Source organism: Typopeltis vanoorti, chromosome 14 (genome assembly GCF_054136105.1).
Source record: "Typopeltis vanoorti isolate ZY-2024b chromosome 14, IOZ_Tvanoo_1.0, whole genome shotgun sequence".
Classification (NCBI taxonomy): domain Eukaryota; kingdom Metazoa; phylum Arthropoda; class Arachnida; order Uropygi; family Thelyphonidae; genus Typopeltis; species Typopeltis vanoorti.
The window spans coordinates 46,556,045-46,628,133 of NC_143562.1; the positions used below are offsets into that span (position 1 = coordinate 46,556,045).

The 72,089-nt window shown below is 35.3% G+C and overlaps 1 protein-coding gene across 2 annotated transcripts; it reads left to right on the forward strand.

Annotated features, from left to right (window-relative positions):
- The first annotated feature begins 536 nt into the window (after window positions 1-536).
- On the forward strand, window positions 537-39,667 carry LOC150099424 (uncharacterized). Of its 2 annotated transcripts, none has more exons than XM_090404024.1 (4): window positions 537-746; window positions 1,787-2,006; window positions 16,040-16,153; window positions 33,377-39,667. In XM_090404024.1, exons 3-4 carry the CDS (start codon window positions 16,072-16,074, stop codon window positions 34,999-35,001), a joined length of 1,707 nt encoding a protein of 568 aa, XP_090260150.1. In that variant the 5' UTR covers window positions 537-746; window positions 1,787-2,006; window positions 16,040-16,071; the 3' UTR covers window positions 35,002-39,667. The 2 variants fall into 2 exon arrangements, with proteins under 2 accessions (XP_090260150.1, XP_090260149.1); XM_090404023.1 differs by having other exon boundaries at window positions 1,787-1,989.
- Window positions 39,668-72,089: the final 32,422 nt, after the last annotated feature.

Consider the following 72,089-nt stretch of genomic DNA (forward strand, 5'->3'; position numbering starts at 1 on the left):
AGTTTCTTCACGATGCTTACTGCTACCTGAATGCACTAACAGCCATAAATATTTACCCCCCCATGAGGGGGCTCAACTCGCCCCAATAGGGACGGGGAGAAAAGGGAGGAAACTCCATATGAATAAATAAATAAATAAAATTGCAGATTCTTATGTTGCTTCCTAAGCTTTTCATAATCAATTGATGTTCCTTCTGCAGGAGGAATATCGTCGATATCAACTTTTTCGGACTTAAAGGAATATAACTTTTATGAATAGGATTCCCATGAAACCGGAAATAAAATGGAAAAATATAATTTATCTACAATTATTTATGGTTTTTATCAAAAAATTCAGTTGATTCGACAATAAAAAAAATAAAAAAAAACTCCTTGAATGATTTATGGGGCCCAAAATGAGACTTAGAAATGGATGCTTCGTAGTAGGTACAATAGGATCACTGAATCGTCTGCACATCGTTGCACTTGAGAGCCCCATGCGGAGAAAACGGTGTTTTGTGTGTACATATTTTGCAAAGCTGTTGATGACAACAATAACAATGTTACGTGTTTAACGTAATTTTTATACGCATATTTATTGGTTTTATGTTTCTTAAATGGTTATATCTCACTGATTAAGTCTAATTTGTACATTGTTGACTGCACGTATTATTCTTCTCTGAGATGTTTCCACTACATTTAAAATGTAGTGGAAAAAAAATGGATATATTTTTTTATATAATTTTGTTTTACCAAATTGTGTATGAGGTAAGATATAAGCAGGAATTGTCTCTTTGACTATATAAATATTTTCTAAAGAGAATGTGATACAGATCCTTGCTTAATACATTAAGTTTACAAAAAGTACACTTCACTCTATCGAATCGATATGTTTTGTATTGGTACCAACACCCAGCGCAAGAATTTTAAGTCTTTCGTATGTTGTAAGTTTACACCCTATTAGTTACGTGTCCGGATTATCTCTTCAAAGACACTTCGCAAATGAAATCAACACCACAACTAACACTAGGCTGTTTACTTTAATAGCGATGATTAAAAGGAGGGAAACTGAAGTAAAAGATACCCCCCCCCCTCCTCAGGGAAAAAACTCGTAATAATAGTTTGGGAATTCTCATAGCATCAGATGGTAAATGCGACAAAGAAATTAAGTAGAATAGAAATAATTAAGATAGCTTTTTTTTTTTTTTTAAATTGAAAACACTTAGGCTAAATACAGGTAACTGAAATATCTTTCTTAAGCAGCACGCTAAAATATCATGGACCAGTCAGTAACTCTCCGAAGATATTCAACTGAGAACATACTGCAGATGAAAATGATCTTTGATACAGAAAAATACATCTTGAATTCGTAGGAGTATATTGAGAAACCAAGCAATGGAAACCCTGGCTCTCAGTGGAAAATATTGACAGAATGCAGATGATTGATCATTTGTTATTCACAGTGAGTGTTATGGAATATCATAAACATCTTTAATTTAGGAGCAGAGGGGAGGGGAGCGACCGGTAACAGAATACATGGCACACAATGGATAAAAATATGGCTATTTTTACCCACTGTATGGTAAAGGCAGCTCAGGATGCCTCTTAAATCATCTGTTAGATTTTGATGAATTTTGGTATAGTGATCAATTATGGAGACAAACTAAGATTTGGTTTTGGTGCTGATGGACAATTTGAACTACTATTTTATATAATTTCATTTACATAGATCAGAATTTATATGTAATAGTATATATAAAATTCAGTTATATGAAATTTAATCTGTTGTTTGTATTTGTGCATTTCAGTTATCAAGGAAGATTGGAGAGCCAGTAACAGATATCCTGTATACTCTGGTGCTGTCATGATTAGAATTGGTCAGATAAATTTTTATCTGAATTTACCATGCATTATGTATTACTCTTGGGAATTTATGTAATGATTTAGGCAAAGGATACTTTGTCAGTCAGTGATTTCTGCACACAGTATGCTTATACTGCAGGATTTTATTGTGAGTGAATTAATGAGGTAACACAATATGTTTTTAATTTGTGGGTTATTAATGAGATAATTTATTCATCTTGATAATTTTGCTGAATATTATTACATTCATTATCAAAACAGCAAACCATGTATACAAAAATGTGTTATACATTTATATGACAAAAAAAAACACTTATTATCCACTGATCACTTTTACATACAGTAAATATGTCTAACACCATTTATATTTTCCAATAGTTTCTCTTGTCTCAGCAGTATACATTCAGCATATCATTAGTGATATTAAATTGCTTATAAATGAACTTTGATTGTAATATTAATGCCTCCAGAAGTATCTGTTTAAATGTAATTGGATGCCTTTAAACTGGTTTGTGATTTATTTTTTTATTATTATTATTATGTTTTTACACCTCCAGGGAGTCCAAAGACTCATCGAGAGGGCACCTACTCTATAGCTCTCCGTCTCCACCACTCAATCCACCAATCACAACGAACCGCAACTACTTTCATCATCTACACCAACGCCATCTACCTCCGACCACCACCACTGGTATTTTCACAGACAATCACAAATATCCATGCCCATGGTGGGATTCGAACTCACAGCCTTTTGGCTGGAGAGCAGATACGATAACCACTCTGCCAACCAGGATTTTAAATAATGAAATCGCTGGAAAAATAAAATCAACAATTGAGAGGAAAAAAGACTAAGGAAGAAAAAAAAAAGTATATTGAAATATGTGAATTATACTGATAATTGATCATTTATGTTTGTTTCATATTTATTGATTGCTATATTGATGACAAAGACCAAGAAGAATCAGAAGAGTGTTCTGTTACATGTGTAAATGCTTTTCAATCATCATTGTCAAAATTACCAATATGGAAGGTCAGACGGATTGGCCATTGGCATAATCAGCGATCTCTGGACTCAATGATGATATATTGGTGATGATTTTTTTTTTTTAAATACCAAAACTGACAGAGATTTAAAATAATCTTTTGTATTTGTAAGAAGCTTTTTCATTTGGTTACAAAGTAAATTATACGTCAAGAGAAATTACATTTTTTGTTTAATCATTACCCAAGTGTAAGCAAACAATATTTGCATGTGAAGTATCTTCACAACTAGACTACTTGTTATAGAGGATAATGAGTTCACACCACTTGCCTTAGTATCCCATAATGCACTTTCTTTCAGACCTGTATATTGCTATTCATTATGGAAAGATCACTACCTAGACCACTTTCAACCTTTTGGTTAACATAAATAAATATTGAAATTAGTATAGGTAGTGATCCTTCCTGCGATGTAAAGAAATATATAGGTCTTCAAGGAAGTGAACTTTGCATTATGGGATACTTAGGCAATAAATGCAAAGTCAATAGCCTCTACGTACAAGTAACCTGGTTGTGAAGATGCCTCACATGCAATAAATTAAGGATTAAACATTCTTGTTTAATCCTTAATTTATATGTATGAATTAAGGATTAAACAAGAATGTGATTTCTTGTCAGGTATAATTTAAAATAATCTTCATTATTAAATCACAGTGTAAAGATATATTTGTTCTAATACAAGATTAAAAATCACTCATCATCAATCTCTAATAAATGATATTCGTCCACATAAATATAATCAAATTCCTGGTATATATGTACTGTTGGGTAAAGGGGGGGGGGGTGTACAGGATATGACAATACTATGTGAAAAAGTTTACATTATTACTAATGTGCTATCAACAATTTTCTTCTGAATTAATCTGTTAGCTGTCAAGATGCCAATGTTATCAGATCCTATATTTGTCTTTGAAGGCTCTTCTTACTATATCAGCCCACCTCCAAGATCTTGATCTTCCTCTAAAAATTGAAGATACCAAGAAATAATATACTTGGCTTAATCCTTTATTCCAAGTATAAGCAAACAAAGTTTGCGTTTGAAGTATTTTCAGGACTGGAGCAACTTGTATAAGGAAGATAAGACCTCACATCACTTGTCTTAGTATCCCATAATGCAAAGCACATCTCCTTGCAGACATGTATAATGCTGTGCATTATGGGAAGGGTCACTACCCAGACTGGTTTTCGTGTTTAAGTGCAGGATTGCCTCTCCAAAAACTCGTGGGATCATTCAATAATGAGCGACCCGGAGGATCCAAATTCAGTATTGTTCCCCTAGTAATAGGCTCACCCCACCACCGGTCCACTCATATTTCATCTGGGGCGTAACAGCAACAGCCATGCCTCAGTTAAATTCATGAGCTAGAGCATTGCCATTCATCATCCAAGCTTCCAACCAGTTTCAACCTTTATTGAGGTCTCTTCAGTGGGAGTCAGACCCAGAGGTGATACTAAGGTTGAAGTAATGCAGAAGTCATATTTTCCTATACAAGTTGCCAAAAGGTATATAAGAAATTATATACTTGGTTTAATCCTTTATCCAAGTGTAAGCAAACAAAGTTTGCACCTGAAGTATTTTCAGGACTGGGGCAACTTGTATAAGGAAGCTGAGACATATGCGACAGTGAATAAATGAAACAATGCAATTGTAATGGGCAAAAGATCTAAAGTCATATTTTGGCACCCTCTAATGTTGTAAAAAAAAAAAAAAATTATAGCTGTGTGGGAATTGCTTTTAAGGTAATAGTCTCCCAAATTTTTGGCAAATTAATGCAATCGATATTTGTTCAGGTTAGGAGGATTCTTCATAGCCATGGCTAACTCAAAAAATAATCTTTCGGATCTGTAACGACTTCTGTTTTGAGTCAGCCATAGCTATGAAGAATTCTCCTAACCTGAACAAATGTTGGTTGCATTAGTTTGCCAAAAATTTATGAGACTGTTATCTTAAAGAGCAACTCCTACATAGCTGTAGTTTTTTTCTTTATTTTCTTTTTTTTTTTTTTCACAACATTAGAGGGTGCTAAAATAGGACTTTAGATCTTTTGTCCATTACAATTGTATCATTTGTTAATATATTATAAAAAAATTGTTTTTTTTTTATAATTTTTATTTCGGTAATACCTATTATGTTAATGAACCTACAAATTCAATTAGTAATGAACAATAATAGGTATTATTGTTCATTACCATAAACAATAATAGATGAACAATTTCAAGATATTGGCATACACATAAACCTCATTTTACAGAAATGACAAATCATATTGTCCAGTCAAGACTGATTGATATTTTTGTTTCCTCTGTGTACTAAAATTCATCAAAGTCCTGCCAAAATTCAATCATCAAGTATTTGTTTTAAGAAAATCTATGACCTGATGAACGATCATAATGCATTCTTTTGCTGTCAGCATTATTGGTATGTTGAAAAATGATGAAGACAAAAAAAAAAGGATCTTGCTAATTATGCTAGTTTGAAGTTACTCAACTGTAAATAAATTTTTTCTGGAAATGTCTTACCCTTTTTTTTATTTAAAAAAAATATAGCATTGGGGAGGGTGGGACTGAAGATCCAGACAGTATATCAAATTCATTCTTATTTACTGTTTGGTGTAAATCAAACTGTAATCTTAACTTCAACAATTATTGCAGACAACCATGCATTGCAACATTGTTTTCACCAGGTTATTATGATTAGTATATAATTTGCTTACCCTAAATGAGTTAATTGATATACATTGCTATAATAAATAAATATCATTTTAAAATTGTTAGATATTTATTTTATGCGTGGAGTAATTTGCTTATAAAGTTTTTATATTTTATAATGGTTAGGTTATTATTGTTACCCTTTTTTACATAACTCAATGTTTTAGGGTTAATTTTAGCATTTCTATAAATTAAAGATGCCAAAAGGTTATATTATTGGTTTAATCCTTTATCCAACTGCAAGCAAACAGTCTGCATGTGAAAGTCACTTCACAACTGGACTACTTGTATATAGAAGCTAATAACTTCACATCAATTCCTTTAATATCCCATAATGCAATGCACACATCCTTACAGACATGTATAATGCTTTACATTATAGGAACAGCCACTACCCAAACCAGTTTCAATATTTATTGAGGTCTCATCAGTGGCAGCCAGACGCAGAAGTGATACCAAGGTTGAAGTAATACAGAAGTCATATATCCATATACAAGTAGTCAAAATTTGTCACCTTATTACTAAAATACTCTGGATTAGAGATAAATATCGAAAGTTTTTCCACTTGGTTATACTATAAATTAAAGATGCCAAGCTCTTGGTTTCATCCTTTATCCAAGTGTAAGCAAACAAAATTTGCATGTCAATTGCATCACATCAGTTGCCTTAGTGTCCCATAATGCAAATTATATTTTTGGTTTTATCCTTTATCCAAGTGTAAGGATATACACATATTCTTACACTTGGATAAAGGATAAAACCAAGAATATAATTTCTTGGCATCTTTAATTTATAGTACAAGTATCCCTCGATTAACGTGGTTAATTAATCCTTCAATGTTACCGCATATATCAAAATCGCGTTAATCAAATCTAATAATCAATGGTAAAAATTACAATTCGTCCATGATCGATTACTGTATTAATAATTCGTTTTATATAGTACTCTTTTAGGAATGATAAAAAATAAATGCAAAGTAAATGTTTAATAAATACTTGTCCCTACATTATTTACTGCAATTCTTTTATCAAAAGAAGTTATCAAGAATCGTTTGAACAGTTTTAGTTTTGTTTCTTATCGGCATAAATTCTACGATAACAAGCAAAATGACTCTCCAGATCTCATCAAATAAGCAATAAAACATAAAGAAAAACACTGCAAATATAATACATGATGATACAAATTAAGTGGATATTGAATCCAACATTATTTCATTGCCGAATATATAGAAACTAAAAGTTTCGCCGGATGCAAGCATAAGCCACCTTATGGGCAACTCGTAGTAAAGATGGAGTAAGCTCCAGATCACTTTCCTTAGTATTTTCCATAATGTAAAGCATATCTCCTAGAGGACATGTATGATAAATAAGCCTTTGGCTCTCTATTTCAGTAATACATGATGGTTTATTTATTTTCAGTTACAATCTAGAAATTATTGATATAAAAATAATTTTTATATCAATAATTTGATATAAAAATTATTGATATTAAAAAAAAAAAACAACTAAAGCATACTATACTGACATCGGAAGTCGCGGTATCGCTCAGATACAATTTACTGTCAAATATCACAAACCTTTACATAACGTGTTAAACCAAACTGACAGAAAAAAAACAGTTTGGAATATCACTCTTAACATATGATTGCACAGCTACTCATGACCTCCAAGTTATACACTGAATTGTGTAAGAATATTTATAATAAACATTTTGCATGTATCTGTCTGATCAGATGAGAGCTCCGCAGGGTTAAAGGCACGTTAATCAAAACTCTCGCCTCATATATCAAGGGATTGCCGCAATTAATTTCGGCATGTTAAGCAAAACTGCATTAAGCAAGGGATACCTGTATAACCAAGTGAAAAAAATTTCAGTACCTATCTCTAATCCAGAGTATTTTAGTAATAAGGTGTGACACTTCTTAGCTATTTGTTTATGGAAATATGGCTTCTGCATTATTCAACCTTGGTATCACTTCTGGGTCTGGGTCAACCAGTCTGGATAGTGGCTCTTTCCATAATGCATAGCATTATACATGTCTGTAAGGATATGTGCATTGCATTATGGGATACTAAGGCAATTGATGTGAAGTCATCAGCCTCTATATAAAAGTAGCCCAGTCGTGAACTGACTTCACGTGCAAACTTTGTTTGCTTATAATAACTTGGTTTAATTCTTTATCCAAGTGTAAACAAACTAAGTTTTCTTGTGAAGTCACTTCACGACTGGGCTACTTGTAATATAGAGGCTGATGACTTCATCAGCCTGGCTCCCACTGATGAGACCTCATTTTCCATATTTTCCAAATTATCTGAAGTAGCCCTTTCCATAATTTAAAGCATTATACATATCCATAAGAATACGTGCATTGCATTATGGAATACTAAGGCAATTGATGTGAAGTCATTAGCTTCTACATACAAGTAGCCCAGTTGTGAAGTGACTTCACTTGCAGACTTTGTTTTCTTCACTTGATAAAGGATTAAACCAAGAATATAATTTCTTGGCATCTTTAATTTATAGTATAACAAAGTGGAAAAACTTTCAACATTTAACATTTCTAGTAAGCTATAATGTAATTCAAATTCTGCTTTACATTCTTTAAGAAACACTTTGGCAATGCTATTTGTTCTTATATCTGTCATAATTAACATTGATTTATCAGAGGTATCCTCTTTTTATAGCTTCCTCTTACAATGTATTTCTTTGAGAATATTATTATTCTGCCAGACCACTCCAGATTTATTTCTCAGAATAAACTTATACAATGTTATTATTATGGTATCCCTTATTGTTACTTATATATTTATATTAGTGTCACTTCCATTAAACAATGTCTCCCAGTTAATTTCTGAACACTTATATCCGTAGTTATCATTTTCGAAACTCCTCCCCATCATCATAGTCTTAATTCTCCTTCCATGGTTGCATGCTAAAAACTGCTATTAACCCGGTGTATGCAGCATTGAGTTTAGTACTACCTCTGCATTGGAGAAAGAAACTGAGGTGTATGGGAGGGAGATACTAGTGCTGTTGCATAACCTGAATATGAATTTTGCAGTATCAGCTCAGATTCTAAAAGTGTTCTTTTAGAATCTGAACTGGCTGTATAATTTGATTCTCAGCACATAGAAGATTCCACAGGAGTGGAAAGAATGTATGATAATTCTATTGTACAAGGGTGGTACAAAGGCTGATGTGTCTGTTTGTTGATCTATCAATATGTCTGGAGTGGTGGGCAAAGATTTTGGAAAAGTTAGTAAGAAATTGTATACAGAAATGGGTTGGCAGAGAATTTATACTTTGCAATGAGCAGCATAGGTTTACTAAGGGAAGGTCATGTTTGAGTAACTTGCTCACATTTTATAATAATATCAGGGTTGAGTTAGATAAGGGGAATGGATACACCGTGACGCTTTTTGACTTTGCTAAGGCTTTTGATACAATGCAGCATTAAAGACTGTTGCACAAGTTGGAGGATATGGGATTGGATTATAAATTAATAGTCTGAATAAGAGGCTGGCTGACTGACATATCAAAAAGTGGTGTATGGGGATGTGAGTCTACAAGATTTGAGGTGACCAGTGGTGTACTCCAGGGATCCATCATTGATCCACTGTTATTCAGTCTTCACATTAATGATATTGGGAAGGATTTAACGGTGTACAGCTATTTGCTGATGATGCAAAGATAAACAGGAAAATCAGGAATCCAACTTACAGAAAAACAGAATGCCACACTTACAGAATGATTTCAATAAACTAGAATTGTGGTCATGTGAAAATGACAGTCAATTTAATGTTAGTAAATGTAAAATTATGTGCTTGTGTAATGAGATAACTAATGGTTTATTATATTGGTAGGATTATGCTACAAGAAACTGACTGGGCTAGCGATCTTGGAGTTTTAATAAATAACAAGTTGAAGTTCAGGGGTTTTACTACATAACCAACTCAGAGAATAATGCTGAAATGAACCTTGATATGTAAGGATAAGGGAGTCCTTTTTGCCTCTTTACAAAGCTTTGATATATCATCATCATCTGGAACTGTTGTGTACAGACTGATCTTCTGGTTTCTGAGATGATACAAAAAGTGGGTGCAAAAGAGGAGACATTGAAAATTTGTGAACTTTGCACACTCATAGATTATGAGGAGACTGAGAATTTGTGGACTGTAGACACTTTCGGACATTGATATGATAGAGACCTACAAACTTTTGAATGGGTCGTACACAGGATACGACCCATTCAAAAGTTGGAATGGGTCGTATCAGCAGATGGAATTTTTCATTTTAGGGTGGGTGGAAAAAGACAAGAGAATATCTATGGAAGTTGAGAATAAATGAATGAATGCAATTAAGAAAGGGGTGTGAGCTAGATTTTTCTCTCATAGAATAGTGTGTGACTAGAATGGTTGTCTCTAGAGATTGCAAGTGCAGATAACATGAATGAATGAATTCAAGAGAAGGTATGACATATAATGTGAATGATGTGTGGCCTCCCTTGATGGCTTCGTAACTCCCTGGAAGTGTCTTATAATAATAATAATAATAATAATAATAATATAGCATTCCAAATTAAACTTTAATGTAAACATTCCCTCTCTAGTTAATGTAAACCCCCCCATAATTATTAATTGGAATGCTTTTAACACTTCTATAAATATAGTATGTTCATTTCGTTTCTGAATCCTTTAAAAACATTATTGATTATATGGCCTTTTTAAATGTAGCTCCCATCCATAAAGGATTGTATGGATGGGTAGTATATTCTAACTTGAGTGGACTGTGGATTTTTTATTATTAATTTTTATATTTTTTGTATTTCTTTCTTTTTTATTATTATATTTTTACATAATCTGGAACGCTGCTCTAGAGACCAAAAATGGAATGTTTTCAAGCTACTTCATGCCTCTAATAAGCAGGTTGGTAATCTCGCATGAAGTGATTATTCATCTTCCACCTAAAGATGATCACAAATATCCATGCCTGCAACAGGATTTGAACCTGCACCTTGTGGCTGAAGATCAGATATGCTAACTGCTCAGCTCAATTTACTCAACATATGGAACCAAAATATATATATATATATATATATATATTTAGATGGATATGATCACCACCAAATGATTTCCAGTTATTAACAATGTGATCCCATAAATTAAAATCTTCATGCAATCTTTTAAATAACTCCAGTTTTAACAGTATGATCCCATGGTTACATGAATTTATTAATTGCTGACCTGGTTGATAGAGTAGATTGCAGACCTGCTCTCCAATCAACACATTGCACATTTGAGTCCTCCCATGGCATGAATGTTTATGAATGTCTTTAGGTGATAGATAAATTTCTTGGTAATCCAAGATGACTGCTCTGCTTATTAAAGGCCTAATATTATTTAAAGTTTCGTGTTGATCTTTAGAGCAAGGTTTTCAAATTATCTAGTCCTCAGCCCACACACATAGTAGGAATATTAATGTAATATATAGGTCTTTGTGGATGTTGATTCCACAAAATCCAGTTAACTGACATTACTCTGACAATGGATTTCTCATTGTCAAACTGGGCACTATATTAATGAAATTATGTATTTTAATTTTGATTAGCAACTAAAATGAGTTCCAGAGAATCCTCTTGCAATCTTTTAAATAAACCCAGAATTTCTGTAACTTCTTTTCTTATAAATAGCTACTAACTAACCATGTAAATCATGTAATTCAGTTTTAGGCAGACATGCTTGTGATCTACAAAGCATATTGCTTGTCTTTGTTATCATAGAATCACCATAGATTTTAATTCTTGTGCTTAACCATAATGTGTGTTTAACATACAAGGAATATAAATTAAGGATTCCAAGAAATTATAACTTGGTATAATCTTTTATCTAAGTATAAGCAAACAAAGTTTGCACCTGAAGTATTTTCAGGACTTGGGCAACTCATATATATTATTATTATTATTATTATTGTTCCGGGAAACTCCAAGGAGTCGACAGACTCATCGAGGGAGGCCCTAACATCATGTTAAGAACAACTATTCAACATTCACACAGTATCTATCATACCTTGCCTTGAACTCATTCACGGTCGTAGCATGCACAACAGATTCTGGAAGCTTATTCCACTCATTCACCACTCTCCAAGTAAAGAACCTAGCTCTAACACCCTTGTCAACCACGCTCTTGCCCAGCTTCCATGCATGGCCCCTAGTCCTCCCACCACCAGTCATATTTTCAAAAATATCTTCTGGATCAATCTTATAAAAACCCTTCAGTAATTTGAATGTCTCAATCATATCACTCCTATTCCACTTATCAACCAATTTCTGCAACCCACAAATCTTCAACCTGTTCTCATAAGGTTCATTCCATTGACCTGCTATCATCTTGGTCACTCGTCTCTGGACCCTCTCCACTTCCTCCCCATCACGAAGAAACCCTGGTGCCTATAACTGGGCACAGAAGTCCAGATGGGGTCTTATCAAGGCGTCTTATCTTGGGGTCTTATATAGAAGCTAATTACTTCACATCACTTGCCTTAGTATCCCATAATGCAAAGCAGTCCTTATGGGTATGTATAATGCTATGAATTATGGGAAGGGTAACTACCCAGACTGGTTTTGACCTTTATTGAGATCTCTTCAGTGGGAGCCAGACCCAGAAGTGATACTAAGGTTGAAGTAATGCCTAAGTCATATTTTCATATAGTCAATAATTTTAATAATAAGGAGTGACACCTTTTGGCTACTTGTATGTGAAAATATGACTTAGGCATTACTTCAACTTACTATCACCTCTGGGTTTGGCTCCCACTGATTAGACCTCAATAAAAGTCAGAACTGGTGTGGGGTAGTATACATACCTATAAGGTATATATAATGCTATACACTAGTGGCCAAAATTGTGGAAACCTTTTGGAAAAAGTGTATTTTTGAGGTTTGATGGCTCATAACACCACTTTTTTTTGGTGTAATACCATAAAATTATATATCAATGGAAAGATAATTTAATCAAGAATGTGCAACAAAGTTTGTTCAATTATCTGTATTCTATGAAAAGTTATAGCCAAATAACCAAAAAAAAAGAAGCACAACTTGCTTAGGTTGATGTGAAGTAGCTTTCCTTCATTTGAATGTAGCCAATGAGCATGAGTGTTTAGAGAGCCAATCAAGTTTAGACAGCCAAAACAAGTGTCATCTTGTTTTGGCAATGAGCCAATAAGGTCACAGTAGGATCCAGCTATTGATGTCATGTATTGGAGCTGAGAGGAAGACATTTGTCAGTGTGTTATGTGATTGCTATCAAGTTGGTTGGTTTTTTTTTTTGTGTGTGTTTTTTCATTTAGTGAGCTTGTAAAACGTAATAAAATTAAAGAAATGGCGCAAAGAGTTGACTGATCACCCAGAAAACGATATAAAATAGTACTATTAAGTGAACAAAGCTACAGTTATGAAGAAATTAGAAGAAAAAATTGGTGGAAACTTAACCAAAGGTGGCATTTCTAAAATTTTGAAGAGGTATAAGGAGACTCAGTCACTACAAAACCAGACTGGTAAAGGCAGGAAAAGGTGCACAACAGCAAGTGATGATAAAAGAATTGAGAGACTGTGCCTACGTGACAGAAGAAAATTATCTGGGTGTATACATGATGAAATGGCGCAATACAATGTGAAGTTGAATGCAAAGACTGTTCAGCACAGACTGCAGGAATTTGGTCTAAATGCTAGAATTCTATGAAAAAAGCCATTTTTATCTCTCAAGCAAAGGTTGAAAAGATTAAACTGGGCTAAAACCCATGTTAACTGGACAGCAGAACAATGGGACAGTGTTATTTGGAGTGATGAGACCAAAATTTCCCTGTTTGGTAGTGATGGCATAAAATACGTAAGGAGAAGAATCGGAGAAGATTTGCATCCTGATTGCATTACACCTATCATGAGACACTCACTTAGTGTTATAATCTGGGGTTGTATGACATCAAAAGGTGTGGGCAGAATTTGCGTGATTAATAGGAATATAAATGCCCAAAAATACATAAATGAAATACTTGAGCCCAAACTGAAGCCTTCCACACATGATCTTTTCCAAGATAATGAAGCATTTTTATTTCAACAGGATTCAGCTCCATGTCATGTTGTTGTTGTTGTGTGCAAAACGTGGTTTCAAGATAATCATATTCCACTGCTGGAATGGCCTGGAAATAGCCCAGACCTTAATCCAATCGAAAATCTATGGAGCTGACTAAAGAAACTTGTTAGTCAGAAGCAACCCACCAATAAAACCCAATTAATAGAAGCAATAATTAAATCTTGGTTTCACATTATAACAGCTGCAGAACTAAAAAACTTGGTTCACTCCATAGGAAGGCGTTGTAAGGCCATGATTAATGCTAAAGGTTACCCAACTAAGTATTAACTCACATTGTGAGAATTTTTGTATATCTCATTTTTTCTGTGTGTTTCACTTTTCTTCTTTATAACTGCTGTTCTAATAAAAAAATCCTTCATAAAAGTTATTGCATTACATTCTTGATTAAATTATTTTTCCATTGATATATAATTTTATGGTATTACATCAAAAAAAGTGGTGTTATGAGTCATCAAACCTCAAAAATATTTCCACAATTTTGGCCACTAGTGTACATAAGGCAAGTGATGTGAAGTCATTAACTTCTATATATGAGTTGCCTCAGTCCTGAAAATACTTCAGATGCAAACTTTGTTTGCTTACATTTGGATAAAGGATTAAACAAGTATATAATTTCTTTGTATCTTTAAATTATAGTATAACCAAGTGGAAAAACTTCCAAGAACCATCTCTAATCCAGAGTATTTTAATAATAAGGTGTGATCTTTTGGCTACTCGTATATGGAAATATGACTTTGGCATTACTTCAACCTTAGTATCGCCTCCGGGTCTGGCTCCCACCAAAGACATCTCAATAAAGGGTGAAACCAGCCTGAGTACTGACCTTTCTCATAATGCTTAGCATTATACATACCTGTAAGGATATGTGCTTTGCATTATGGGATAATAAGGAGCGATGTGAAGTCATTAGCTTCTATATATGAGCTGTCCCAGTCCTGAAAATACTTCAGGTGCAAACTTTGTTTGCTTATACTTAGATAAAGGATTAAACCAAGTATATAATTTCTTGGTATCTTTAATTTATAGTATAACGAAGTGGAAAAACTTCCAACTACTGTCAAGGAAAATATATTGAGGAAGAGACCTCAATTAAGGTTGAAACCAGTCCGGGTAGTGACCCTTCCCATAATGCCTAGCATTATACATACCTATAAGGATATGTGCTTTGCATTATGGGATACTAAGGCAAGTGAAGTAAAGTCATTAGCTTCTATATACGAGCTGACCCGGTCCTGAAAATACTTCAGGCGCAAACTTTGTTTGCTTACACACTTGGATAAAGCATTAAACCAAGTATATAATTTCTTGGTATCTTTAATTTATAGTATTATGAAGTGGAAAAACTTCCGACTACTGTCAAAGAAGATATATTGCTTGTTAGAATTCTTTGCTAATTGGATTCATCCATCAGAAGTCAGCAATTTTCACTGAATTAGAACTAGAATTATCTACCCCATTTTTGTCACTTCTAATTCCAGATCACTTATCATTTACTAAATTGTTTTCTGCTGAAAATCTCAATTTGCTAGATAATGCAGTTAATATATATCCTTTCCCCCACAAAGTAATTCTCTTCAGGTTAAACAGTTTCCACATTTACATGAGCAACCATCAATTAATCCTATACCATGCTATTTTTGATTTACTTGTTGCTATTATAAACTTTTTTTGTATGTGAATCCTACAAAAAAAGGGCTGTTAGCCTCTACTACATTAGTTTAGTATTTTGAATGAACTAAAGGTTATAGTTCAGAAACGTTACTCCAACCAAACACAGCCATTTTTTGAGCTACTCAGGCCTCTAAAAGACTAATCCTAATAAAAGTACAGTTATTGCAATAATGGAATAAATTACTGAGAACCTAGTTTAACATAATCCTTCTTTATGTAGCGCAGTAAAGTTGAGTGGCATTTTGTTTTAAAAAAATAGAATCTATGGATTATACATAATTTTCACCGTTTCTCTGTGTTCAAATAAATTATTAGTAACATTATCATTGTTGAAGTTTTGTATAAGCTAATTGTGTTGTATCTTAGGGCTCTCACAATTTAAATGATCTCAAAATTTGAAAAGTAGATAAAGAAACAGACATTCTAAATAAAATAAAAATTACATTTAAGGTGAAGGTCCAGAAATAAAAATTATTAAATTAATTGTGATCTTAATCTCTTTTGGTAGGGCATGCATTTACTGCATCTCAGAGCTTTATGAAATTTAAGTCCAGCTCTGGTGATTTTATATATATATATATATATATATATCTTATTTTGTATTTTTTAAAATGCTTTTTCTTTAATTAGCATTTAAAGTAAAGTTTTCAAGATTACTTACCATGGTTGAAGAAGATAAAACAATTATAGAGTGTAATCTATCCAGCAATAAGAAGGCTGTAAAGAAGATAACGAAAATGACAGGTAAGAATGGAATGGAATGAATTGTTTGTGATCAGTTTAATGTTTCTTAAGATATATTATAAAAGTAAACTGTAAAAGAAAATGTTTTCATTATAATATACTGAAATGTTTGTTGGAAAATTATTATAGTGAAGGTGTAAGTTAATACTGACTTACCTTATATTTATACATTGTAAAACAAAAAATATATGTCATAGAGAAAGCCATCACATAAGCTGCACATGCATAATCCAATATTTTTTTTTAATGTTTCATTGGCTTGTGCTTGTAGAAAGTAGCATGACGCCTAGTAAATGGAAGAAGACACACTGAGTCAGATTGCACACAGATACTTCTATGTTAGGTCATTGACTATAAAAACAAAAACTATCCAGTTCATTTCTGATTTTATTATGCAGGAGGATCATAATTTAGTGGCCTGAACAGAATTATTATGGTTAAGATTTGTTACATTTATAATAGCTTCAATCTCAGACTTAATAGAATTTCAGATAGGCATTATTAGCTTAAGAGGCAACAATGGAAAAAAAAGATGAAACTAGAAGAAGAGTTACATACATACTGTCTGTATATAATTGGTGTTTTTACTGAGATGAAGAATATTGAAACAGGTGAGAAACTTTTCAATACAGTTGACTCTCACTATGGCAAACTTATAGGGACTACAAAAATGGTTTGTTATAGTGGATAATTAGTTTCTTCTAATGAATTTCTTTTAACATAGTATTATATCAGTAGGTCTTTTTCTAGTACACTTCAGTAGTTTGTTAACATCAGCAAGTTTGTTATAGGTGTTACTATAGTGAATTGATTGTGATAACTTAGGGAGGCAGTTTGAGTGCATGAATGAGTATAATATGCCCGAGTGTATAAGAAGGACAACAAATCAGAATGGGAATGTTAGTATAAGGCATCAAGGTAGGTAGAGCAATAGTGAATGCTCAGGATGTCAAAATTTTGCAGGATGATTTGGATAGTTTTGAGGACTGGGCTAAGGAGAATTGATGTCAATTTAATGTGGAGAAGTGTAAGGTTTTGCATTTTGGGGTGAAAAGATTAGCAGCAGTATATCACATTGGTGGAACTGTACTCCAGGAGATTGATGATGCCAGGGATTTGGGAGTGTTGGTGGATAGGGAGTTGAAGTTTACGGAACACATAGCAAAAGTGGCAAAATCAACTCATCAAATCACTTGGTTGCTGAAAAACACTTTAATGAGCAGAGACAAAGAGGTTATCGTTCCTCTGTATCGAGCCTTGATAAGACCCCATTTAGACTACTGTGCCCAGATATGGGCACCAGGGTTTCTTTTCGATGGGGAGGAGGTGGAGAGGATCCAGAGACATGTGACCAAGATAATAGCAGGACTATGGAATGAAAACCTTATGAGAACAGGTTGAAGATTTGTGGGCTGCAGAAATTGGTTGATAGGCGGAAAAGGGGTGATATGATTGAGACATTCAAATTATTAAAGGGTTTCTATAAGATTAATTCAGAAGATATTTTTGAGAATAGGACTGGTAGTGGGAGGACTAGAGGCCATCCATGGAAGCTTGGTAAGAGTGTGGTTAGCAAGTGTGTTAGAGCTAGGTTTTTTACTTGGAGAGTGGTAAATGAGTGGAATAAGCTGCCAGAGTCTGTTGTGGGTGCCATAACTGTAAATGAGTTCAAGGTGAAGTATGATAGATACTGTGTGAATGTTGAATAGTTGTTCTTGACATGATGTTGGGCCTCCCTCGATGAGTCTAAGGACTCCTTGGAGTTCCCCCTAATAATAATGTTATATTCAGACAGTAGTGATCAGTAAAGGAAGATGTAGCTGTAATATTTAGCACTAAACACAAGTATAAACTCTTGAATGGCAGACAGTTTCTAGCAGATTGATGTGGGCTTATACCTGGTCCCACAGAATGTTTTAGTAGGTAAAAAGTAGAGGATTTTTTCAGTTGGAAATGAACAGCTGACCTAAAGGGAAAAAGTTATTTTGATCATGATATATTCATACTAGTTTAGGGTACAAAAGCATAAAGTACATTAAAAATATGAGCGTTGCCGCCATTTAGTAATGAACAGGATTAAAATTAATATCATCTGAGAAAATAAAAACTTGAGTAGTTTTCAGAATCATATTGAACTGTAGTTGTAAATATACTTTGAGAAAAATTAAAAAAAATTGTAAACAGAACCAAATTTTAGAGATTTGTTTGATTTAGTCTCCCTGACTCAATTAATGATTGATTTACTCAAGAAGGTATGTTAGCTGAGTTTTCTTCAAGGATAAAATGATAAATATCATGAAGATTATATTTATCTCCCTATCCTTGAAAAAAAACTCAGCCAACATAAATATCATGAAGATGGGGTGCTTAAAGGTCAAAGCTGTATAACTGAGAGGAGACCTCTACATAGCCTTTAAAGGAATGCAGAGAACCAACCAGGGCTTCTGACCTAATGTCCAATCCTCACCTTCTCGTAGTGCACCCTATTAGGTATCTACCTGGATACTGAATGAATGAGGATGGTCTGGCAATTTGGGATTTAGCCGACCAAATTGCATTCTTATTGGCTTAAACCACAGTATAAAATTATGGCACAACATGACAGAATTTCATGCTGGCAGGGGTTCACCTGATTAAACAAGGTCCCCATTGTTTTTGCCAGAGAACTAGGGTGAACAGCAAAAAGTCAGCTACTGGAACAAATCATGAAACACACCCCAACTCAACATCACAGAGTTCAAGATTGGTACTATCAACATAAGAAGCCTGAATAGCAAAGAAATGGAGCTACCTGACAAATTAAATAAGTACCAGATCGACATAATAGGGGTGACTGAAACAGGCAAAAGCTGGTGAGATCTTTCTGAGCAATAAATATGAAATGTTATATTCAGGCAATAACATTCAAGGAAAAGGAGTAGCCATAGTATTCAACACTAAATATGAGGCTAATCTTCTTGAATGGCAGGCAATTTCAAGTAGAGTGATGTGGGCAAATATCAGAATGAGGAACTGGACATTGAAACTTATTTGTGTCTATAGTCCTACAGAAGGTTCTACTAAGGTAGAAGTAGAGGAATTTTTTGAGGCTTTAGAGAAAGCAGCTGACACCATAAAAAATGAAAAGTTGGTCCTTGTTAGGGATCTATATAGCAGAGTAGGAAATTATTGTCAAACATACAAAAATATTTTGGGAAAATTTAGAGAAAAGAACAAAGCTAATAATAATGGCAAATACCATTGGATATCTGCTCAGGACATGGACTGGTTATTACTAACACCATGTTCCAACATAAAAATGTGCACAAATTCACATGGAGAGAAGAGGCAAGGTATAAGAAAAGTCTCATTGACTATATTATTGTTGATAGTGATGTTTTCTCCCTGGTGCAGGACACTAGAGTGTACAGAGGATTTGAAATTGGAAGTGATCACTATTTTAGTCTTGAGCAGGATGAAATTGAATTTCATATGGAAAAGAATAACATGTAAGAAAGTTTTAAAGCGAATAAAAGTTGAGCAGCTCTCAGATCTGAACTGTAGACTAAAATACGCAAACATTATCGAAAAAAAAATGAAAGTATTTGATAACAGGAATCAAACCTTGAAGATTCAGTTGCAAGTCCTGAAGAAAACATTGACTGATTCAACCAGAGAAGCATGTGTTGAGGTTGTCTGCAAGGATAGAAAAATCAGAACTCCATGGAAGTTAAAGAAGCAGTGAAGGAAAAGAAAAAAGCTTATCAGAAGTTTCTGGCAAATAAGTCAGCTTGTGCTCTTAGAGAATACAGAGAAAAATGTAAGAAAGCTAAATATCAAGGTGGCAGCAAGATATTCTAGAGGTTGTTGAAGAAGCTCAGAAATAGAGGAAAGAGTGCTATAAAAGGAATTAGAGATGATGACATGAAAACTGGAGAAAAAGACATCCTTGAAGTATGGCATAATTACTTCAAAAAATGCTGAATGAAACAATCACTGACAGCACAGTGGTGAAAAACACTGACCAGGCATGCAATCAGGAATACATATCCATACTTGAAGTAGAAAAAGCCATAAAAAGCCTGAAATGTTGAAAGTCACTTGGCGTAGATGATATTCAACCAGAAATGCTCAAGTATGGAGCTATAAAAGTCAGTTCAGAAAGCCTGGACAGAGGATGGATTCCAGAAGATTGGAATAGAGCTCTCATGGTACTCATATATAAAAATGAAAATAAAACTGAATGTGAGAATTACAGATGTATTTCCATACTGAGTGTTTCTGGTAAGATTATGCAAGTCTACTTGAGAAACAGTTGAGAAGGATTGTGAAAGGGAAACTTAGTGAAGAACAATCTGGATTCAGAAAAAATAGAGGCTGTCAGGATTAAATTTTCACTTTACGACAAATAGCTGAGAAATCGTTGGAATATAACAAAGATCTATATTTAAGTTTTGTAGATCTGGAAAAGGGTGTATGACAGGGTGGCAGAGAGAAGCTGTTCAAAGTGCTACAGTTGTATGGTGTCAGTGGAGCATTATATCAAGCAATATTTGGTCTTTATTTGAGTTGTAAGCAGTAGTGAACTATGGAAATTTTAACAAAGGGCTCGCATCGTCGACCAAAAAAAAAAAAAAAAAAAAAAAAAAAAAAAAAGCCTTATTTCACACTAAAACTTTTATTAATACAGCTTGTGTACAAATTCCAATAAAAAAATGTGAGGACGATAAACCGCTAAGGCTATCATTTTTAAACAAATATTTCATGATCTAAACATGAAATATTTGCAAACAATCAACTGTGTTAATTTATCTTACCTAAGAAAAACATTTTTTTAACTATCAAAATATAATAAGAATGAAATCTTTTATAATCTTTTATAAAACATTTGATTGGCTACTGGTTTTACCATATGATTGGCTACCAGAAGGGAGACGGGTAAAGATAGCGCATATGCTTATTTTATTTTCAAACTTGGGCACATTTGTTATAGAGTAGTTGAAACAATAATTCCGAATAATATATACACTGCTGAATAGACTAATTTTTGTTAGGTTACCATATGAGTTTGTCGCTTAATATGTTTCAAAAAAATGTTTTTTTTGAAAAAATAAAAAAGTAAACAAGAAGAACAAGGGGCTCCCAAATTTGAGCAAAATTTAACAAAGGGCTCGCGCGAGCCCCTTATAGCTCACCACTGGTTGTAAGTCGGCAGTTAGAATTGAAGAAAGTACAGGAAGATGGTTTTATGTTAAGTCTGGTGTCAGACAAGAATGTACATTACCCCCTCTGTTACTGATTATCTATATGGTCACATTATGAAGGAAAGTGGTATTAAACCTAATATCAAAATTGGAGATGTTAATGTCTGCTCTTAGCTTTATGTGGATGATGTTATACTTCTAAATAAATCCGCTACAAGTCTGCAAGATTCCCTAACTAAATTGAATAACTGTTGTAATAGATATGGTATGAAGGTCAGCAATAACAAGACAAAGACAATGAAAATAGGCAGAAGCACTGAAAATATCAACTGCATTGTGGAAGGAGAACCGATACAACAAGTAAAACATTTCAGCTACTTAGGCACAATTTTTAGTGAAGATGGAAAATTAAATATGGAAATAGACAACAGAAAAGATGGTAAATTAAATATGAAAATAGACAACAGAATCAACAATGCTGGTATAGTATGAAGTCAACTGAATAAATTTATATTGAATAAGAGAGAAATTAGTCAAAGCGCTAAATTTGCTGTATACAAGACAGTGTTCAAACCAATTTTAACTTATGGATCTGAGAGCTTGGTTAGAAGTAAAACACTTGACCAAAGACTAGAGACTGCAGATATGAGATTCCTGAGAAAGATTAGGGGTGTGAACAAATGGCATCAATGGCAATATCATTAAAAATGAGGATATTAGGAATGAACTTGACATTGTTAGCATCCAGGAATGTGTTAGCAGAGCTAATCTCAGATGGTATAGTCACTTAAACAGACTGGGTGAGGAAAGATTAGCAAAACAAGTGTTCTCTGCCAGGTTGGCAGGAAAAAGAACCAGAGGAAGACCAAGATATGGGTGCATTGATATGGTAAAAATTGCCTTAGAAGATAGAAATATAAGATCTGATAATAGATTGATTTGGAGGAAAATTGTAGATAGGAAGTTAGTAATGATGTAAATTTTTCATGTAGTACTATCATATCCTGTACACTCATTGAGGGTACATGTCAGGAATTTGATGATAATGATGATGGCAATTAATGATGATATCATGAAGATGGCAAGATATTCTGAGGCTATTGAAAAGCTTAGAAAGGAAACAGTACTGTGAAAAGTATCAGATATGACAAAGATAACATAAAAACTGAAGAATTAAGATATTCTGCATATATTGAGATATCTAGGCCATATATATTACTTTAAAAAGTTTAACAGCTTATCACAGTACAACAGGTAAAAGAAGTACTTTAATATCTTATCAATCAGTCTCCAGTTATTGAGACGTTATCAAGGTTAGCGCTACCAGTGTGATCACTGAAAGCACACATATGCTTACTATGTATATATGATTTAGTCACCAGAAAACCCATGTATACTCACAACTAACACCATTATAACAGACCACTGAAATGTCTCAACAAAAAGTTCTAAAGGTTTAGTGCCATGTTGCAAGAAATTCACCATAGCCATACCATGCTGGCTCGACTATTTTGCTTGCTTTTTCATTTCTGTATTATATTCTTTTAAAGTGGCCTCCTGTGAATGGGCCCTTGAAAGTGTCATAGAATAATAATAATAAGATGAAGAAATAAGAAGTCTTGTTGACTGCTGTTGTTGATAGTGATATGTTTAGAGTCGTTCAGGATACAGTAGTATATATATAGGGGATTTGAAATAGGAAGTGATGGCCATTTAATTTTGAGTAGGATAAAAATGAATATTATATGAGTAAAGAGGGAATAAAATGAGAGGTTGAAAACAAGAGCCAAACATTGGAAAATATGAAAGAAACATTAATTGATTATGCCAGGAAAGAATATAGCAAAGTTGTTTGTGAGGATAGAAAAATCCTAACTTCACAGTGGACAAAGAATTTAGAGGTAGTCCTAAAAAAGAAGAAATATCTAAATTTCCTGGCAACTCAGAATGTACCCTCAGAGAATACAAAATAAAAGTCATGGGAAGAATATAGAAGATAAATATCATGAAGGTATCAAAATGTTCCGGATGGTTTTGGAAGATGAGGAGAGAGAGAGAGAGAGAGAGAGACATAAATGGTGAACAAAAACTGAAGAAAAAAGTAGTCTGGATGACAGAACTAATTACTTTGAAAGGTTGTTAAATTTATAAGTACTGACAAAAAGAACAAAGCTAATAATAATGGCAAATACCTGTTGGATTTCTGCTCAGGACATGGATTGGTTATTACTAACACCATGTTCCAACATAAAAATGTGCACAAATTCACATGGAGAGAAGAGGCAAGGAATAAGAAAAGTCTCATTGACTATATTATTGTTGATAGTGATGTTTTCTCCCTGGTGCAGGACACCAGAGTGTACAGGGGATTTTAAATTGGAAGTGATCACTATTTAGTCTTGAGCAGGATAAAATTGAATTTCATATTGAAAAGAATGACATGTAAGAAAGTTTTAAAGCGAATAAAAGTTGAGCAGCTCTCAGATGTGAACTGTAGACTAAAATACATAAAGATTATTGAAGGAAAAATGAAAGAGTTTGAGAACAGGAACCAAACCTTGGAGATTCAATGGCAAGCCTTGAAGAAAACCTTGATTGATTCAGCTAGAGAGGCATGTGGTGAAGTTGTCTGCAAGGGTAGAAAAATTAGAACTCCATGGTGGACACAGGAAGTTAAGAGGCAGTGAAGGAAAAGAAGAAAGCATATCAAAAGTTCCTGGCAAATAAGTCAGCTTGTGCTCTTAGAGAATACAGAGACAAATGTAAGAAAGCTAAACACAGTGTAAAACTAGCTAAACAAAAGTCATGGGAGGACGTTGGTAAGAACATAGAAAATAAATATCAAGAAGGTGGCAAAATATTCTGGAGGTTGTTGAAGAAGCTTAGGAATGGAGGAAAGAGTGCTGTAAAAGGAGTTAGAGATGATAAAGGTGAAATGAAAACGGGAGAAAAAGATATCCTTGAAGTATGGAGTAATTACTTTGAAAATTTGCTAAATGAAAAAAGCAGTGATGACAGCACAGTGATAAAAAACACTGACCAGGCATGTAGTCAGGAATACATATCCATACTTGAAGTAGAAAAAGCCATCAAAGACTTGAAATGTGGAAAGGCAGCAGGAGTAGATGATATTCGACCAGAAATGCTGAAGTATGGTGGTATAAAAGTTTTACAGTGGCTGCACTGCATAGTTCAGAATGCCTGGACAGAGGGACGGATTCCAGATGATTGGAGTAGAGCTCTTTTAGTACCCATATATAAAAAGGGAAATAAAACTGAATTTGAGAATTACAGAGGTATATCCCTATTGAGTGTTCCTGGTAAGATATATGCAAGTATACTTGAGAAACAGTTGAGAAGAATTGTGGAAGAACAAGCTGGATTCAGGTCAAATAGAGGCTGTCAGGATCAGATCTTCACTTTACGACAAATAGTGGAGAAATCATGGGAATATAACAAAGATCTGTATTTAAGTTTTGTCGATTTGGAAAAGGCATATGACAAGGTGCCAAGAGAGAAGCTATTCAATACGCTACAGTTATAGTGTCAATGGGGCATTATCAAGCAATACTTAGTCTTTATTTGAGTCGTAAGTCAGCAGTTAGAATTGAAGGAAGTACAGGAAGATGGTTTAATGTTAAATCTGGTGTGAGACAAGGATGTACATTATCCCCTCTGTTATTCATTATCTTTATGGATCACATTATGAAGGAAAGTGGTATTAAACAGGATATCAAAATTGGAGATGTTAATGTCAGCTCTTTGCTTTATGCGGATGATGTTATACTTCTAAATAAATCCGCTACAAGTCTGCAAGATTCCCTAACTAAATTGAATAACTGCTGTAATAGATATGGTATGAAGGTCAGCATTAAAAAGATAAAGACAACGAAAATAGGCAGAATCATTGAAAATGTCAACTGTGTTGTGAATGGAGAACCTGTGGAAGAAGTAAAACATTTCAGCTACTTAGGCACGATTTTTAGTGAAGATGGTAAATTAAATATGGAAATAGACAACAGAATCAACAAAGCTGGTATGATAGGAAGTCAATTGAATAAATTCATATGGAATAAGAGAGAAATTAGTCGGAACACTAAATTAGCTGTATACAAGACAGTGTTCAAACCAGTTTTAACTTGTGGATCTGAGAGCTGGGTCAGAAGTAAAACACTTGACCAAAGACTAGAGACTGCAGATATGAGAGTCCTGAGAAAGATTAGAGGCGTGAACAGATGGCATCAATGGCAATATCATATTAAAAACGAGAATATTAGGAAAGAACTTGACATTGTCAGCATCCAGGAATGCGTTAGCAGAACTAATCTCAGGTGGTATGGTCACTTAAACAGAATGGGCGTGGAAAGATTAGCAAAACAAGTGTTCTCTGCCAGGTTGGCAGGAAAACGACCCAGACGACAACCAAGATATAGGTGGATTGATACAGTACAAAATGCCTTAGATGATAGAAATATAAGATCTGGTAATGTTGGAGTCTTGACAAGTAACAGACTGATTTGGAGGAAAATTGTAGATAGGAAGTTAGTAATGATGTAAATTTTTCATGTAGTACTATCATATCCTGTACAACCCTTGAGGGTACATGGCAGGAATTTAATAATGATGATGATAAAAAAAAAAAAGTAGAAAATATTCAAGGAGGATATGTCACTATTTTAGATGGAAAACATGATTTGAAACCTGAAATGCAGCATGGAATAGATGATATTCAACCATGCATTTCAAACGTGGTAACGGGATAAATGTTTTACAGTTTGCTTCACTGCATAATTCAGAAGCCTGATCAGAACAATTGAATTCCAGATGATTGGAATAAAGCTCTCATAGTACCCATCTGTAAAATGGAAAGTAAAACTGAGCAAGAAGTGCAGTGGAATTTTTCTATTGAGTGTTTCAGCTAATATTTATACAAGCATGCTTGGGAAGAAGCTAAGAAAAATTGTGGAAGAGAAATGGGGGAAGAACAAGCAAAGTTTTGGTCAAATAAGAGAAGTTGGGAAAAGATTTTTGTTTTGACGCTATTGAAAAATTATATAGTTTTGTAGATCTATCAAAGGCATGTGATAATGTGCCATGAAAAAAACTTTTCATGGCTACACTTACATTTCAAGACTACACTTACATGTTGTAAGCGTAATATTATACTTAGCAATATATCCAGTACTAAAGTTGCAAGTCAGCAGTAGAATTTGAAGGAATATAGAAAGATGGTTTGATGTAAAATCAGGTATGAGACAAGAGTGCGCACACTGTCCCCATTGTTATTCATTATTCATTCATATATATATATATATATCATGTTATGAAGGGAAGTGGCATTAAACCTTATATTAAAATTGAGGATATTCACACAACTCTTTACTTTATGCAAATGATGTTATACTCAAATAACTGGCCTTATAGCCTTTGTTGTTTAGGCTATAATTTAAAGCAGCTCAACTTCTAAATAAATCCAGCAGGGGCGAATGCTGGTCTTGAAATTCACGCTTGTTCTTTTTATCATTCAGGGAGTGAGAGGTGTGATTAAAGTCTGATTAGTGGAATAATGAATTACTGGCCATTTAAAACTATAGATTTAGAAATTTATGTACATTTCATCATACAAATACAACATTTATTTTACAAATGATATTCTGTCTTTTTCAATTTAGCTACTTGAATACAAATTCTACCCTACGGTTCTTCTTTATGAACTGGTCAATAACATCGTCATAAAAAGTTGATTGTAACTTAATTTTTCCAAGCAACATGTACACTTGTAAAGGCTGGCTGAAGCTCACTGGCTAGAGCTACGTTGACTGCGTATTGCCTGTGTTTAAGCAACAGAATGAAACGATGTGAAATGGCTATGTGCATGCATGAAATCACAGTGCTGCTGCGAGAACCTGGAAGCTCCTACAACCGAGCAAGCCAAGGTAGCTTTGACTAGACGAGCAAGCATCGGCCTTCGATACACAACACAAAGCTCAATTATTGCCGCGTAAGCTTAAAACATCTTCTGTCTACAAAAATAAAAGCCTAAATGGAATGCTTATAAATGCATGCATTTATTAACAAATAAATATTACTTCATTCTCAATTAATGAGTTTGCACAGCAAGCATAGCAAGCATGGAGAATTCGCCCCTAAAATCCAGTACTGGTCTTTGTGCTTTTCAATTAATTGAAGAACTTCTGTAACAAATGTGGCTTGAAAATCAGCAATAAAAAGAAACAGACTACAAAAATTAACAGAAGCATGAAAAACATTAGTTGCATTCTCAGTGGCATACCTAATAAGTGAATGTAGTATTTGGTACCATTATGGATGCTGTTTATTAGCAAATTATTAGATAATCTGGAAACCCTGTTAGAGAGATTAAACATGGAACTTTTTCAAGCCATCAAGCTAACAGCAATCTCATAATCTCACAACAGGCAATGAAAATTGCCTACCATGTTTTTTAATATCAGCTGCACACATGAGGGTTCACAAAACCTATAGCACAATAGTGCTGCACATGAGCAGGTGAATGGGGAGAAAGAAGGAATCTGTTAATGTGTTTTTCGAAATGCTTGAAGTTATAGTCATTGGAAAAACCATATGGGAAAAGCTGTTTCCAAACAGTGGTAGATAAAATGAAAGACAGATGAGAAGTCGAGTAAGGCTTAATTGAGTTGTCTATAAATATGAATAATGTTCACCAGTAATTACTCATGGTCAGAGGAAAGTGGAGGGCACTGTGGAGTGGCCCTCCACAGTGCCTTGCTACACACAGCTAGAAATACTGCTGACATTACAACATGTTCATCAAGGGAGGTATAAACTGTGTTTATGAAGTTCAGTAAAGCATGTTCTGTGCTAAACTTTTGCCTGAACCCAAATTGATTCTCTGAAAAGAAGTAATTTTTGTCCGAAAATTTCATGATTCTGATTTTTACCAATTTCTCTACTATTTTCGAAAAGACTGGTAGAAGGGAGATCGTCTGTAATTTTTCCGAGTTTCAAGTTATTTTTGTTTCCCTTTTTGTAAATAGGTACAACTATGGCCTTCTTAAAATCCGATGGAAATAAAATCTTTCTTTTAAAAAGTAACACAGAATTGTGTTTGGTAGTAGTTATCTTCATTCCACTGGTCAAGAGATGAGATTTTAATAAAGTTTTGATTATTATAGAATATTACAGAAGATATTGAGGGTTTGAATCATTTGAATGCTGAAGAAGATTGAAGTGTGTTGTTGTTGCTATTAGCAACCTATGGATGGAATTTGAGGTTAGTAAGAGATAGAAAGTTATTAATATGTATTAGGAAGAGCATGAGCAAAGGAACAGAGCCCTGAAGTAACCCAACATTGATATGGAAATCTGAGTGGGAACCTAAGATTTAAATTTAAATTAAAACATAGAATTTTATTATTAAGATGCTATTTCATATAAGCATTGATCCTGAAATTTAATATTCAACAAAATAGATAACAAGATTCTTAAACATGTTATAAATAAACATAACATATACAGATACTCAACACCTGAAGCAACACAAAACACATGCCTCTTATGTTTGGTTAAAGCAAAAATCTATAGGAATTGCAGTGCTGTCAAAACCATTTTTTGTTGATTTTTAAAACCTGCATTGAATCTGTTATCATTTTTGCATCATGTAAAACTTACAAATCTGTATTTCATAGTATATCCTCTTTTTCTAACTATTCTGTAGGCATTCTTGATCTCTTTTCATCTCCATCAGGATTCCTTTGAAGTGTATGTGCTGTAGATGCTGAGTTATCCTCTAGGTAATTCAGATCTAGCAAATATGGTGTCTTCTAGAAGCACTTAACTTAAAAGAACCACTTGTCCTTTTGTTAAATGATACTGTTGTCAATTTTCTGAGTCAAACATTTGCTGCTCTTTGTATCATCAGTACAATCTTCTAAGCATTTATTCTGCAATCTGCTTTAATTTTGCATTTCGTATCTAATTGTTGGTTCTCTAAATGAAGGCTGGTAAGGGAAAAATAACTTGTTTTCTTTGAACTCACCGGGTTGCTTTTTTTTTTTTTTTTTTTTGACTTTCCAAGAATATCAAATATGGAATTGGTACTAATCTAGGTATCCCACTGCATTATGATTGTCTTTACAACTGTTGTCTCTCTCTCATATATATATATATATGTGTGTGTGTGTACACATACTACCTATATATATTCTGTTTAGAAGAGGGTAACCTGCTTAACAAGTGACCTTTCTCTCACAGATTCTTTTCAGTTGCTTTCTTATGATTTTTTAACATTAAAAACTGTTGATTAACATCCATACACAGTTCATCTCCAACAATATCGAATCAGCTTCTCATTCTATCTACCTCTGTTCTTTGGAATAACCTTCCTTGTACTGTTTTTTTCCATTGAACACAATCTCCAGCTTCTCAGGAAAAAACGTTTTAATAGATTCCTTCATTCTCCTGACCAGTTACTTGTAGATGGCACTATTGTCTTAGGGTTTTCCCTATCCAAGCTCTATGAAATGACCAAAACATGAACTTTCATCTTGTTGAATTGACTGTAATACTTTCTGGGTCCTTGCCAGAACTGTTAGCTATAAGATTAGTCTGACTTTGCTACTGTTTCTTTTGCATACAGATGGTGGTTCCCTTGCACATCATTAGCTGCAAAAAAAGTCAGTTTTCTGAATTTTTACTTTCGACTTCTATATTACATTGATTTTCATTATCATCATTTTCTGATATGTACCTTCAAGAGGTGTTCAGGCTACTATGACAACACTACATGATTAAGTTTACATTATTATTAATCTATCATCAATTTTGCCATTCCTTGTCACCATTCCAATATTGTCATTTCTAACATTTCATTCTTCTACAGCAGGCGTGGCCAACTTCATTCTACACGAGGGCCAATATATAATGAGTGATAGCGTCACGGGCTGCACACTTTTAGACAGAACTTAAATAAAAAATAAACTCTGCATTTTTTCAGGGTAATAGTTATATGTATTGAATTACTATATTTGTTAAATCATTTTACTGCTGGGAGAACAATATAAAATACTTGAAACTGAGTCTCTGAAACTGGTCACTGTAACCAGAGCAGAGCAAGTGACTTTCAATGATGTGTTACTCTGGAGTGCATAGAAATCTACCACTCCCACTACTGCAACTCGCACAGAGAAGCAGTAGATTTTATAAATTGAGTAATCTTTTTAAATCAATTTTGATTCCGTGTTGAGAATATAAATTGTTTCCCTCATCAGAAATAATGAACATAACTCGTATATCAATCAAAAAATCTATTGTCGAAACTAATAGCTAAATTGATAATACATATAATTTAATATAGTTTTTATCCTGCCACGGGCCGCACAAAATCAGTACGGGCCACATGCAGCCCGCGGGCCTGCTGTTGGCCACCTATGTTCTACAGCATCTCTGACTGAATCAATCCACCTAGACTTGGTCTTCCTCTGGGTCTTTTTCCTGCTGTCTTGTAATCAAACACCTGTTTTGCTAACCTTTTTTCTCCCATTCTGTTTAGATTAGTCCTGCTCACACAATATCAAGTTCCTTCCTAATGTCTTTATTTTTAATGTGATTCTGCCATTGATGCCAACATTCAGGCCCCTAATTTTTCTCAGAACTCTGCTTTATGTGATCTTTGATCAGATGCTTTTTTTCTAACCCAACTCTCCAATCCATAGCTTAAAGCCTGTCAGTATACAAGACAGTGGTCTTGTATACTGCTAGTTTGGTTTGGCTAATTTCTCTTATGTCATATAAATTTATTCAGTTAGCTCCCCAGCACACCAGTTTTGTTTATTCTTTTGTCTATTTCCAAATTTAATTTGCCATATTCTCTAAAAACTGTGCCTAAATGGTTGAAATATTTTATTAGTTCTATAGGTTCTCAACTGAGAATGCACCTGAAGTTTTCCATGTTTCTGCCTATTTTCTTAATTGGTCTTTTTATTCCTGATTTTCATGCCAAATTTGTTAAAGCCTGTAATTCAGTTTAGTTAGGGAATCCTGAAGATTTGCACTGGATATGTTTAGCAGTTCATCATCTGCATAAAGCAAAGAGCTAACTTTGATATCTCCAATTCTAATATTAGGTTTAATGCCACTTTCTTTCATAACGAGGACCATATAGATGATGAATAAGAGTGTGGAGATAATATACATCTTTGTCTTATAACTGATTTTACATTAAACCATTTTTCTGTTTTTCTTTCAGTTCTTAATGCTGACTGACTTACAACTTAAAGACTGTACTGTTCTTTATAATGTTCCATTTACTCCATATAATTGTAGTGTTTTGAAAAACTTTTGTCTGTGCTTCTTGTTATGTCTTTTCTTTTCCAGATCCACAAAACTTAAGTACAGATCCTTCTTATATTCCCATGATTTCTCAACTATTTGTCATAAAGTGTAAATCGTGACAACCTCTATTTGGTCTGAACCTAGCTTAGTCTTCTCAAAGTTTCTCTTCCACAATTTTTTTCAGCCTCTTTTGAAGTATGCTTGCATAAATCTTACCTAGAATACTTAGTAGAGAGAAATTCCTCTAATTCTCACATTCAGCTTTATTCTTTTTTTTATAGATGGGAACTATAAGAGCTCTACTCCAATCATCTGGAATTTGACCTTCTGATGACTATGAATTATGCAGTGTAGCCACTGCAAAACTTTTAACCACCTCTATATTTGAGCATTTCTGGTTGAATATCATGTACTCCAGCTGCCTTTCTACCTTTCAAGTTTTTGAGCTATTCTAACTCAAGTATTGATAAGTACTCTGCATTCCTTTTGAAAATTTTCTACTACTGTTCTGTCATTGCTTGTCATGTTTCATTTAACAGATTTTCAAAGTAATTACTTCAAACATCTAGGATATCCTTATCTTCAGTTTTTATGTCACCATTATCATTTTTGATTCCTTTTATAGTATGCTTTCCTCATTTTTAAGCTTTTTTTTTTCAATAGCATTCAGAACACTTTATCACCTTTCTAATATTTACTTTCTGCTTTCTTACTGAAGTCTTTCTGTGACTTTTGTTTAGCTACTTTTATATATATCTTAGCACTTACATTTTTCTCTGTATTCTTTTAGGGTATTTGCCGAGTTATTTGTAAGGAACTTTTGGTATGCTTTCTTCTTTCAACTACTTCTTTAATTTCTTGTGTCCACCATGGTATTCTTTTTTTTTCCATCCTTGCAGACAACTTCACAACATGCTCTCTAGCTGGGTCAATGTTTACAGAGCTTGTCACTGAGACTTCAAGGTTTGGTCTTGGTTTTGAACCATTTCATTTTTTCTTCAATAATATTTGTATAGTTGGGTGTACAGCTTATCTGTAAATGCTGCTCAACTTGAATTCTTTTTTTTAAAAAAAAAAGAATTCTTACATGCTTCTTTTCAATGTGATATTTAATCTTATCCCACTTAAAACATCTAATTTTAATTCTTGTGTACACTCTTGTATCTTGAACCAGAATGAAGATATCTTTATCCACAATGACAATCAGTGAAACTTTTCTTATTTCTTGTGTCTTCTCTCCAAATGAACTTGTGGACATCTTGATGTTGGAACATGGTGTTAGTAATGACTAGTCCATATTCTTAGCAGAAATCCAGCAATTGCTTACCATTATTATTAGCCTAGCCTTTTTTCTCCATATTTTTCCAAAAATTTCTATATGCCTGGTGGGATTCATTTCCTACTCTGCTTTATTGATGATGATGTAGATAAATGTACTGTTATCATTCTAAGTATATCATTTTTAATATCACCCTTTTCTTCTTCTTTTTTTTTTTTCTTTTCAAAAATGCTGCCAGAAGAATCTTAATAACAAATCAAAGTAGTCATGTATGTAGAATTTTAGAAGTATAAATTGTTCAGAAGGTATTTGTGACTTTTCAGTTGTAATGCCAAAAAAAGAGAAAAAAAAATATAATGTTTTAATTATTTATATTGTTTACTTAGAAATTTTTTTTATATCTGATATATTTTTTTGCTTTTGTTTCAGATGACATTCCTAGAAAATTAGAATCTGAATATACTTGTGGAATTTGTCACAAAATATTTGTTCATCATCATAGTTTTCGGAAGCATTTACAAGTTCATGGGCAGAGGTCTTTTTTTTGCAATATATGTGAGAGAAGTTTTACTCACAAACATCATTTGCAAGGGCATTTATTAATTCATAAAGGAGAGCAAGACTTTGAATGTGAATTTTGCAAAAAACGTTTTTTTTTAAAACATCGGCTTAATCAGCATCTTAGGATTCATACTGGGGAAAAACCACATGCTTGTAATATATGTGGAAAGAAGTATATCCAGCCAGAACATTTAAAAACTCATATTAGAAATCATAATAATGAAAAGCCATTTAATTGTAGTGTCTGCAAAAAGTCATTTCACAGCAGAAGTTCATTTTTGCGACATCAGTCAAGTCATTTGGGTAAAAAACCTTTCATATGTGAAATCTGTGAGAAAGGTTATACTCGTCGATCTGTGCTCTTGCTACATGTTCAGCAAGTACATGAAAAAACAAAGCCATATACATGTTCCATTTGTAAAATGAGCTTTTCTCAGAAAGGCAATTTGCAAGCACATGTACAAAGAAAACATATAAAGGTGACCACTGAATGTTCCAAAGAAAATAACAGAACATATTCTGAAGACCTAAAAATCAAGAACCTAGGAAACAATCAGTCACCTGTTAATTTCAGTAAAGAGAAAAATAGTTTGCAATTGAATATTGTAATATTAAGTGGACAGCAAAAACAATCTCTTCCACAAAATACACAACTGAAGAGGAAGAAAGAACAACATACATTGGGTTCCAGTAATAGTTCCAGCAAAAGTAAAAATTTGCATAAGCCTGTGCATTCGAATAACATAAAAGTTCAAGATATAAATACAAATTCTGAGCTCTTACAGAATGGGGAACAAGCAGATATGTTACCGATACAGCCACTTTCATCACCCAAACATATAAAATCCAATAAATTTGCTGTATTGGATACTGAAAAGGAATCAGAAATATTAAACAATAGCAGATTGTTTAATTTGTCTCTGGTCCCTTCTCCTATAGACAAAAATGCTCTTGACGAATTTCATCTGGCACAAAGTCAGCAGGACACATCAGTATTACACTTAGTTAATGGTGATAATGATTGCGATTTGAAACCACTTTCCAACTTTGATGAGCTTCTTAATGATATTTGCCACATAGATGAATGGGGTGATATTCCTCTTCCTGATACCCAGAGTCTTTTAACTCATCCATCACCAACTCAGTATGATAATATACATGACATGTCCTCTTCACCCAGAAAAATTCCGTACAAAGATAGCAAAAGATATATTATAAATAAGGATGAACTGTTACCTCAGTTTCATGATAATTCATTAATTTCATTCACAGAATGTAACAAGGAATTGCAAGCTAAAGAACGGAAAACAGAAGAACTGTATCCAAAAACTTTAAGAACAGCAGAAGAACCCTTTTTAAATAGTATTATTGACAATACCAGCAAATTAGAAATGGGATTTGAGCAATACCCAGTAGATACTTTCTTAGCAGAAATATCTAAGTGGGATTCTAGTAATCATTATACTGAAATCAGCTCAGGCTCTCATATATAACATGAACATAGTTCATTCTATTTAGCATAAAAAATCAGCATACACCCTAATAGTGTGTTTTGCAAGAATTATGAAGTTGGAATCGTGCCATTTTAACATTTTACAGCATATTGAATTAAGTGATTCATACATATGTTTATGTAGTCAACATGAAATATAAGTATACATAAGGTTTTTAAAATATTTGCTTAAAAATTTTGCTATATTCATCATTGAAGTGTGTGTGTGTGTGTGTGTGTGTGTGTGTGTGTGTGTGTGTGTGTGTGTGTGTGTGTGTGTGTGTGTGTGTGTGTGTGTGTGTGTGAGAGAGAGAGAGAGGCATCTTATTATTGTATTAAATCCTTTTAGAAGTCTGGTCATCCACCCACTTTTTTGAAACAGTCATGAGAAATTTGCTCACTGGAAAAACATTTAAAAAAAATAATAAATGATCTAAGCAGCATCTTTTAAGAACTGTATTAAACTAATCATTCTAATGAATTTTGTAATAGAGTATGCTAATGATAATATACTTTTTTTTGTTATTGCCACTGTATTCCGAAATAGAAATAAGTAAGATATGCATGGTGTTTTTGCTTCCTATGACATCTTCATTGGAATATTTTGATATATATTTGCCTCTTAAAAAGCATTGTATTGCTTGTTATGTTCAAAGATCTATTGATCATATATATCTTTTGATTGTATTAGGTGAATTTTTTCCATGTGATCATTTTCTAGGTGCATGGCATCTGCTGTTGTAGGTTGATGTTCTGTTTGCTTTGTATTCTCTCACTCACTGAATTTCTTGTTTATTCCATGGTGATGATGATGTACTGTTCATTTCATTATGAAATATTTGTTTGCTGCTTTATTGAGAAGTAAAGTTAGCACTGCATCTAACATGTTTCATTCTCTGTTATGTTCACAGATTCCCATCAGCCTGCCAAATGGATCCCATTCTGTCAAATGAATATAGTTTTGCATGTTTTTCACTGTTCATTTCATACTATGTATACATTTAACCCTCTTTCTCTATTCCTCTCCCTTTTAACAAACTATCAAAAAAATCATGATGAATCCATAGGCAGAATGTTATTCTAAAGGAAATTTTCTGTAGCAGGCAGTCCAGTATAATAAACTATTCCAAAAGTTGTTAAGTTTACTCTAGTAAGCATTGACTGTAATTTACTATTTTTTGCTTAACATATATTTCAGATTTTTAATTTATTATATTCTTCAGAGGTGTCTGTGTAGCCTCCTGCAAAACTTCCACTATAGATCGGCAGAAAAATTATCTTTATAGATTTAATTCTAATCACTAACTAAAGGGACAACATTTTCTATAACTTTTTTTTACAGCTGGTTCCTGAGTTAATCAACCTCAGGAACAAGGAACAAGTATATGTGAACAAGGTTTTTCCTCTTGGAAACTCTGGGATTTTTAACCTTTACAACTCAAATCATTCATAGAACTTGTCCATTTCTTGAATTGTTGGGGAGGGGGTAACTGCTCTCTCTCTGCCAGGATCCACTGCTGACAGTCATTTCACCAATTTAATGATTTGTAATATGTGAATATTGTGGTGGAACATTTGAAGCATATCAAAAAGTTTTCATATAACAGACTGAAATTTTAAAACAAGATTTATGCTGCAAGTTTTGCTAAAAATGTGTAGTCTGCTATTCCCTCACTTCACATAAATAACTTCTCTGACCATGCATATTTTAATGAAATTTGATTGTTGGGATTTCTGTTAAAATTTCATACTATGTATGAAGTTTTAATTAGTAATAAATACCACATTTGAGTCATTTCAGTTTTGGTTCATACTAGACCAGTATGAACCAGACTAGACAAAAGTATAAACTAATTATTCTATACAAACAGCAATAAACTTTCCTATATACTCAATCCAAAACTATTATAGGCTCAGTTGTGAAAAATGAAATCACTACATAGGAATATATTGTAAAATGCACTTTGTTTTATTATTATCTTGCATCATTCCATACTTATTTTTTCTAAAAATGTTCCATGAGAAGATTGAAAGATGTCCAAGCTTCTAGTTCCAGAGAATTTAAAATACACTGCACCTTCACTGTTTTGAAAATTTAGAGACCAAAGACAGTTTGGTATATGCAAAAGGTTTTCTATAGTGAATTTCCTTTTGAACAGCATTGATATGGTGGAACTTTGGCAGAATATAAGGAGGATGAAATTTTGATGTTATTATTTCTATCCTTTCCCTATATGGGAGAGGAAAATGAGGTGGCAATTTAAAATATAGTAATCTATCTCATTTACAGAGGAAATATCAATATATTATGTATCTAAGTACCAAAACTAGTGACTTATGAAATTATGGAGACAACTACCGTGTTTGAATAAAAACTTTAGTTTACTATTACTAAAATTTTACAATTCGACGTTTCAACCTTTATGTTAAGGTCATCTTTATAAACATAATCAAAAACATAACACTCGACAAAGACGACTTATTAGTCAGTTTTGACGTTTCTGCCCTTTTCACTAATGTCCCCATCAATGACACAATTCTCCTACTACAAAACAAATTTCCGCCCGACATTACGGCCCTCTTTGCCCATGTACTAAAGTCCGGTTACTTCGTGTGGCAAAACAAATTCTACCTACAAAAGGAAGGTATGGCCATGGGCTCACCATTATCCCCCCCAATCGCGAACTTCTACATGGAAACCTTTGAGCAAAGGGCTCTGGATTCCGCCACACTTCGACCGACAATCTGGCTCAGATACGTTGACGACGTGTTCGCACGGTCGACAAACGCTAAACACATTCCTCAGCCACCTAAACAAACAACACGAACGCATACAATTTACCATCGAAATCGAAAACCAAAATTCGCTCCCGTTCCTAGACACACTAGTTACACGTCTTCCTTCAGGCAATCTATCCTTCACGGTCTACCGAAAACCTACACACACGGGCCAATACATACATGCAAATTCATATCACCACCCAGCACAAAAATATGGAGTCATAAACACCCTTAAAAACAGAGCCACAACTATTTGCTCTAACCAGCAGGCCCTGAAACAAGAACTAAAAATCATTAGTGACACATTCATAAACAATGGCTATAACAAAAATACTGTCAATAAAATACTCTATAAAACCACAACAAAAACGAATCTAGACTACAGTAAAACCATAGCCATCCCATACATTAAAGGGTTATCAGAAAAAATCAACAGAATCCTACAACATTATAACCTTAATGCCACCTTTAAACCACCCACTAAACTTAAAACTATATTCAGCTCCTCTAAGGACCCTCTCCTCCCATTAGCACATCCTGGAGTCTATTGCATCCGCTGCACCTGTAACTTACCGTACATTGGTGAAACAGGACGGACAATCCCTATACGCAAAAAAGAACACATTAGACACATTAAATATAACCATTATGGTGAAGCAGGCCTCTCAGACCACGCACTCAACACCTTACACCAAATCAACTGGAAAAGCACCTGCTCCTTACACCGTACAAAAACATGGTACGAAAGAAAATTTAAAGAATCCTGCGAAATCCTGATAAACCACCCAAATATCAACAACAAAGATGGTAAGAAAATTCCAAGGATCTGGATGGCACACATTCAGCCAACCTAATTTGAAAGATTCAACACAGGTCAGGACTCTAGCCAATCTGCTATTATTAGAAACCATTCCACTCCAACTGGCTGGAATGATGTTAATATATGTATATAGTAGACAACACAAATAATAGGACTTTAGCGCTGATGTATTTTTTTTTTTTTTTTTTTTTTTTCTTCCACCAGAGGTCAGGCCAACAATTGTGGTAGCGGTTAGTCAGTGTCTTTAACGAACCAGTATGATTGTGGTATAGCTTGTTTCCTGTGTATATTTGTACGCTCCAGAAGATGACCTTAACATAAAGGTCGAAACGTCGAATTGTAAAATTTTAGTAATAGTAAACTAAAGTTTTTATTCAAACACGGTAGTTGTCTCCATAATTTCCAAAAATGCATTCGGATCACCGTGCAAGCCTAAAAGAAAGGATAGTGACTTATGACTTTAAAATCCCCACATTTCTATCATTTACATTTCTCATATTGCATTATTAATTTTCATTTGTTTCTATAAAGCACAATAGAAAGTTATCACATCAAATGCTCTTATTATACCAACCAAAAAACAAAATTTAAGTCTGTAACCATATTGATCTTGTGCTATTTATTTCTGAATACAAACTTTAATTTCAACTCTGTGTAATGCTCTCTTGTTAGCCAGCATCATGCATTAGAGCTAATAGGGTGTCATCACTGTCAGAGTAATCAATGAATTTTTGGCTAAACATCTATAAAGAAGGAAATTTCTTATTTTTTAAAATACAGTGACTTATAGGGAAACTTATCTGATTGTACCACTCGCTCATGCCCACACATACACAAAGATATCTATGGTATATGTATTTTTCTTAAATAATCACTTTTATCCCAATTGAAGTACAAGTCACTATCATTTCCTTTGAGAGTGATGCTGTGATCCAGGCTGAGCTGGTGTTATAACACCATTAGCTTTATATGGGCATATAATTAAGTAAATGTGTTAGTGAATGCAATTATGTATTCTGATTTTCTAGATTTTTTTAGTAATAAATACCATATTTGTAAAATTTTATTAATGCTGTAATTTTTTGCACTGTGCAAATTCTTATTTGATCATTAAAATTGTTATGCTATTTTTTTTTTTTTTTTGCTAATTTTCAAATTTCATTAAGGTTTATCATGAAGAGTTCTTTGTAAATGTTTTCATGTACTTGCATGTTATATGATCTTTTTATTGGCTGTTACGATATTTTTTTTTTATATGATATATATATATATATCATCATAGTTTATTCATGTATGAATAGAGAAATACAGTATATACAGAAATTTGCATATGCCAACAGCTTATGGAGATAGTCTGTTAAATGAAGGTGAGCCAACTCTGTTATATGGCAAATGGTAAATGTGATAGTTCATGAGATTTGTCTGCAAAAAAGAATTTTGCTTATGTATTGCTAAAACCATTTTCTTGGTCTTTAGAGAGCAAGGGCATACTGAATGTGGGTGAAGGTTGATGTGTAAGTTGGTATTCCAACCACCTCAGCTGACTTTTCTGAATTGTTTCTATTAGAAGCCTTCATGGCTTTCTTCAAGAATGCCAGTATTAGGAACTGATCCTGTCATACCCTAGTATTGATTGAAGACACATTGTTTGTCCATAAGCTATTAGTTATATTAGCTACTCATTGAGTAGGATGTTCCATGGTAAGGCTTAACTGGTGGTTTTGTATTGATGAATTTTGATATTTGCGGTAGTTTAGATTTCCAAATATTAGTCAAGCTTTTATGGAATTTGAAGAGATTTGTGCTTTCTTTTCACTGTTAGAGTATCATTGTAAAAGTGCTGAACAATTTCAATACCAAAGTACTGAAAATCTTCAAGAGTATGGTCATTTAGCTTGATATTTTCTTTTAATCTGTGTGTCCAAAAGTTTTAGGTATTCTTTGGCATTATATCTATACAGTGTCTGTTCTATCATGCACAAATAATGTCATGGATTTTTCTTTTGTACATTGCTTATGAGGTTGGATGTTAGGGCATATATCTTTTTTAAACTTGATCTACCATTTTACTTCATTTTTCTCATTTTTATAACGAACATGTTATCCATTTTCTTGAAAGGCATTAATACTGTGGTTGGACCCAGAAGGGTAGATCAAGTGTCATATTAGATGATGAAAATCATTATAACCAAAAAAGACTTTCATGGCATATTTGGAAACTGTGATTTCTTTATTGGAAATATCCATTTCTGGAATCCTTGTCATTTTATTAAAACTATAAATAAAGTTTTCAGGGTAAAAAACCATGGAGGTGGCAGGGTTTCCCCTCCATATGAGACTGGCTAACTCACCTTCAATTGAAAAGCCATGATAAATGTTTTTTGCTTAGACAGGATTAGAGCCAAAGTCTTTCCAACGAGGACATCATTGAAACTGAATGAGCTACAAAAGCTTACCCATTCAAGGGTCATTTAAATGAAGATTTGTTCATTTGCAGGTCAGGTAATTGAGAGATTACCGTATTATTAAAGAGACTTAGTAGTTTAATTCCATGGTTAAATTAGTCAATTAAACCTTGTTGTATGATTAATTATCTCACTTATAAGGTGCTAAACTTGCTAATAGTTTGAGCATGTCTTCAGACAAGCATGCTCAGATAACTACTGTGAATAAATTTACTAAATTATATGAATAAGAAAACATTTACTAAAGAGAAAGACTAAAGATTATTAAAGAAAAAAGCATTCATGATGACAGCTGATGATAACATAGACCCACAAAACAGGCAAACGGTCCAGAAGAACACATGCACGACAGACAGCCATAATGTGCTATGCAGATAGGAATAACTGCTCACTCTGTCAGAACATTAATTAGGTTTCAAAGGAGCCAAGTTAGTTGGCCATGACAGGCTATTGAACCACCTAACATGCAAGAGAAAATGGGAATTTGAACGGGTTAGTGTGTCAAATGACTTCTGGTACAGTACCATTTATTTGTATCTTCAGTTATCCAACTAGCAAATTGCTTTCCTGCTGTGCTTGGATAATTGAAGGATTACTGTATATAAATTCTGCTTCAGCCTTGAGAATAAAAAATACTTTGTTTGCTGCAGTGTTACTCGGTAATGGTACTCTATGGCATGCTTCAATGCAGCCTGACAAGTTTCTGATGGAGAGTGCAAATACAAAACACAGGGCAGCAATGAGTAAATTCTACTACTACTACTCACCATTGCTTGAAAAATCTGTGTGCAGAAATAATTACATTGAGAATTTCAACAAAATTCATTTACAGAAATTCGTTACCTATTTACATGTACTCCTTTCCTGTTGAATGAACAAAAATGGGAAAAAATTGTAGTATAGCTAAAACATATAAACATTACTAGACAGTATAATGTTTGAAATAACAGCTTCACACATGTAAGAGAAAACTAAATAGAATTTATTACTCCTATATATTTCACTCTATATGTCATGAGCTTCATTCAGATAGAAAAAGAATTGGTAACAACATTTAAATTATAAGTACAAGAATGAGTCATACAGCATGCATATACTATCACATCTCAGTCGTAACTGTACATGTAGGAGGAAACACTACGAGTTCAGAGAAGTGGGTATAGATGTCTAATTAGAAAAAAAAAATCGCAATTAGCAGCAATCACTTCTCTAAACTTTAGAGATAGACATACTCTGATTAAGATTAAGACAGTTGCATATGGCTTCACATGATTCAAAAAAATAATGATCATATTTGAACCTGAGCATGTACAATTTGTTTTTTAGGCTCCCTTCTTTCAGAAGAATGAAATAAAATACCACTTTGTTGTCTAATTGATATAAAGAAACCACCACCCAGAAAATAATTGATAATTGTCATCCATCAGCCAGACTATAAGTGAAAATCCTCTTCAAATCAGACTTCTGATGTGAAGAGGATTTTCATACCCTATCTTAAAGGGACTTCTGAACAAATAGCAAGCATTTTCCACAAATACAATCCACTGTACACTGCTTCCAAGCCATCATGAAAGTTTCTTTCCTACCATCCACTAAAGATGTGCTTTCACAATCCTTTCCTGATGTCTACCACGTACCCTGTTCATGTTGACTTTGTTATTTTGGACAAACTAGTGGCTGTTTTTCTAGGATCAGAATTGAAGAATACCAAGATCATAAAAGATTTCTAGAATCAGAGGATTCAGGTCTTATTTCCCATGCCATTGACACTAGACAGAGTTCACTGGAATCAAGTGCTACTCTATAGTAGGTTTAAATTTGATCATTTATTCCTTGACATGTGTGAAGTCGGTTCCCCAATGTTAATTAGACTGCATATGGAGCATATTCTACACTTCATTTTCTTACCTTGTTTCTTGAGTGTTTGCTCCTTGCAAAAAACCAGTAAGGAAAATTAAGTTTGTTTGTTTGTTGTCTAATGTAGCCTTTTTATCAAATTTTCTGCTTAAATAGAGCATGAGTTTATTTGGTAAATTGTAAAGGATCTTCAATCTCCAAGGCATGGTTTTTCCAGGACTGAGTCAATGTGGTCTGAGTCGAGTGTGTGTGTGGGGGTGGGGGGGGGGGTAAGTCATCCAGCTTCATACATTTGCAAATGTATGAAGCTGGAGTCATGAAAAACAAGGGACAGAAATTGCACCCAACAACTTTTGTGACCATCAATGCTCAGACTGGCTGTAGAATACTTGCCACCTGTGTTAATTGCAGTCATATCTTTTGGTCATAAAAGCTGTTGGGTGTAATTCTGCCTATTTGCATCCCACCTTACTCTTACCTAGATGGCAGTATTGCAGCATCACCTGAAATGTCCTCTTGACATCATTCTTATTCAACTTGCATAGATGACCAAGGTAAATCACCTCCAACTTTACCTGAAACTTTTGCATTCAGCCAGGATTACCATGAACAACTGAGATAAGAAAAAGGTTTCTGGTCTTAATAGTATCCCACTTATTGTGCTCTTCAAGCACAATAAGTGGGATACTATCTCTACTCTCTATAGGCAGTCGGCATTCACCTCACAGCAGAGCCCATATACAGCGAGTTAAAAAAACACCTATCAACCTATTGCTCCCACATTAGTATTGCCTAAAGCAGGAGTTGGCAATCTCTTTTTGGCTGAAGATCCATTTTGGTGAAAATGGCATTCAATCAAATGCTTGATCACCAAGGTTCTACAAATATGTGTGAATTTCTACTTGCACAAATAACAAAACATTTACTTGCCCCAGACTTCTGCTCATTTTATTAATTATGTGTCTGAATAAGTCAACTGAAATTTCATTAATTAATTAGTGGTCACACAAATATTTTGAACATTTGTGTGAGAACCAGTCAAAGGAGGAGAAGTTAATAAATAATAATAGAACAGTAAAAACTTTTTTTTTTTTGGAAAATATAATTTGCATTAATTTTTGTTATTAGAGTGGCCCTTTATATATTCATATTCTGTGTTTTCCTAAAGTTAAAAAAAAAAGTTTTTTATTAAATACAAAATATTCCATATTCTTTGTGGCAGCTGCTTGCCATGGGCCTAGTGCGTAAGCATATTTGTACATCTCCCGCCTCTAGACTGCCATGGAAAGGATTGGAGAAAAGTGTTGTTGTTATACTTGCCAGTGTCAAGGTATTTGATAGGGTTTGGCATTGAAGGCTTTCAGCAAATTGCCATTGCATGGTGTCTTCCACCTTTTGTGATTAGATTGCTAGTTTTCTCTTGGGTTATTCACTGTCTTATGGAGAAGTGTTCTCTCTTTTGATTTTCCTATTAATGCAGGTGTTCCTCAGGGCTGCTATTATTATTTTCTCATTGACTTCAAATCCTATACCCAGTTTTGCTGCTGATAGCCTCTCCATACCTTATACTCATGACAAATCTTAAATTCCCCCCCCCCCCAACTGTCCAGCTAACTCCCCTCAGCTCCACCCAACCTTGGAACACTTTTCACATTTTTGGTAATGTGCCTAACAATTCCCTAAAATGCTTGCTGCTGTTCAGAAGAGGTATTCAGTTAATTGATTTCCAATCACAGACAGTTTCTGCATTATGTTTCTTCTATTGATATTTCCATGGGTACTGTTCAGCAGAACTAGCATCCATCATTCCCCTATTTTTGCTGGATCTACATAGTGACATGAGCAATAGCTGTTGAATTGCTATCCTCCTTTCATTCTATCTTGCTTCTGTGAAACAACCCTCTCCATGAAGTATTCCCCAGACTAAAACCCTCCAACTCTTCAAAGAGAATATCAACAGATTAGTCTTTTCCTTTAATCACTATATGTGGAGTAAGGGGGGGGATACACCCTGGCCAGTGTATGCAGAGATCAGGTTCTGACCATGTTACAGTTATCCTGGACTTTGGTATCATTTATTAATGTTGGTGTCTTTGTTTACTTTTCGTTTTTATCTGGTAGTTCTAGCTCTGCATTGTTGCTTATCATGGATATTAAGCTTGAGTAGTAATATAGCCAACATCATTCGGAAAGAAATTTCCATCCTCCAGTTTTTCAATAAATCGTGCCAATACTCGGGTAATGCTTAGTTTCTCTTAATATTGTAAATTGCTTCTCATAGTTATAAACCAAATTCCAGTCAATAGAAGTCATTTTTCATCTCTTTCTGAATATGTTCTCAATTTTTATTTTTGCCTTATTTCTTGTACGTTCTCCTTAAATTAGAGATGTTGACATTTGAGTTTACAGGAAACTGAGAGAAACTAGTTTTTGGTCCTGTAAACTCCAACCCTAGAATCCACAATACTTCAGACATTGACACATTGTGCTAGGATTAGATACCATGAGATACTGATACTTTTCTTCCATCTCTTTGTTGCATGCTGCTTAAAATTAGTGATAGTCTTTAGCTAGCTATCTCTGATTGGCTACCAGTGTAGATTAAACTGCCTACCCACTCTCCCAATGCTGGGTAAGGCTAAAATGGCCTCGCCTACTCTCTATTAGGAAATAAAAGGCGTTAGCAGATGAATCAGGGTGTTATTTATTCTGCATTTGATGTAAAATCGTAAAAGCATGCTTTCATTATTATGCCTTTTACAGAAATTCAATTTTGATGTGTAGGATGTTCATCTTGCCAAGATACTGGAGGTAAGATGAATTTTTTTTTTTTTTTTTTTTTTTTTTTTTTCCTGAACATTGACCGGATTAAATGTTTCCACAACCAATTAAAATCACTGATAGTCTGGGGCTAGCTATCTGTAATTGGCTAAGAGTGGAAATTGGCTGTGCCTCCAGTTCCAAAAAGTTGAAGTTAAATGGCCTTGCCTACTCCTTTTGGATGAATGACAGGCATTAATGGACTTCTTAAGCTTTGAAATTATGTTATTAACAGCCACTGAAAACTAGTACAAGTTAATATTTTAGAATTCTTGGTGATTTATGTGGTTTGAAGTATTGTCTTCAGTAAAACCACTGGATTTGCAGTTGACCAAAGAGGATCATTGATGTAGAAGGAGGTGTGTGGATGAATTGATTGAGAACGATTATCATTTATTATGAAAGAATTCAAGGTAGCTTTAAGAACAGAGTGCCAATGATATTCACTACATTAGAAAGCTTGAATTGCTCAAGCTTTGGCATTGCAAGGTTTGCCATATGAGTAGATGAATGGGGAATGCTAGTCAACAGAATTAACTGGAGCCTCTAGCTTAGTATAGAAGAAGCCCTTTCGTCGGAAAGACCTGGGTTCAATTCCCGTCAGTGACTTGAGGAACCTTTGTATAGTGATGAAAGGTGAGTTAGCTGGTCTCATATGGAGATGGGGGAGTTTCACTTGGAAACTCGGGTTTTTCGTCTCCCAGAACAAGCGAACTGGCCCCTGTGAACACAGACATCTAGGACACACCATGAGGCATAAGGCTAACAACCTTATCCTTGGGACAAGTGGTCTGGAATGGGCTAAGGACTGCCTTGTAACATGCTACTAGGCCTGATATGTAAAAAGGAAGAAGAAAGAATTGAAGTGAATGAAATTGGTAATTTGATGATAAAGATCTTAAAAACTTGAAGTGTTTGGGCATTGCAAGGTTTGCCATATGATTAGAGGAATGGAGAATGCTAGTCAACAGAACTGAGTGAGAAGAGTTCCCTTACATGTATGAATAGGAGGGTGGGTAAATAACCCCTAAATAACACGTACGTTAGTAAGAAAAACCTGAAGAGACATTCTCTACTGTTTCAATCAGTGAAAGGTCATAGAGGAAACTGGCAATCGAATTACAAAGGATGGAATATCGAAAACTACTTGGTAATTTTCTAAGAAGTCTTTGATGCAAAACCTATCAAATGCTTTGGAAATGTGGAGTGCAACAGCGCAGGCATGTGCTGTTGTGGTCCACATTTCTGCAGCCATGGAAAGTTCAGAGAAACCTTTCCAAAGCACATGCCCAAGGCAGAAAATGTAGGGATATCTGCTGTGATCTTAATTGGTAGAATGCATGGTGATGGTCACTGATTAGCTTACTTACAGTTCTGCATGCCTTCAAAATTACTTACTGTTTACTTGCCAATTTTATGTATCAAAACATTTTATTTACATCTCTTTCAATATACCAAAGTCTATTCCGTTTCATGAACTTTTTCTAAATACAATGATGAAATAATCAGCTTGCTACATAATGCTACTGCAAGCTCAGTGCAGGAGGAGGTTTATCCTAAAATTGGAGTGGGTGGGCGTTGCATTGCAAGCCAGACTTAAAAAGTAACTATAATTGTAAGTAAGAATACTGAATACTTCCATGGAAATTTCTCCAGAAGTTAGAAATAGGTATCTGTCATAAATAACAAGATAACTTATTGACCTGCTCAATTAGTCCTGAAATTTGCCAGTTTATGCACTTCAGTCAAGATGTGTGGATAAGCTATGGATTTGTAAGACTATGGAAGGAGAATGCGCAGTGCGACATGAATACGGATTTGATGGGCAATGCATCGGTGACTGACTGTGATAGAGGCGAGAATGTAACCAGAAGGATGACTGCTGGTCTGATAGCGAAGAGAGGTACTGTGAAAGAGCAGCGAATAAGTGGTAAAGAAGTTTTGGGTGAGTGATCTGGTGACAAAAGCAATCAATGGTGGCCTGAATGATGCGAGCAGTATGAGTTCACGAAAGTTGGGAATAGCAAATATGGTGAATGACATGGCAGAGGGAAAATGCGAAAAACGTTAGAACTATAAAGGAACCAAGGAAGAATGCGAAAGAAACTAGTGTGAATGATATGAGCATATTAGAAAATAATTAGTAAGAATAAGGAACGAATTGAGGAGTATGCTCAGTGGGATGGGACATTTAGAGAGGAGATTGTTAGTTGGAGGTGTAAGAAAGGCGGTTGTGGTAGATGAGTTAGAGATGAATAGTTCAGTGGAATGATAGGAAGTAGTGTGGTGCTGTATTCGGGCTTTATAGAGAAATATGAGAAAATGGAACAGGTGGCAAAAGTCTGTCTGAGAGGAGCAACAATAGGAAGAGTGACTTTGGATGTGGGGAGAGGAAATGCAGAAGGCTGTGCTGGTAGGAACAAATGATTTGCTAGGAAGAGTGAATGAGGCAGCACTGGATTTGCGAGTGTTGCAATAGACGATAAAGCAGAAAAGAGAATTGCGAATGTGTTACCAAGTTATGGCAGTAGAGAGAGCTGAATTGACGAGCAGCGATCATGAATGACATGATAGCTAAAATATGCAGGAAGAGAGCACTTGTATTTTGGGATCTATGGAATAAGTTAGAAGGTAGGAGAGCTATTTGCTGCAAATGATTTGCATATGAGAGACAAGTAGTGTGAAACTGAATAGATTGACAATGAGAAGGGGAAAAGAGTGTGTAGTCAGTCAGGAATAAGCAAACTAGATGGTGGGACTGTCAGTGTAAGATGCCAGAATTGGTGTAAGATAAAGCAAGACATGCTACGGATGCAGGGATGGCCTCAATGGAACAACAGAGTCAAAAGACTTGAATGTATGGGAAGAAAAGGGAGACTATGGGAGCTACTATTTATACACCAATGCAAGAAGTATTAAGGATGCAGAGTTTGTGGCCTTGATACAGATAGTCCAGGATAACGTAGTCATGGGAATAGAATGTGATGGTTATAGTGGTTTTTGAAAAGATAAAAGGAATAAAAGAGGAGTGGAGTATTACGGAAGATTTCAGAAGTTGTGTTTTCTCAATGTCGAACTTGTAGAAAATAATGAAAATGACTCAGGTCATTTGGTGTAAGGTTGTGGGCAACATAAATTTTTAGCTATTTAGTGGGCATTGCTGCAGGCCAGCGAATGCATATGGAACGAGGATATAACATGTACGAGTAAGGTACGAGTATGAATTCATTGAGTTGTACTTAGGTACAACTGTCTTATGCAGCTTATAATTGAACCAACACGAGAGATTCGAGTGTTAGATTTAAGAATATTGTCTCACACAGTGAGAAGTGATGTCACTGGCTAGCTGTAGTTCAGAGTATAATATAATATAATATAATAATATAAGTTTTATTGTAAACTGGTCTGTATTACTACTGAGCTACAGCTAGCCAGTAATCACATTACACGTTTACAACAAACACGCATGCGTGATAATGAATAAGAACAATAAGTCCTCTCTGTCACGCGAACGTGTAACCTTAGCTACTAGTTGGTTTACAACGTTTTTTATGTTCCTTTCAATTTGCATTTACTAGTTTTCATATCTCCGTAAACGCCTTGAAAAAGCCAGACAGTTTGCTGGCGAAACTGGTAGGTTTTAATATAAGTTTTATTGTAAACTGGTCTGTATTAATAAAATTGTATTTCTATTATAAAACGACCAAATATGTATAATTTAGATACTGCGAATATATTTATATATTATATATATATATATATTTATATAAATATATATTTATATTTTATTTTATTTATACTTATATATTTGAGAATATATAATGCATTCCCAGCGGCCGTGATTCCAGAGAGCTATAGGGTATTCCTATCTTATGTGACCGCTAATTCATAAGTAGTATAGAAATACTAATTATGAGTAGTATAGAAATAGAAGACACGACACAACATAAATAAAAAAATGAATTTTAATTAGGAAAAGATTTTTGGAATATTTTCTAGTGTTTTCTTTTTTGGGGGAGGCCAGGGCCCTTTTTACTCCCCTGGGTGCACCACTGGTTTAGGGTGTGAGAGGAGATATTCAGTTGCTTACTGATGACTCTAAGTTAGGAAGAGCAATCGCAGGAAGTGCTGCTGTGATGCTGTTAAAAGAGGATTTGAATAGGTTACTGCTTTGAACAGAAGAACGTGGATATCTTTTCGGTGTTGAGTAAGGTTATGCATAGTGGCCAAAGAATATGGAATGAAGTGTATCATATTGGATGAACTTTGTTTCAGGAGGAGGAGGAAGAGACAAGGGATCTGGGGATCTTTTTGGATGGGAAACATGTTCAAGGATGCATCAGAAAGGTTTTAAGTGCTGCCCAGAAAATTGCTGTTGTAATGCGAAGAACGATGACATGTCGGACAAGGATGTAATAGTTCCACCGCATAAGGTGCACAGATCTTGTTAAGGAAGCATCGGAGAGAGAGAGGAAGAAAGAGTGTGTGTGTGTGTGTGTGTGTGTGTGCGCGCGCGCGTGCGTGCGTGCGTGCGTGCGTGCAGAGGCAAATAACCAAGATTATATCAGTCTTAGTTCTTGCATGTAAGAGTTCGACATCTCACAATCAGTGTTCGGAAATGTTTCACGAACCCATCTTATTTTGAATTAATTATATTAAATGTATACATGTTACTTCAGAGTAAAAATAAAATAAAATAAATCTTCTAATTTGTTATTATTATTATTATTATTATTATTATTAGTGTCATTATTATTATTACCAGATCTTTTTGGAGTCAAGAGACATCCCGAGGGTCTCACACTCATACGCACATCTCATCATACACATACGAGACACTGAATTCGAAACCTTTATGCAAGTGTACATAAAGATCACTTACGCAGCGTATGCAAAATATTTAATCACGTAGGTCATCACGCGTTCTTGGCAACTATTTAAGAATGATACTTTCATAGAGTTCGCGTCACACTTTATAGCTATTGTTTCCGATATTCTGAGCATTAGTAGACAGACAAGACAATGAAACAGTGCTCAGAATATCGGAAACAATAGCTATAAAGTGTGACGCGAACTCTATCAACGTACACAGGCCCTACATAATCTCCGAGGTTTGGAAGCTTCACAACATAAAATTGAGGTCACAACCCCGACCAATAAGCAACAACACGAACACTTCAAAAACAGAAGCACCTACCCGACCTGACATAGCATCTACTTTCCCAATGTGTTCAGATGACGACCAAAAATAGTCGAAACAGACCGCATCCTGTCAATCACCTTTCCCCTTCCCCCTCCCTATTTAAAAAAAAAAAAAAATCAACCCTTTCACCTTTTCCCCCACCCTATATAATATAATATATATGTTTATATATATTACGAAAAAAAACCCGGGTTTTTCTAACTTAATTCTCCCAAATTGCCTACCCACCCACACACACTCGGTAGTTTTTCGACATCGCAGAAAGAGGAAAAGCCGCAACACCCAGAAAAAGGTATGTGTAAATTTCTATTTCTTATGCTACATATACTTTTTGGTAAATTTACACCTACAATGCCCTAAGAATCCATGAGTAAATAGCCAATGACATTTAAACAGGGGCACTCCTAAACTGAAGCAGGCTAAATAGCCGTAATTATAAAAGCATTTAATAAAGGCTACTCCCAATCCATATCTCACCAAACTATGCGCAAGGAATTGAAGAGAGTTGGAATTGGCAGTCGTATGACTATACGAAACCACTGTATTAAATAAAAGTTTCTAATTCAGTGGTAGGTATGTGTACCTTGACTTAAATGCATTCACTGTTTCCACACCAACCACACTTTCAGGCAATGCATTCATGAATTCTAATCACCCACTCTCTATACAAAAAAAAAAAAAAAAAAAAAAAAAAAAAAAAACGACTCCTAATCCCCTTGCTTACACCCACCTTGTACAGCTTCAGGGATGGCTTCTTGTTTCCCCACTGTTTCCAACCATTCTATGAAAAATCTCATGCACATTAATCTAATCTCATGGCACAATAACCTCTTACTAACTTACGTGTCTCAGTCATGTCCCCCTTTTTTCCACCAGGCTTTGCAATTTGCATTCTCACAATTTGTCCTCATATTCATTCCAGAGACCTGGAACCGAATTAGTCAATCGCCTCTGAACCTTACCAACAACCCATGATTTTTATAAAAATCAAGTCGATATAAGATCCAGCATTATTTCATTGACATTTGTCACCTTAAATATAAAATAAAGAGCCTTTTGGCTCTTTATTTTAGTAAATACTCATGATCCTTTTGCAAATCAAGCGACCAATGGAATCATGACATCTACATGTCAGTGTTCTCTGCATCATTGTCATAACGCGCTGTGCTGTCCTTTCAATTTTAGAAAATGTTCACGTAATTTCAGGTCCATATCCATTAAACCATGATCTTTCATCTCCTTCACTTACTCAAAGATATCCACATCAGTCTTAAACTGTGCATCCCATCTTTGCTTCCCATATTTTAAAATCTTGCACTTTACTACATTGAACTGCCATACATACACACTCGCACATTCATTTTGTCTATTCAGGTCCTATTGCAATGCTACAGCATCCATTTTACCCCTCATGGCTCTCCCCCACTTTACATCATCTGTAAACTATACAACAGCAGGTAAGCTCTTCCAAACGTCATTTACATACAAATTAAACAACGATGGCTCTAAAACAGCCCCTTGGGGAATATCACTAGTGAATTTCCTTTTTTAGGCTATCACTCCCCCATACATAACCTGCTGATAGCTAACAGATAGCAGATTTCTAATTCGAGTCACTAATCTACAATCATACCCCATTTGTTCCAGTTTAATGATCATATTATCATGCGACACTCTATCTAAGGCCTTTGCAAAACCTAAATATACCACTGTGTGTGTGTGTGTGTGTGTGTGTGTGTGTGTGTGTGTGTGTGTGTGTGTGTGTGTGTGTGTGTGTGTGTGTGTGTGTGTGTGTGTGTGCCCCCTTACTGAATGCATTTGTCACTTTGTTATAATAAGGGAGCAGACTGCTAAAGCACGATCTTCCTTGAGCAACCAACATCAGTAGTTCGTCCTTATTCCCAATGCTCTCAAGTTATGCATTATATTATATTTAGAAGGATGGAATGCCTTAATGAATTATTCATTTAAGATCTCTACTATATTCTCTTCAGTAGTTATCATTCTACTATTATCACTGACAAACATCCTCCTCCTCTTCCGATTATATATATTTCCCTTCTACTGGTCATATATAAAAAATCTCACTGAGATTTTTTATATATGACCAGTAGATGACCTCATTTGCTAACTGAATATGACCTCATTTGCTAACTGCTGCTCATACTGCACTTTTGTTACTCTTGGCAAGCGAGTTACCTTCCTTGTTTGCTTTCTCTGTACTCCCTATATAGCTGATTATTGCTACTCATCTTGTGCTCTCCACAATGCATTTTCTTCCAGATTGCATGCTTCATCTGTTCAGTCATCCATCTTATACCTATTGTATTTAATCCCCTAACTTTTGAGATGCACTCAGTTATTCATTCTGCCATATAATTCCTGAGTATTGACCAAGCAGGCTGATTTCTTTCTCATCAAAGTCTTCGTGATATAGTTGCAAGCTGACTCCTGATTTTATCATAATAACCTGCCTTATAGTTCCACATATAACCCTTCCTCACAAGAGTGCTGATATGACTGACCGCTTCCCTAGTGATCATTGTAACTTTCACCAACTGGGGGAAGATTTGTCAGCTGATTTTCAATAATATCCACTCATGAGATAACGAACGCCAAGACCGTCAATCCCCATGTATGCTTTGTTACATGCTGCCTAAGATAATTGCTCCTTAAAAAGCAAAAAATTCATTCTCCTTGGTTCCAAAAGCAATCAAAGGGTGATTTCCAGTCTATATTACATAACTGATATCATCCATAATGATCACCCTTTTCTTATTTACCAGACCAATTTTCCTAAACATTTCCTTATCACTGCCTTCTGCATTAACAGGTCAATAACAGCACCCAACTAAATATTTCATCCTGTCCACGTCCACTTTGCACTATACTTTTCATCCTTGCATCTCCATCTCAGATAAAACTTCTCTGCTATCATCGACAGCACTACTCTTTCCATTCTTGCCCAGTTTCTCTTTACGAAAAACAACATACTCCTCATCACTATTCTTGTCAGAATGTCATCCTAACCCAATCACGTATCACTTATTCCAACAATTTTGGGGCGAATGAACTCTATCAACGCTAGAATTTCATTTTCCATTGCTTCGAAGACTTCTAGCATTCTTAAACATACGCACTAGTTCACTTCTAATAATTTTTGAAATATTTTGGAAAAAAAAAAGGACTGTAGAACTCGCATTATTTCAGACATTAAATATACTGTGTTAGGGTTAGGGACCACGAGATGGCGGCACTTGTTGAGCCGTCTCTCTTCACCGCATTCCGCTTAAATAGTGATAGCCTTTGGCCAGTTGTTTCTGATTGGCTGCCAGTGGAGATTGAACTGCCCACTCAGTCTCCAAAAGTTAAATAAGGCTAAACGGCCTCGCCTATTCCCTATACGGGAATAAAAAGGCGTTAGCTGATTTTTTTGATTTTGACTGTCGACGTTCAGATTATTATTATTATTAACATTTGACCTCCATGGAGTCAGAGATTCATTGTGGGAGATATGTAAATTTTTATTTTTGTTCAAAATCAAATTTTGTAGAATACTACACAAATTTGCTTTATTGATAAGAATATGAAAATCTTTAATCATATCTAATGTGAAGTGTACATACTGTGAAAAGTATGAAATACGAAATTAGAAGAAAGTAGATATTTATAATGCAGTGACTATGATGGGTCATGGCAGCAGCATGATCAAAACAGACATAAAATTTTAATTAATTCCGTATAGGACATGTCTCAGATAATTTCATCATCTATACATGTATATTTATTTATGTTGCAACCCACGAAAGGTTATTTTACAACGGTAAAGAAACAGCATCATTATTATTATTATTATTATGAAATGAACACTCTAGAAATAATAATAATAATAATAATAATAATAATAATAATAATAATAATAATAACAATTTGTTTCGTTTTTCAACTGCAAGTCCATTTGAAATACTACTGAATATAATTTTGCTATATTTTAAAATTAATCTTGAAATGAGAATGTAATGCAATTTAACATGTCTTGTTAAAAAAAAAAAAAAAAAATCAGCTAACGCCTTTTTATTCCCGTATATACGGGAGTAGGCGAGGCCATTTAGCCCTATCTAACTTTTGGAGACTGAGTGGGCAGTTCAATCTCCACTGGTACCCAATCAGAGACAGATGGCCCAAGGCTATCACTAATTAAGCGGTACGCAGTGAAGAGAGACGGCTCAAATGTGCCGCCATCTCGTGGTCTCTAACCCTAACACAATATATTTAATGTCTGAAATAATGTGGGTTCTACGGTCGATTTTCTTGAGTTTACAGGACGAAAAACCCGAGTTTCCGGGAGGAAAAACCTGCTTGCCCGTGCCAGAGATCGACTAACTCGGGAACCGGTCGAAAAAAGGCTTAGAAAAATTTCCTCTAGTCACCGACTAGACTCGAAACCAAGACTTCCTTCGTGCGGCCTAGCGCGATGGTGTGCAAACGCCACATCCACTGAGCTACACAGGCTCACATGTCTTGTTTGGCGTGCATATTTCCATACATCGTGATTACGAATGAGTTCGTAGAGATTATGAATTTGAAATGGTGGGAGTGATTATGATTACGGTTTGTTGATCACAAATTAGTTTTTTGGAGTTAGTGTGGTGCATAGAATGATTGAGGTAGTGTTGTTATCTGATGTGTAGTTCTGGTTACTCTAGGTAAGTACTTTATTTCAGAAAACTAGTTGCAACGAAAGCGATTTGCTAAGCCTAATTTTTGCTTCCGTTACATACCGTCGTTAAACCAACCATTAACGTTACTGACAGGATGGGTGAAGCACTAGTGCTTTTCATATTCCCCTTTATCTGTAATGAGAGTTGTTTGTGAATGGGAGATTTGTGAGCAATTAAGCTCGCCCACTGGGGGAAGTTATGTTAGCTCTGATCAGTTGAGAGAAGAATAGCCTTTGGTCTTTTGTGTTTGTAGCAATCAATCTCATTTTAATTGACAACTTGTACGATCAGTGGGTTTGAATGTGAACTTGACTTCACGAAGAATTTTTCTGCAAGATCACGAAGAAAGGAGGAGTGTATGGAATGCCGGTTTCTCGGTGAATCTGTGAATTTCTGATGAACCACGTTGCATCCAGGCTCATCCTAAGGCATTTGTTTTGGATTCTCTGCAATTTCGAAATGTTTGATCTTGAAGTGTGACTCCATGCTGGTGAGGCGTAGGTAATGACTGGACGTATTACCATCCAGTAAAGAAGCAATTTATTATGTAGATTCAATTTGCCCTTGCGGTTGATCTATGAGTAGAGCTGTGCTATTACTTTGGAAGATTTGGAGCCAATGAGATTGATGTGCTTGTTAAAAAGGAGTTTCTTATCCATTAATACTCCAAGATATTTGGTCTCTGATTGCCATGGGATCTTATGACCAGAGAGCAGGATGTCTTCTTTATTGCAGACCTTTCTTCTTGAAAACAGCATGACTGAGCTTTTGAGGGGGTTCACTTGAATCCTCCAGTTGGTGAACCAGTTTGTTAGCACATTGATACTTCCTTGGAGTCTAGTGATTGCTAGGCGAGGGCTGAGCGATCTTGCTAGAATAACGGTGTCATCGGCATAAAGGGCCATAGTGGTTGTTCTTGAATTGAGAGGAATATCTGCTATGTAAGTTGTGAAAAGTATTTGGACCAGAAGAGAACCCTGAGGTACTCCCGCCAGAATTTTGCGCCTTGATAACATAATTCCGTTGAGTTTTACTTGCATTTATCTTTCACTAATATATGAGTATAGGAGTTTCAGTAGTTTAATTGGGATATTGTTTTCCATTAGTTTGAAGATAAGGCCTTGATGCCAGACCTTATCAAGGCCTTGGCAATATCGAAAATTATAGCAGCAGTGTGAAGGTGCCAGTTAAAACCATGGGTGATGTGTTCTGTTAGTCGGTGAATTTGTTGTACTGTGTTGTGAGCTTTGCGAAACCCAAATTGCTCATTTGGAATTATTTTCTGTTTGTCCACTGCTGATTGTAGTCTTGATAGGATGACCTTTTCTGTTACTTTGCCAAGACAGGAAAGAAGACTGATGGGCATGTAGCTTTGGGGAAGTTGTGGGTTATTGCCAGGCTTTTCAGAGGTATAATGTCAGCGATTTTCCAATCTGTGGGAAAGTACTGGAATCTTAAAATGGAATTGGTAATATTAACTAGATGAATTATGGCTTTCCATGGAAGTAGCTTTATTATTCTATTGGTAATGCCGTCAGAGCCAGGAGCCTTTTTGTCCTTCAGATGGGAAATAATATTTATTATTTCTGTTGGAGATGTGGGGGTGATGGTTTCTGAATCATCCTTAGGCTGTCTTAATGCATTTCTAACTTTACGATGAACTTTGTAAATGAGATTGATATTTATGTTTGCATAAGATGGGCTGCATTGATTTTCCAAATTGTCAATTAGGGCTTCTACATTTTCTTCATCTAGTGTGCAATTCCAAGATTGGTCTTCAAAGGGGGAAGGGGTTGTCTTTTGGTACGAAGAGATTTTACAAATTTCCACATGGAGTTATCTTCTGGGTTGATTTCCATGAGTTTGGATTCCCATTTGGAATTCCTGTGCATCTGAAGTGCTTCTTGAACCTGTCTGTTCAGGTTGTTTAAGGTTATTTTGTCTTGCAGGGCTCTAGTGTTGTGATATCGCTTTCTGGCTTTATTTGTGGCCCTGATCAGGTCCACTATCTCTTCTGGGATCCAGTTGGGAGCGTGGAAGACAGTGGTTTGAGTGACTGATGCTATTGCTGTGTTGATTTTCCTACTTAAATTGCTTACAGCTTGGTCTATTGCTTCATTTTTACGAATGACGGGGGGGGGGTGGACCGATGTGGACTGGGAGAACCTTAGAGAGCTTGTCCCATGGTAAGAAAGAATGATGGGGAGATAGCTGATCTTGAAGTCCTAGCCTGAGTAGGATGGGATTATGATCTGAGTTAAGCTCTTCTAATGTCTCCAGCTGGTATTAATATTTGATGTTTCTGAGGATAACTATGTCTAATACATCAGAACTTCTTGATGGGCGGTAGTGGGTCGACGCAGTGGGTCCAGCTACTATTGATGAGTTGAGTAACGTGTAGTTGAATAAGGTACAGCCTTTGGAGTTGGTTGACGAACTGAACCATGCCGTGTGTTTGGAGTTTAGGTCTCCTGCTATAATTATGGAATATGTGGAGCCAAGGATGGAGTCTAAATCTGCTGTCAATAGTGGAATGCTGGGAGGATTGTACGCTGCATAGATTTTGAGTTTGCCTGCGTTCTTAGTGTGCATCTCCACACCTGTCACCTCAAGGTTTAGGGTTGGGGGCTGGTCAACGAGTTGTGGCTCAAATAATTTTTAATAAAAATAGCTGTACCGCTTCCACTACAGTAAAGTCTGTTTGTCCTATATAAAATATTACCTCTTAGTTTTGGGTTGTTTGATGGTCTGAGGTGGGATTCACTGATGAAGATTATGTCTGGATTGTATCTTTTTGCGAATTCTTGCAGCTCGAGAACTTTATTTCTTAAGCCATTGGCATTCCATGGTGTTATCATAAGGGATTTCGGTTTAACTTTTTAAAACATTATAGAGAGCTGTTAATATGGATTGGGTTTCTAGATAGAATCTCTTTCTGGAAGAAGGTGAGGTGCTTGCTTTGCTGAATTCATGCAGCATTGTTGCAAGTGACGAGGTTAAAGCTGATGTGAGTTTAGAGCTTGTTTGCTCTTGCGATGGAGTCTGTGTTCTTACCGCTTCCGCATATGATTTGGACATGGATGAAGGTCGAGTGCCTTCCTGTGCTGCCGAATGTAAGGTATTATGATCTGGAGGGCGACCTGTTTAGTTGTTTGTATCATTGTTTGGAGGAGCGTGGTTCGTTCTTGTTGATCGACGATTTTTTGGATGGAAAAGGATCCTTTGTAATTAGCGGGATGTGATCCTCTACAATTGGCACAGCAGGCAGGTGTGGATCTGAGCTTGGTGCTGGAGTTAGTTTGGTGACCCTCACCGAATTTTAGGCATCTATAGGCAGCTCTGGGCGTGCCCGAAAAACTGCCCTGCTGATGCCTTCTTCCTTAGAGGTTCGGTTGTAATTTTAAGCTTACAAATGTCAGTAACTTCATAGATTCTTTTTTTGTGTATTGGAGATTTCGACCAACACCAGTGGCATTAGTGTTTTATCTGACCGCATCCTACTGACTTTGATTGGGATCAATCCTTGAGTGATGAGGTCAGCTGTGATCTCATCAGTTGTGATGCCCTCAGCCACTCCTCTTAGAACCACTTTTAAGTTCTTCTCGCTTGCTAGTGCAAAGGTGTGGAAGGGCAATTTAGAGTTGTCCAGCATTTTCGTCATCATGCGATAATCGGTGACAGTGGTAGGATGAATCTTTACACCCTCTTCAGTATTTCTTGTCCAGGAGAAATTGATATTTTTTTCCCCTAGGGATCTTGAGACTGAGGTTCATTTATCTTTATCTCGAAGGATAACTGGAGGGACGTTTTCTTTTCTATCTTGGGTGACCTGATTTTCGTGAGTTGTTACATCATCTTCCATTCCATCTTCCGATGTTCTGCGTCTTTTATTAGATTGTCCCTCCTGTGATCAATCGAACTGTCGGGGAGTCTTTGTAGGTGGAACAGGTGTAATGTCCTCTTCGATGTCCAAGTCATCGTCTTCGGTGTCATTTACTTGAGTGAAGAGATTCAAGCAACCGGGATAATCCGTTTCAAATTTCTTTAGAATGAATTTGAGAATGTCAAGTGACATATCTTTGTTTAAATGTTGAATGGCGTCCTTGATATCTTTTACATTCTCCATCCTTCTGTACAATGAAGGAATATTCCGATGTCTTATTCCTGACGACCTAGGAGGGTCTATTGACAAATCCCTTAGACTCACTCAAGAGTCTACCAGCTAAGCAATGTGTAATCACAAAAATAGTCAAAAGGAAGAAAGCTTACCTCTAAATATATCATTCGGAAGTCCCAACAATATCACACTATTCGAAAAACGCGAGCAGCTAATTCGTAATCATACTTCATCAATGGTCCTACTGTCGTTAGAACTGTTGTTGGCTTATATATATATATATATATATATATATATATATATATATATATATATATATATATATATATATATATATATATATATATATATATATATATATATATATATATATATATATATATATATATATGTGGCCTGGGATATGAGTGGCCTGGCATCCTTAATTTCTACTCATTGCCAGGAGAAGTTGAGGAGGGCAAAGACACTGCCCAGCTGGAAGAGAAACTGGATTTGGTGATTTCCACTCCCTCAGACTTTGAAGAGGTCCGTGCACGCAAAAAGCGCAAAACCACCTACGCAGAAACTCCCATAGATTCTGGTATGGGAGATGAAACTCCCAGTTCCGATTCTTCAGCCTCTCCCAAGGAGAGGGTGCACCGATCGTCCTCCGGGAAAAGAAAAAATGGATGCCCTTAAGGTCCACCATGACAAACCTACAAATACAATATATCTCAGCTAAGAACATGGATGATGGCATCAAAATCCAGCCTGCTACTCTAATGGGCTATAGAAAACTGACCAAAGAGTTAGATTCAAGTAATACTCAATAGCACACTTTTTCTCTCGGCTCGGAGAGGAATCTGAAGGTGGTCCTCCGAGATGTTACAGAGAACGAACTACAGATGAAATAGAGGCCGACCTCCGCCACCGGGATCTGCCACCTATTAAGGTCAGCAGGATGACTAGAGCGGACAAAATCCCTATGCCTCTGGTTTTTGTGGAGATCCATAAAGCTTACAAAAATATTTATGACCTAAGATTAGTCTGTGGGCTCCGGATCACCCCAGAGCCTCTGAGAAAGAAAGCTTCAACTGGACAGTGCCGCATGTGTCACAGAGTTGGCCATGCCCAGAGACTCAGAAAGGCAGAGTATAAATGCCTGAAATGTGCCAAGTGACCCCCACTAACACCTGCACAAAGCCAAAAACCACCCTGGCGAGTTGTGCAAACTGTGGTGGCCCTCACCCAGCTAACTATAAAGGATGTATTCAACATCTGATTAACAGACGGTCCGAAACAAACAGACAATCCCCGCCTCTGTCAGCTCACGAACCTTTACACCTTTGACACCACAATCTCACAGTGTTCAACAATATGTGACAGTAGTCCCACCGCTGCAGTTTGAGGCCCCTAAGAGAACAAACTACCAATGGCAGCAAGAGCCTATGCACGTGGCCCGTTCCAAAATAACAACGAAGGAACAGAATCAGAATCAATCAGCAGCACAGTCAAAACTGACAACTGGTTTGACTGTACTGGCAAATATTCTACAGGATTTCAGCAGGTCCAATCCTTCACCAGCTGCTGAAAGAAGATTCCTATATGAAACACGACCAATACTCTCAGCACTTATTGATGAACAGGAATAAACTAACTCCAGACTCTTTACAGATTGTGATTTGGAATACCAATGGCCTCAAACACAAGATTATGGAGCTCCAAGAGTTCACTCAGAGACTTCAGCCAGACGTTGTTTTGATAAGTGAAACACATCTGAGGCCATCGGACATCTCCAAAATTAGGGGATATCACCTCTACAGAACTGACAGGCCAAATTACAGAGGTGATGGCATTGCAATCTTCATTAAAAATTATATTCAACCCCTAATCTCGAGGTTACTGGTGTGGAGGTTCTTACTAGCTCGGCTGGCAGACTGCAGATTTATGCAGCATACAACCCACCACAATAAACACTACTGCACATGGATCTGGATGCCATCCTAGATGCTAGAGAGCCCATCATTATTGCTGGAGACTTAAACTACAAACACCTGGCATGGAATTATAGAACCACAAACAACAACGGATGCATCCTTGTCAACTACACAGAATTCAATTACGCTGTCGTCGCAGGCCCCACTGAACCTACTCATCAAGCCCGAATGACATCTTGGATATAGCCATCCTGCAATGTGTTAAATTTCAATATAATCTAAGGATATTAAACAAGCTTTCATCAGATCATGATCCAGTGCTATTACAGCTGGGAACGCAACACTACATCTCCCCCCCCCCACACACACTCATTCATATCCTGGGAAAAATTAGCAAAAGCACTCCCAGAGTTCATTGGCCCTGTTCCTCCAATAAGATCAAAGAAAGAAATTGAAACAGCAGTCAAAACGTTTACTCAGCAAATCAATGTAGCCATAACGGCAGTTACTTCTTACACAACTTGCTCCACAACAAATCGGTTACCACAGGATATTATGAACCTGATCAGAGATAAAAATAAAGCTAGAAAAAGATTTCACAATATTTGCGCTCCTCAAGACAAAAGAATCCTTAACATATTATATGGAGCTGTGAGAGACGCCCTCAAAGCCCACATGATCAGCTGTTGGAGGATAAGTTGGCTTCCTTCTCACCTGCAGATCTCTCTCTATTTGGGGACTCCTGAGGAATCTCAGAAACAAAAACAAATCTCTTCCCTTCTATACAATCGGACGTGGGCCTTATGCACACAGATGCAGAGAAGGTAGAAACCATTGCAAAAAATTTAGAAGGGCAGTGTCGAACTGCTTATGAAAACTTAAATTTCAACCACTTGTATAAAATTCATCGTCATGTGAGACATGCACTCATGTACTAAAACTTCCTGATGCCTGTACTAATCAAATCGTCCCTACTTCACCAGCAGAACTCTATGACATCATTAAGAACGTTAACAACAAAAAAGATCCTGGTACAGATGGCATCACCAATAAAGTCATTAAACTACTACCCTCCAGGGCCATTGTGGCAGATATTCCAATATTTATGGCAGATATTCCACACAATCCAATGTCATCTATCTTGGCCCGCTACGCTGATGACACAAAGCACGAGCCGCCCCTGTGCGTTACTAATAGGAGAATCTTCTTTTCCGAGTCCTTAGTCTGAATATATCTCTTCTGCCGCTAGAATAAAATAATTCACAAACCAGTTTTAAAATATTTCAATATTCTCTGGAATACTTTTATTTTGAAGTATCCTGAGGCATTCGATCTCAACGTCAACATGAGAAGATCGTTCGATGTCTTCTCATTATCTCATAATACGCGCTGCTCTGGAATCTTTTTTTCTAGAAGTTGCGTCAAAGTTGGACACTTGGAAGTACTAGTTCTTCACAATTTTCTCGAATTTGTTACGTACAGGATTATCTGTTGATGCCCTCCCCAGACATCGTAGTTGGTTTAATCTATGTTTTATTCATGAAATGCCCAAACCATCCACGACTTGCTTTAAAGTCGAATTTTCAACTTGAATTTATTATTATTATTATTATTATTATTATTATTATTATTATTATTTTATTTATTTTATTTTTTATTTATTTATTTATTTATTTATTTATTTTTATTTTTTTCAGATCAGAAAAGAAAATATGGTTCACGCCTTCTCACAGGTCAAGACATCTGTATCTTTTCGCATTTCTGTAAACCATTTTGGCAGTCTTTTCACGAAGCTATAAAATTACCTGTCTCTCTGCTTAGCTATTTTCCCATGAATGCAACCGTTTGACTGCAATCATTTGAAAGTGTCATGCACAACACGCAGGAACAGAATATTTTGTGGCATTTTTTTTTTTTTTTAAATTTGGTGTTACCGCATATATCATATTCATATCGCACGAGACTAGACAAAAGAGTGAAAAGTTTGTTCTTTCCTCTTAGTGGTAGAAACAAACACAGATTTCTAATAGATAAATATCCGAAAAAAGCGGATCAAATGAAATATACATTGAGTGAGCATTTCTGTTTAATATTTATTTTATAGCATGATATCTTGTAGGTTCATTGCTTTGCTCCACTCCCAAATACATACTTGTTCGCTTATGGGCGTTATCAAATTTCCCTCGTTTAAACTGTGTTTGGCGGTGTGTGTGTGTGTGTGTGTGTGTGTGTGTGTGTGTGTGTGTGTGTGTGTGTGTGTGTGTGTAAAACGAGGGGATAAAAAGGAAGAAATGATGTTCTTCAAAAAAATTATGGTCAATTAGATATGACCGCCATTTATAATTCCTTCACAACATAAATAAATAAAAAATAAAATAAAATAAAAGTAAAGAAAAGCAGTATAAGTGCTGTCACGTTATGCGGATCTCCATTGTATATGCTTCACGACTCTTGTTTACCTGTATCATGAAATGCCTCCGTAACCATGAATTGTTAAAATGAAAATGATTTTGTGTGTTCATTCATACCTTTTTGATAACATAAAGATACGTATTTATAACCGTATTCTTTATTACAAGTCAAGGATTTTGAATTATGCGATTAGAAATATTTATTTTTTCACTCTTTCATTACAAACAATGAAATGAAGTTTTCGTTGAGGTAATAAAAAAAGGATGTAAATGTAGGAATAATTACACATATTTATTACTACAGATAAAATGTTCAACATTACACAACTGATTGTGCATCTAGTAACGAATACACAAAAATCACCACAAAGCACGTACATGAGTTATATCCTTGAATTTGTAACGTCACACGGATATGAAATTCGTTTATTAAGGAATAGGCAGGGCCCATTACAAGAAGTATTCCAGAGTTTAGACTCGGAAAAGTAAAGTAAATCGCGGGGAAAAAATTGCTTCATTTGTTTCTAAAGCAACTTATTTTGTTCCAACATGGATACGATTAATAATAATGAAAGAATGCACCTTCAAGTAGCGCAGCAGAGCGAAAAATCCTCCACTCAAGCAATGAAGTGTAAGTTAAATATTTCATTAAATAATTTATAAATGATTAAGTAAATATCAAGTGATTTTCATTTAAACTTAATTCCTTTAGTTAATTCTAGTTCGTTTAAATTTATTTCCATTGGTTAATTTCCACTTAATTTAAAACTTAATTTCATTTTATTTAAGTTTATTTTATTAAGGATTGTAAATAGCGACTTGTGTGGAATGGAGTACTCTGCCACAATGAGTCCTTGGACTCCTTGAAGGAGTCGCATAATAATAATAATAATAATAATAATAATAATAATAATAATAATAATAATAGTTTCATTTAAACTTATTTCATTTTGTTAAAAATATTAAAATCAAGTGGTAACATTTAAAGAGCAAACCAGTAATGTAAACCATCTACCCAAGCTTTACTCGTCATCATCATCAAATTCCTGCCATGTACCCTCAACGGGTTGTACAGGATATGATACTACTACATGAAAAATTTACATCATTACTAACTTCCTATCTACAATTTTCCTCCAAATCATTCTGTTACTTGTCAGGACTCCAACATTATCAGGTCTCATATTTCTCTCGTCTAAGGCACTTTGTACAATATCAATCCACCTATACCTTGGTCTTCCTCTGGGTCGTTTTCCTGCCAACCTGGCAGAGAACACTTGGTTTGCTAATCTTTCCTCGCTCATTCTGTTTAAGTGACCATCCCACCTTAGATTAGCTCTGTTAATGCATTCCTGGATGCTGACAATGTCAAATTCTTTCCTAATATCCTCGTTTTTAATATGATATTGCCATTGATGCCATCTGTTCACGCCTCTAATCTTTCTCAGGACTCTGATATCTGCGGTCTCTAGTCTTTGGTCAAGGGTTTTACTTCTGACCCAGCTTTCAGATCCATAAGTCAAAAGTGGTTTGAATACTGTCATGTATACAGCTAATTTAGTGTTCCGACTAATTTCTCTCTTATTCCATATGAATTTATTCAACTGACTTCCTACCATACCAGCTGTTGATTCTATTGTCTATTTCGATATTTAATTTACCATCTTCACTAAAAATCGTGCCTAAGTAGGTGACATGTTTTACTTGTTACACAGGTTCTCCATTCACAAAGTAGTTGACATTTTCAACGATTCTGCCTATTTTCATTTTCTTTATCTTTTTAATGCTGACCTTCATACCATATCTATTACAGCAGTTATTCAATTTAGTCAGGGAATCTTGCAAACTCGTAGCAAATTTATTTAGAAGTATAACATCATCCGCATAAAGCAAAGAGCTGACATTAACATCTCCAATTTTGATATCAAGTTTAATACTACTTTCCTCATAATGTGATCCATATAGATAATGATTAACAGAGGAGATAATGTAAATCCTTGTCTGACACCAGATTTAACATTAAACCATCTTCCTGTACTTCCTTCAATTCTAACTGCTGACTTACAACTCAAATAAAGACTAAGTATTGCTTGATATAATGCCCCATTGACATCACGTAACCGTAGCGTATTGAATAGCTTTCTCTTGACACCTTGTCATATGCCTTTTCCAGATCGACAAAATTTAAATGCAGATCTTCGTTATATTCCCATGATTTTTCAACTATTTGTCGTAAAGTGCAGATCTGATCCTGACAGCCTCTATTTGGCCTGAATCCAGTTTGTTCACCAAGCTTTTCTTCCACAATTCTTCTCAAGCGTTTCTCAAGTATGCTTGCATAAATCTTACCAGGAACACTCAGTAGGGAAATACCTCTGTAATTCTCACATTCAGTTTTATTTCCCTTTTTATATATGGGTACTATGAGAGCTCTACTCCAATCACCTGGAATTAAAGTTCAGAAGTCCCTCTGTCCAGGACTTCTGAACTATGCAGTGCAGCCACTGTAAGACTTTTATACCACTATACGTCAGCATTTCTGGTCGTATATCATCTACTCCTGCTGCCTTTCCACATTTCAGGCCTTTGATAGCTTTTTCTACTTCAAGCATGGATATGTATTCCTGCCTGCATCCCTGGTCAGTGTTTGTTTGCCACTGTGCTGTCATCGCTGCTTGTTTCATTTAGCCATTTTTCGAAGTAATTACTCCATACTTCAAGGATATGTTTTTCTGCCGTTTTCATGTCACCTTTATCATCTCTAAATCCTTTTACAGCACTCTTTTCTCCATTTCTAAGCTTCTTCAACAACCTCCAGAATATTTTGCCACCGTCTTGATATTTATTTTCTATGGTCTTGCCAAAGTCCTCCCATGACTTTTGTTTAGCCAGTTTTACAGAGTGTTTAGCTTTCTTACATTTGTCTGTATTCTCTAAAAGCATAACCGGATTTATTTGTATAGAGTACCTATTTGTATTGTATAGAGAATACAAGCTTTACTGTATTCTCAAATTCTCAAATTGAGACGTTTGGCACCACTATAATATACACTGATTAGAAAGCAGTCAACGGACACCCCCCCTCCCAATGGGCAAGATGCATCATTCAATCTAACGAGTCATGTGTTCGTAACCAGTATATATTGGAGTAATATGATGCTTCCAAGTCAGTGAAATTGTGTCAGGGCGAAATGGCTTCCCCAAGGGAACTAGTGGAGTTTGAAAGAGGCGTTGCGATAGGATGCTATGTTACAGGCCATTCTGTTCGGGCAAATTGTTGACAAAACTGAGCTAACCCAGGTCAACAATCAGTGATACCATGCTGAGCTGGAAGCGCATGTTGTCAACTGCAAGTTCTACCCGCAGTGAACCATCCATCACCCTCACCAAACGTGACCATTGGGTGTTATGGAGGATAATATGTAAAAACTGTTCGTCGGCCAACACGTTGAATGCGGAGTTCTGGGCATCGACTGAAACACGAATCTGCACAAAAACATTCAGAAGCTAGGCCCACAGTCAAACAAAAGTTTGTTGCAGCTGCCATCTTATCTGGTGACAAAGTGTTAGTCAGCATTTTCAAGTATAACTTGGCAAAAACTGAAGCTAATATATTAAAGAAAGGTTTTAGCTTTGCAATTACGTCCGAATACATTCCTAGAGTCAATTTTATCCATAACGTAGAAAGGCCTTTTACTCTCTCCCACAACCTGCTGCAAACGACACCAGGATGAAGACTTCATTTCTTCTCTCTTCATCTCGTTCTCCAAAATGCAACAGCACTGTCTCAGAAAAGGAAAAAAAAAAGGTTTGTTTTTGTTCCATTAGACCAAGATCCTACTTTGACAAATCATGAAAGACCAATGATCTTTTAGGCAATCAATTTACTTGGCCTACAGATCTTAAGAAGAACTTGAAATCAATGCATCCTTTAACTTCACGACTATATATAACTAACGTTCAAAAGATAGGAATTCGTCTTAAACCGATTGTGGATGCTATCAGTTCATCTACATATCTTTTATCCAAGTATCTTTGTAATCTACTTCTGGACAAGTCTTCAGAGTTCGTAAAGAACGCTGAACACTTTGTCCAGAAAATATCTGAAATTTCCATCGTGCCATCGTACATTCTAGCTGGTCTTAATATTGTATTCCTCTAAACGAAATCCTAGAGCTTATAAACGATTATTCATCAGCTATTCAAACATTATATCCACTCTGATTACTTCCGATAGAATGGAAATTTTTTTAATACTTTCCGGCCTTGTAATGGGCAGCCATCTGTCTTCTTCGTGTTCCGATTTATTTATGGAAAAATTTTAAAACTTTTTTCCATGTCAACAAACTATAAACCTGCAATCTGACAGTGATGGCATAAATAGTATCTAAAAATGTAGTGCTGAATATACACCAGACGAAAAGCCTTTTTCAGGGTTTTTCGTAACTAAAAAAATCAGGGAAGGGTAGGTTTCTCTCACTTTTGTCTATCAACTCACTCTAATGAAAATAAATACAGTACTTTATATTGTCTTTGAACCTATGGTTCATGTTACTCCTTTTGTAATCTTTGATATAAAGCGATAAGCCAGGCTTTTATGTTTATGGAGCACTCTTAGATTAGAACGTGTGTTTTGACTGCAACTCTATTTTTAATTAAAAACTAAAATAAAAATAAAAAATTTTAAAGTGATCATATACACTGTTTGGAAAGAAGTCAATGGACACATTGGGCATGAAGAACAAACAGTCATGTTGCCACTTTAATACGATGTAGGACTTTCTTTAGTTTCGTTTAGTTTAGTTAGCATATGTATAGAGTCTAGTTTCTAACCAAACACATAGACACACACGTGCTCTATAAATATACTTAAAATGTGAAATATTATCAAGAGTATCATCTGTTTTTCTGTTCTTATTTAAAAAACAGTACTGTATCCATAGCTGTAAAAAATTACTGCTATGAATACAGTAGTGGGAAAATTTTGATGTTTGAGTAACCTTGATGTGAATTTCCATTTGGCTCACAGCTATGAATAACAGCTTATTAATTTTTAATAAAAAATCCACTAAGGAATTTTATTGATTACCCCAATAGAATTGGCGAGGCCGTTTAGCCCTAACAAACAAATGAGCAGCTAACCCCCAGCATTAGCCATCGCTGATAGCTGTCATGAGACTATAAATGATTTTAATAGGTTTGCGAGGAGAGTATGACAGACAACTGCTCCTGCCATTTTGTGTTCGCTAACTAACATCGAATATTACTGTCTGAAATAGTGTGAATTCTACAGTCGAATTTCTTGAGTTGTAAGATTAAAAACCAGAGTTTCAATGAAGAAAAATCCCTACTTGATTGTGCCAAAATCACAGTCAAGCAGGGATTTTCCTAAGAATACAATCAATGTAGAGGTTTCACAAGGCCCTGTTCTCTTATCCACGCTATTCCTTCTTCATAGAAAGTATACACTCCAGCAGACTGATAAGCCAATACATAATTTTGTTGATGACAGCACATTGCATTTCTCTTTTTCACTCGACAAACCTGGTATTACACAAATCACCACAATCTCCAGAACCCTAACTACTACACTTAAATATCCAAAGATCTCCAAAACATTCATCAGTGTGGTTTGGATAATCTCGTCAATTTTAATGTTCAGAAAACTGCAGCTGTGCCTTATTTCCCAGAACCCTTATCTACCAGACTTGCTTTCAAGAATACCCAAATCCCTATTTATAATGAGATTTAACTTTTTGGGGTAACACTAACCTCAAATCGCTCTTGACATTCAGGCTCTTGACTCTTGCCTCCAAAAAATGAGGTTTTCTGCTCTCAAGGCGTTACATTAATTCTAAACAAATCTAACTTTATATAAATCACAAATACGGCCGACCATTGAATATTGCTCTCACATCTGGGGTGGTGCTCCTAAAAGCTCCCGAAAGATACTAAACTATATACAAAAAAAGGGAGGTCAGACTGATTAATAACCACTTTCTCACTAATACACTTCAGTCACTTTCATACAAGTACTCAGTTTTCATTCCTTGCATCTTCTACAATTATTTCTATGGCCACTCCTCACCAGAATTAGCATCCATAACACTCCCGCTCTTTGTTAAATCCGTTCAAACGAGTGCAACAGCTAATCAACACTTCCTCACGGTCTATCTGCAGAAGAAATTTTTCCTCCTCTTCGTTCATCCTTTCTACTACTTCCACTGCTGACTTCTGGAACAGTCTGCCATCTTATCTGTTTTCAACGAAATGCAATCCACATCTCTTCATGTAAATATGAAGAATTTCCTTCTTGCCCATTCACGGTAGTTGGTTGACCAATTTCTCGTGGATGGGTTCCCCTCCTCCCTCACAAAAACTTCACTACATGCTTCCCTCTCGGAATCAGTTAATTTTTCCTTCATATTTTACAACCGAATCTAAAAGTTTGGTTCGTGTTTTCAAACGCTTTCATTTTTAAAATTATATTTGCGGCGTATTTTGGTCTACAGCCACCTACGAAACCTGCTCGACTTTGTTAGTTTTTTAAAACTCTCGGAAAACATATTTCTTTTCAGTGATATTCATTTTTATCCTTCTTAAAGCTAAATGGTAATCACTCCCTACTTCAAATCCCCTGTGCATTCGTGTGCCCTGAATGAGCGTGAAGTTTTATTTCACTATCAATATAACATACTCAATAAGACTTTTTTCTTATTTCTTTATGTTCTTTTCATGTGAATTCATGCAACATATATTGCAACATTTAACTATACTGCAATATAGTAGTTGTAATGACAATCCTTGGCCTAGAACAAAAATCAAGCAGATATAGCATTGTCATTGTTTTAAATTTTTCCAGAACATTTCTGTGTCGGTTCATTTCCAACTCTGTTGCTTAGATCAGCGCTTCCCAAACTGTGAGCCGCGGCCCCCTTGGGGGTCGTAGGTTTTGTTGAGGGGGGCCGTGAAATAATGAAAACAAATTTAAAATGCTTTAAAGACTAAGTAGATTTTTTGTATTTTAAAAGAAACTTATTTAACTTTTATTATTTATTATTTCTTTTTTGTTATTTTTTATATTTTAATGCAAAAATTCACACATTGGTGTTGGTTCACAAACTTTGCTTCCTGCGTATTTCGGCGCTTAATGAATATTAGTAAATATTGTTTATTCATATATTTAATTTCAAAGCAGTGGTTAATTGTATTTACTTCGAATGCTCTCCAAGGAAGCTCCAAATCTTCCTGTCCCTTTCATCAGAGTTCATAATCAGGGACTGTTGATATTGACTTTATATACATATCAAAACTCGTTTTATATTATCACTGTCATCCGAGTTAGTTTTCTGTTACCAATAAAAGTTTCGCATATACTTCACACATGAAAAAAAAGCTTAAACAAGTTCATGTAGGGAGATAGTAACTCGCTTGCAGTGGTAAACAACACCCCTCCCTAACAACCACTATACTGCAGAGGCAATAAAAACAAGTACTTTTATTATGCCAGTGAATAAGGTATGAGGAGTCTGTGTAATATATTTCTCAACAAATAGTGCAATTAGAGACAACTGGGATAAAAACACACTAATTAATGAATCACATGTCCCCTCATACAGAAACTATGCTGTATAGACTGAAACAAAACCATATGTTGCATGGGCAAACACAGTATCTAACTAAAAACTATTGTTATTAATTAGATGTGTGTGTGAGTTCGATTTCCCAAGGCAGCAATAAAATTCAACCGAACGTGTTAAAATTCGTAAAAGTGTTAAAACTAAGTAATATATATATATATATATATATATATATATATATATATATATATATATATATATATATATATATATATATATATATAAAATGAATGTTATGGCAGTTTCACATATGGAATTCGGTTGAAGAGAGTTAGCATTTCAACTCAATTGTCAGCTATGCTTTTATCTTTCGGTTGCGCGATCTTTTGTTAATACCG

Excerpts from the sequence above, each read along its gene's own strand:
- LOC150099424 (XM_090404024.1), top strand. The coding sequence starts at position 16,072 with ATGGTTGAAGAAGATAAAACAATTATAGAGTGTAATCTATCCAGCAAT. Across the intron at positions 16,154-33,376 it reads GAAGATAACGAAAATGACAG|ATGACATTCCTAGAAAATTA; the intron begins GTAAGAATGGAA and ends CTTTTGTTTCAG.